Raw genomic sequence first — 72,089 nt, 5'->3', positions numbered from 1 at the left:
AGTACAAATTATAGAAATTCAGTTTACATACAACGAAAGGCAAGGCAAACCCAAGTGAAAAAGCAAGAGAAAGGCAGTTGAACTATGTGTGAAACTATGAAACAACAACACAAAGCTCGTAAAAGATTACCAGTTAGTTATGAAAGATATCGAGATTATGAAAATAAGCGTTATAAAGATTCAGTATTCCGTGGATGATTGAGTGTTGGTCATGACACGAAGGAACATGGAAAATCCGATGTTTCCTGGTGATCTTGCGCAGAATACGAAACTGAGGAGTTCGGAGCAGGTAAGGATACCGTGAAGAAGTTTAATGAGAAAGAGAAGGTCAGCGTGCGACATGAAAAACTCCCGATACAGCTTTCAGTTGCTGAATACGTGCTACATCAAGGTGTTTTTCCAAACGTGAAAAAAGCCCGCAAATACACGCACAATTGCCGCACGACTGGCCGCTTGAGACACTTTGCATGCATTGGCGGGTTTCTTTCACTCTCGGAAAAAACCCTTTTATGTAGCAAGTATTGAGCAACCTAAAGCTGTATCGGAAGTTTTTTATATTGCGCGACAATTTTCCCATCGACACTTTCATGTAAATATAATAATCAAGAAGTTCATTGTTTATTAAGACTAATCACGTAATTAGGCGGAATGCAAAAAATAATCTGAGTATCTTCAAGCGACGACAAACAACATTACCTTGGTAATGTTGTTTGTCTAGTGTGATTTTCAATTTTCTGGTGTAGTCCGCAATTGGCAGCATTGCCAAATCTTTTCCGTGTGCTCCCACATTGAATCGGGCTTTGTGAAGTGTAACTTCGCGAGCAGTGTCGAGTTCATTTTTGGCCTGACTGCGCTAGCTGCAATGTAGGAGAGGAATAGCAGTATTGTTTACAAGCATCTTCTTAATATAAAGGGACTTTTCTCGAAACTTTGCTAGCGACTGTAACCGGTTATTTCACGCCCGCTCAACCCCCCCCCCCCCCCCCGATGACAGTTAATATTAAATAAATAAGAGGATGGCACAAGTTAACCAACCGCAGCAATAAATATCGTTTTCACTGCTTCATTGCATCGCTATTCTGAATCTTGCTTTGTAGTTTTACTCGGTGTCTAATACATGCAGTTCAGTCAATTGTACAAAAGAACAGCAAGAATAAATAAAAAAAAATAAGCGAAGTTCCTCATAGTCTTCGTGGTTTCAAAACAAATATCTCACACCATTTGGAAAGTATTCTTGTTAAATAAGCTCGCTTCGATCACTTTTTAATAGAGATGTGCGAGTATTCGAAATTTCAAGGATGAATTATGACACATTCAGAGACATGGGGTTGAAGCAAAAGGAGGGTACTGCAGTTGACAGTGGTCAGTTGTGTTTTCACTATTCTCTACGGAACGCTTCACGGCACATTCAGTTTTGTCAGCGCATGAATTTTCCACGCAACATATATACCAAGTCATGTGTCAGAAGTGCCGGCGTGGCTGGAAAAGGGAGGGAAGAAGGCTGCGTCTGTTGAGTCTGTCTCCACGTTCATTTCACCTTCGTCATCAGGCCTTAGACATATTCATTCTAAGTTTCACCCTCTACATAGGGCGAAGAAAAATAAAATTGCTCGCCACCTCTGGGTATCGAACTCCTACCTCTCCGTCAACGTGCTGGTGGGAGTCGGACGAGATAAGCACAGAGTTATCGTGCAGTTTTCTTTCCTTTTTGGACTTCATACCTGAAAAACAAAACCGAGAATATACCACAGAAATAACATTGCTACACGCTCAAAACTCGATTAAACACACATATGCGTCCAACAAATGCATCCAGTGTACGACTATCATTGTTTTAGGGGTGGAAACCGGGCAACCCCTCGGGGTCCTTCGATGAGGGACCTGATAGTGATGATAGTGATGTGATAGTGATGGTAGTGACTTCACTTCTGATAGTGATGAGGGTTGGAAATTTTGAGGACCACGTGTAGCTGTTCAAAGACGTGCACTTGAGCTATCATACAGCGTTCTTGCTTCCAGTGCCAACCAGCTCGCAATTTTCCCCTCTTAAGCAAGCACGACGCCTTAAGGAGATAACAGCCTTCATTGTTTTATTCGTTTTCTGAGAACATTACGACAATTATCCATCCCCGGACATCAAGTGAGAATTTTAAACAATCCTGCTTCCTTTCAAGGATGTCCTGCTCGTTTTGAAAGAGGAAAACAAGCTCTCTTTCAATGATGTATCGGCCTTCATGTGGCAGGCATTCTCACTTTAACCCTCATGCGGAGAAGAATACGCGATCTTCGTCTTCATGAAGCGCCTGCGCGGGCACTGCCTGGTGAGCATTTTTACCACGCTGCAGAAAAACTGAAACCGCAAAACTTTAATGCAGATGAAAAAAAGAAAAAGACGGAAATTAACTGCTTGGATCCTCAGAAAAGCGCAGGGATCCTGGTAATGTTGAGAGCAGCCCAACAAGGAATTTCTCGCGTGGGCATGCATAATGATCGCCAGCGAGCGTGTGTGAAGAGTTCATCTTTTGGCGCCCACTTAATAAGGCGCCGCAACGCGCAAGACGTCCAAGGCGCATTCCAAGCCACTGGGGCTTTGAGAGTCTCATGAATTCTACCAAGGAGCCCCTTCGTCGATAAGGAATTGTAGCTGCTGCGAACTACGCAGGGCTCTTGATCTCGGTGATCGATCTGGTTAACTGGTGCATGCGAAAATCTGCATATGTACCGGTAACGAGTGTTTGGCAAGCTGGCAAGTCATAGTATACGCTCGTGTACCCGCTTGGGACAAACAGCAAGTGCGCGATGAAGACATCTAGCGGATTCAAAAGACTCGTCACGCGTACGCCGCGCTGCGTAGGCGCGCGCACATGTTTTTCTTCCTTTGCTGAGAGAGAGAGAGAGAGAACATGTTTAAGTTTGTTGAGGATGCTGAGTTTCCGAGTCTCACTCAGTCCAGGGACTCCGTGGCGGCGTTTTTCAAGTGCTGCACTTATTCATTCCGCCAAGTACCTTTGGTCCCAGTAGGCGGCCGCCTGAACCATTCAGCAGGTGGTTTGGCTGGGGTAAGTGTGCTGGGTTTTGGTAACGGAGGAAGAGTTGGAGGGTAAGATGCCACTAAAGATCTAGAGTTACCGTAGGAAGATCCCCCGCCGTTCCTCCGCTGCCGAGGCTCTCCGCACACACTCTCGTTTTGAAGGAGGGCTGTGATGATCGAGGAATGGATTATTTCCGCGGCAGTATTTAAAAATTTCTCTTCTCCGCTTCTGTTTATTTTTTATCACCCATCTGATCTAGTCGGAAGTCCCCGCGATATCGCGGCTTCGCGTGCGTGAGTAATGAAAAATGGAAAGAATCATTCGAAAATATTAGGTCGTACTTTTTCTTGATTTTATATTATTAGTTCAATTGCAACATAATCATAATTAGAATCGATTCAACATTTAAAAAAAATATTGGCGAGGTTCTAAAGCACGCAGGAAGACTTAACGACGGTCGGCAGCCTCCAACGAAGGTTGTGGTCTCCATATTCGCAGAAGTCTTAACACCGCAATATGGCTGGAACAGTGATTACTAGCCTTAAAACGAAAACAAACGCCGAGAAACAGTATTTATATAATAGAAGTCAGTGATCCACTAATGCAACGTGAGAAGACATACAATTTAACACAAATGGAACATTATGTCTCAGGATTTCTCGACAATAATTTCAGGGTGTCTACCAACCGGGAAAGCCGGGAAAACCGGGAAATCTCAACGATTCTGAGTACTCTGGAAAAACTCAGGGAAAACTCAGGGAATTTGTGCCTCTTTCAGGGAAAATTAGCTGTAATTTTATTGAAAGGGTCGAAAGTCGCAGTAATGCTGGCTCGAGTAACATACAGGAATCATAATGAATGGTCTTTGACGCCCTGTCGTTGGCTGGCGGAGTTGCCAGTGTACAGTCAACGACCGACTTTCCGCACTCCTGATAATTTGGACGGCTTCGCGGCACCACCACGTACCCCATAGAGTCCATGTATCAGAACGTCGGAAATTTCGGACGCAAGAACTCTTCGCCGTCCGACTTTCCGGACGTTTTGCCGTGACCGCAGGTCTGAAACGGCCTTACTCAAAGCCCCCACCACTGCCGTTTTGATTACCTCGCCGCCTCGAACCGGCGCTCTCGCATTCAAATCCGCTGGCAGTCGTAGCCACCACTGCGGCAACGCTAGGCCTAGCTGCTTCGACGTTCGCTATGAAGCTTCTTGCCGTTGGGTGCCGTGTTTTTTATTGAAAGAATTCGCTGCTGTCAGCAATGGCACGGACTCCGCCTTTGTGATCCTCGCGATTGGCATAGAAGCTTGGAAAGCACGGTGCGTTGTACAATGCCGGTTCCTGAAAGTCATCTTCGCCTCTGTACAGAATTGTTACTTGGTTAAGCATGCGCAAAAGTATTGCAGTGAAGCAGAACAAGCGTGGGATTAAGGGGCTATTGCCACGGGACACAGTGTGTATTCTTTAATTATAAACGCGTGCACCCAGTATTTCTTGTCACGGTAAGCGCACCGATATGCCTAATACGTGTACCGACAGGCTTTCAGAGCGTTTTCGAGTGTGCCTGCGGCGGTTTGAGCCTCTAAGGGTTGTAAATGACATACATTTATTTTTTCCAACTGGCCGCTCTTTTGGACGTTTTGGCGGCCCCTAGGGAGTTAGAAAAATCGGACGTGGACTGTGCAACTGACCAAGAAGATGCTTCAAATGGTCCGTGGCGCGAACGGGTGGCGGAAGGAGAACAATAACAGAAAGGGCCTACGCATTGAGGAATGAACGGGAAAGGAAGCGTGCTGCCGCCGTTTTGAAAGAGCTTGAGCTCAAAAAAAAAAAACAACAACAAAGTGTTGGCTGATGCCGAGATGCAGGTGTTCCTCATCCAAACCAAAATAAACTCTTTAAAGCAGTGAAACACAGCACTGAGGCGTGTTGCGCAGGCGGAGAGTATGGCAGGACAGTTGAGGTTGACTTAGGACCTGCTGAGAGAGAATCTCAATTGTGACACATTTCGGGCCTCATACCACTGAGCCTGCTATCAATTGATAGAAATAGCTCATATTCGAAAAAAAATATTTGCTTCTGTATGCATCTCCTTTTTATTCGTATTTCAGAATGTCCGATTCCATTTTCAATTTTTGTCGAAGACATTGCATTTGCTGTCCATTTTACTAACCCCTCCCTTCTATTCTCTTTTTGAATAACATAAACACTACTCCTTAGTATTCCAATTGGGCTAAGTCGTTTTTTTTTAAATTTTTTCATATGCTTACTAGAGAGTGACAGCATCAGGTGATATGGTTTCAGCCCGTCTTGACATAAAACATAGTACTGCATCACTCAGGGAATTTCGCAAAGGAACTGAGGGAATACCTGGAAAACTCAGAGAATTTGGAAATGTCAACTTGGTAGATACCCTGAATTTCTTCATGTTTTCATATTTAACCAAACAACGCTCTCTTCGCACATTGCCCGGAAAATATCACCAGTGTTCTTCTGGTGCTCTCTCAGGGAACAGTCAAAGAAGCGCTGGCCTCGAGGTGCTGACTTGATGTCTAATCGCGAAAAAAAAAAAAAGACGAGGGGAAAAATCACTCCGTGATACACTCTGTAGCTTTTTAGGAGAGCTGCTTCCAGAAGCTCTAGCATTTGGATGCCGAAATTTTCTATCAATTTTGTGTATACAGGGTGTTTCAGTTAACTTTAGCCAGAGTTTAAAAATATGCCGATGCAGTCTAAGACGACGCGACGAAATGCATGTTGCTCACTTCTGTATGTAGTGTGTCACGCTGTTTTTTGTATTTTGTTTAATTACATAATTAGTCAAGATTAATTAACCAACTTCTGAAGCAACAAAGTTAGGCAAAAGATTTCAATTAGAAAGTTGTAGAGCGCTTTGCAAAACGATTTGGCAGTTTCTAACCTTCTATCTATTAAGTATTCGTGTTTTTCAGCTTACTACGGATGCCCGCAAAATAAAAAAAAAATACCCCGTGACATACCCGCTTGCGCGCCGTGATTGTAGCGCTCCCAAACTGTCCGCGTACAAACGAACATAGCACCTAGCAGGGCGTGCTGCTGCTTAAAAGGCAACAGGGCAGTGACGAAGGCGTTGGCTGTGCGATTTATTCTAGCCATGTGGTTCCCTCGCGGCGTTTCATGATAGCGATAAGCAGACGCAGTGACAGCACACATGGATAAATGCGATGTTTGCTAAGTTCGTTTGTGCGCGGAACGCTTGGGAGCAGTGCAATTACGACGCGCAAGTGGGCATGTCGCGTGGTGTTTTCTTTTTTATTTCGCGGACATCCGGAGTTCAGCAGTGTCTCACATGGGCTCCCGCTTCTCGTGCTTCTCAACCCGGAACAAGGCCAGTGACGAACCCAAGTTTTGCACCGGTGCAACCGGCAAGACGAGAGTAACCGGCGGACACTAGCCACTTTCGGGTGAGTGCACGTTATCTCAAGATATAAAGCGTTATTCCCGACGACCGCCCGCCCGCCCGGTTAAGCCTAACGCCAGAACCAGCTCCCGCGATCTCATCGGCAGAAACACCCTCGCGCCGCGCGCCGCGTGAGCACGAGCACACGAGCGCTCGCCCACGCCGCGGCGAAGAGCCCCTACGATGAGCCGAGAAGCAGCTGCTGCAAGCGAAATGTCAAACCAGAAAGAAGATGAAGCAAATGCTATGCAAACAGACCGGACGGAAGAAAACACCGGGGAAGGTACCTGGAACTGTGATGCAGAAAGCGGCCGAACAATCGAAGCGGAAAGCGCCTGGATCACAAGAAGCAAGAAAGCCAAGAAGGACACCTCGAATTTAAAGACGCCGGCAAAAAAAACAACCGATGAGCAAACGCCCAATGCAGCACCTTTACAGCAACAACGCAGACCCAGGATGCCGCCCCTGCCACTTGACGACTTTAAGATCGTCTACCGCCCGCAAGCAGGTCTCGACCTCGCCAAATCGAATACCGTCGCAGTCGTGCACGCCATCGGTAGAGCGAGTGGACTATCACAGCAGGACTTCAATGATAAAGTACGCGTACAAGTACGGAGAATCGAAAATTTAATCATCGCAAGCACGGCCGACAAGGAAGACGCCAAGATGCTGGTCAGCATCAACAGAATACAGCTCGGAGGTACTTACCACAACGTCAAAGGCAACATACGAACCCCTGACGACGTCTCCCGAGGCGTCATCAATGGCCTCATACCAGGAACAAGCACCGCAGAACTTATGGCTTGAATCCGAGCACCGGCACGATACACCGTCCTTCACGCCCGAATGATGGGTCAGTCGACCGCGGCAATCGTATTCTTCGAAGGACCGCACGTTCCCTACTACATTATCTTCCAGAGCGTAGACTTCCGCTGCAGACCATATCGCAAGTCAGGGCAGTACTGCCGCACCTGTGGCAACACGGGACACCGCCAAGACGTCTGTCCGAAACCCATCCCAGATTTTTGCTACAAGTGCGGCAAGACTGGACAACCACAAGACCATGACTACAAACCGACCTGCAAGCTCTGCGGAGAAGCGCACGAAACTGCAAGTACAGAGTGCAAGAAGAGACTGAAGCCAAGCCCTCCGACCTACAATATACGGCAACAGCGCCTTAACAGACTACAAGAAAGAGACAACCGCTGGATATCCAGCAGTGAAGAGTTCCCGGAGCTGGGCACCTCGGCCACCAGTTCGAGCAGTGTCAGTGCCGGCAGCTCGCCCAGGCGCAGCAGCTCTAAGCCAATACTGCGAAGTGCTTCGCGCTTACGTTCCCGCTCTCGCTCACGCTCAGTCAAACGCGCGAGCTACGCCGATGCGGTAAACGGCTCGAGCGACTCGGGTGGTACGGGCAGCTTGGATGCATCGGCCGAAGCGGCAGTCATACGGGTCCTAGAAAACAAGCAGCAGGACCAGCACAGCAAACTGCAGAATCAGCACAGCCAATTACAAAGCCAGCAAGACCTCATAGACAAACTACTCCGCAGTCAACAGAAACAGCAAGAGCTCACCGACAAACTGCTTCAAAAATACAAAGACCAAACAACAAGAATTCACAGACAAGCTGCATCAAAAATGCCAGGAGCTCGAAAACATAAACAGACAGTCGGGAACGACGTTGACCAAGGCCGACATTGAAGCCATAGTAGATGCAAGGTGCCTGATATTTCAAGAAGCCTTCATGAAGAACATTAACGCCACAATGGAAAAAGTTGTCCAATCAGCAGTCGAAAAAACAGCCGCTACCTTCGAAAACAAGATCGCTACGTTAAACGCCAAAATTGATGGGATCGCACCACAGCTCAGCAATTTTATCGCGCATGTAAAGAACAACTACATCACCAAGGCACAGCTCGACAATTCGCGCCCCACGACTCGGAAGAAGGCACGGGCGAACAGCCACAGTGACTCTCACTCGGTCTCGCCCACTCGCGATCGCCGACGCGAATTCGAATCCTACGACGATGGCGACCCCTAACCACAAGGCAAAGAACCAGCATTCAACTATACGCATATGGCAATGGAACTGTCGATCATACCGCCCTCGACACGCCAATCTACAAGAATTCGTCAAGCTGAATCAACCCGACGTCATAGCACTACAGGAAACCAACACGCAGAACGTCCGACTGCAAGGATACGCCACATATGCACAAACCCGACGAACTGCCATACTGGTGAAGAAAACTTTCACAGCCCAAAAACATGACGTAGAGGACACCCAGACCGAACACACCTTAATCGAGGTTTTACCGGAACGAAAGACGCAGAAAAGCCTATTCGTGGCCAGCGTGTACAGCCCGCCTCGCGACCAGCTACCGGACTTCGATCACTTTGTGCGAAAAATTAGGAAATCCACGAATGGACACCAACTCGTCATAGTGGGAGACTTCAACGCCTCGCGCACGGCATGGGGCTATCATACCACCACAAAGAAGGGTGCTAGAGTGCATGATGCTGCCCAGAAACACAGACTCACCCTCTGGAATGATCCTCTCCAGACCACGAGCATTGGAAACAGCGTCTCGAGGGACACAAACCCCGATCTAACCTTTACTGCGGACGTCCCCTGGGCAGAGTGGAGTCGACTCCAGGAAACCTTAGGTAGCGATCACCATATCCTCCAATTAGATGCAGCACACACCCGTAAACAGACCAAGACCGGAACTGCACGGCTAACCGAATGGAAATCCTTTAGGGACAAGCTAGATTCCGGAGCAAGCATCACTGACATTGACGAGTGGCTCAAAAATGTATTAGACACAGCAGAACGTTACACCAAGGTCATACAACTCGATGCCGATAAACCCGCGGTCGACACGCACCTCCTCCATCTCTGGGAGGCAAGACGTGGCCTCCTGAAGAGATGGAAGCGACAAAAGCTTAACAGAAAGCTAAAAACACGTATCGCTCTCCTGACCAAGCAGGCTCGAGACTATGCGGACCACCTCGCCAGGCAGAACTGGCACGCTTTTTGTGACAAGCTACAGGGGACTCTGAGCACGAAGAGGACCTGGCACCTCCTACGCGCACTCCTGGCTACTGAACCCACCAAAACGAAACAGAAGCAACATCTTCACAGTCTTATCCACAACCACGCCGGATCAGAAGAACACCTCCTGCGAGAACTACAAAAGAAACTATGCGGAGACGCACCCTCTACCGCGGCAACTCGCAGCAAAGAATACTCTGGAAAACCGAATCCAGAACTCGACCGACCCTTCACGCAGGCCGAAATCAACGTAGCCCTATCCAAGCTGACTAGAAATACTAGCCCTGGTAAAGACCGGATCATTAACAAACACCTACGCAACCTACCGCCGCAGGCTACCGAGGCTCTCCTCCGTTACTACAATGAGTGCTGGGAGAAAGGAGAACTGCCTGCTGTGTGGAAACACTCGGACATCACCATGATCCCCAAGCCCAACAAACCTCTCAGCTTGGACAATCTACGCCCAATTTCCCTCACCTCGTGCGCGGGAAAGCTTTTCGAACATGTGGTTCACGATCGAATTACCCAGTACCTGGAAGACAACGGCCACCTACCAGACACCATGTTCGGCTTCAGGCAGCACCTCTCAACGCAGGACGTGCTCTTACAACTAAAAGAAGGCCTTCTAGATCACCTAAACAATCGAAGCAAATACTCCATAGTGGCAGTAGACGTCAAGGGAGCCTTTGATAACGTTAGCCACGACGCGATCCTCACCAATCTCGAAGACACCGGCTGCGGTGCTAGGACCTACGCATACGTCAAAAACTTTCTGATGGAAACGCACGGCAACAGTCGGAATCTGCAACATCCGCAGTGAAAGCTTCCTACTTCCAAACAGAGGCACCCCGCAAGGGTCGGTCATTTCACCGCTACTCTTTAACGTAGCTATGATCAAGCTACCCCCACTCCTCGAGACCATACCAGATCTGCGTCACGCGATGTATGCTGATGACGTCACGCTCTGGACCAGAGCTGCGAACGTTGGCAGGCAAGAAAGTAGCTTACAAGAAGCCGTCGACACCATCGAAGGCTATCTCCGAAACTGCGGTCTCCGCTGCGCCCCAGAGAAGTCTGAGCACCTCGTCCTGAAAGCAAGAACGAGAGGCCGACCACCCAACTACGAAGAGCCCGACCCTACCATCACACTCAACGGGACAACAATCCCGAAAGTCGACACCATGCGAATACTTGGACTCCACATCCACACAGACGGATCGGGAGCTGCAAGCCTACCGAGACTAGAACGCACCCTTTCGCAACTCACGCACCTTGTCAAGAGGACCTCAAGCCAAAGAAGCGGGCTCAAGGAGCAAGACACTCTAAGCATAATACAAGCACTGCTCACCAGCCGCATCACATACGGCACGCCGTACCTGGCTTTAAAGAACGGTGAAATAGAAAAGCTCAACATCATGATAAGGAAGGCAATCAAAGTCGCCCTGGGACTCCCCGCCATGGCCTCTACATCACGTCTCCTTAAGATGGGCGTCCACAACACGTGGCAAGAGCTCGCCGAAGCGCACAAGAACAGCCAGCTAGAACGACTCAAGCTCACGCCCACAGGGAGATCAGTACTGCGACACCTGAATTACAGCGAGACGTATGTCGCAGACACGGACAAGAAAGAGCGAATACCACCGGACGTTCGAGAGTGCATTTGCATCGCACGTGTCCCGCGCAACATGCATCCCATATATCACAAGAGTAGAAGACAGGCTAGAGCCAACGCCATCAAACGAAGTTTCAAGCATGACCCGAATGCCCGCTACACCGACGCGGCCAAGTATCCGCATCGAAACGCGTACGCTCTCAGCGTCGTAGACTCCCAAGGCTCCGAGCTAGCATCGGCAACCATCAAGGCACGCAACCCGGAAACGGCTGAAGAAGCGGCAATCGCTCTCGCCACCACTACATGCACAGACTCAGCGGTTATATTCACCGACTCTCAGGCCGCCTGCAGAAACTTCTTGAGGGGCCGCATCTCGGCCGATGCACTCAAGATACTGCAAAGACGAAGCACTCCGCTCCCGTACACCTCCGTAACGTGGGTACCCGGACACGAGGGACTAGAGGAGAACGAAGCGGCGCACGCCGCTGCCCGCGAGTACGTCAGCCGGGCTCCCCTCTCCCCACGCGCTCTCGGACCCGCGACAGAAGAGACGGAGGCCGTACCCACCAACTATTCGGCCATATTGCAACATTACAGGCTCGAGCGTCGAGTGTACCCTCCACCGCACCCTAAACTCGACAGAGAAGAAAGCCTGATCCTCAGACGCCTGCAAAGTAATACGTACACGCACGGAATGATAATGCATCGCCTCTACCCGACGCTCTACGGATACCTCTGCCCGCTCTGCAACGTACCCGACACTCTGGCACACTTGCTCCTGGAATGCCCGTGGCAGGAAGGCAGCGAAATGCAACCAGAGACGCACGCAAAACGAGCAATAGAAGCAAACAACCTATTCCTAACGTGGGAGGCCAAGCTAACCCTCGGGGACCTGGAAGACCAACGACAACTCGTCGCCAGGGCCAAGAGGGCAGTCGAAGCCAGAGGGTTCCTGGACTAAGGAGCCTTCCCACCTTAGGGTGATACCCGTCCTCGCTCGGGACACTGTTTCGTACAATAAACGTTTCTTTCTCTCTCTCTTCTCGCGGACATCCGTAGTAGGCTGAAAAACACTGATACTTAATGGATAGAAAGACAGAAACTGTTTATTCGGACGTTTTGCAAACCGCTCTGCAACTGTCTAATTGAAATTTTTTTCCTAGCTTCGTTGCTTCAGAAGTTGGTTAATTAATCTTGACTATATATGCAATTAAGCAAAATACAAAATATAGCGTGACACACTACATGCAAAAGTGAGCAACATGCATTTGGTCGCGTCGTCTTAGAGTGCATCGGCATGTTTTTAAACTCTGGCTAAAGTTAGCTGAAACACCCTGCATAGTGACGCTCGACTCCTCTTTCGATATACTAACAGCCGCTGTGTCCAAGTGCGGCTTCGCATGAATGAAAAAAAAATACATTCCTTTAAGTAACGTTATTGGAATGCAGCTCACTGGTTTTAAGACATAGCTCAATATACCAGAAGGCGTAAACTATGCATTGCTGGACCCGAATTTAAAAAAACCGGTCTTTCGTATGGAAGCATTTTCCTATTGATTAACACTTCGTTTCCTGCTACTCATGATAGCGATCGGCGTGATAAAAAGATTATTGCGGTGACGACATCCAAACGAAAGCACCTGTAAGAACACAGGCCACGTTTATCCTATTCAGTGCACCATGAAGCTGTCTACACTGCTTTTTGTGCAGCTGTATCTCTGGTTACTTCGTGCTCCGTTGAGCTAAATGCTCTTTCTCTATTTTTGTCCTTTCGCCAACGCATGAATTTCGGTGTTGCTTTAACGATCGATACAGTCATTCAGCGCCAGAAAGTTGAAATGTAGACTGCAGAACCTTGCTGTAACAATTCAACAAAATGACCTCCGTGTGTCTATCTATTAGGGGCTTCTGATTGCGAATCAAGCTCTGAATGTCGCAAAAATCAGAGGTAATTTTTGGTAACGCATCCAGTTCCCATTGATGTACATTGGAGAGAGTGTTCGAACATTTAAAAAGAAAGGTCGATAGAAACGCAATATTTTGAATTAGTCGGTAACATGATAGCTAATACAGTAGCTAACAGGTAGCCCTAAGATGGTCTGTGCTTGAAAAGTGCTCTCCAGTCATATCAAGCCGAAAAACATTTAAGAAACATGAAACCGAGCAAAGAATAAGAGACATACATTCCCAGCAGCTACAAGAATCATATGGTGATATCTATTAAATTGATTGCCGGAATACTCAGTCATGAAGTCTTGTAGCAGCCACCTCAGCCACCTGTTGGCTTAGCAAAGACAAGCAGTGCGTAGCTAAGATTTCGAAATCAGATCACAAATTTATCAAAGAACAAAAGGAGCACCTTACATCCGCAAAAGAAAACGCCTTGACACCGTAATGCTGTATTAGGATTGAAATGTGAGTGTTCAAAAATAAAATATAAAAAATATTGAAACAAATTTTGCTGCTCTCCTTGGAAACAAAAGCATCGGGAGTATAGCCGAAAGAAGAGTCCATTCGCCTCGCGAAGCCATTCGGAAGCCAAAAATACATAAAGGCAGCCTACCGCGTGCGGTAGGATCAAGAGATACGGCGTTCTTCAGATTCAGGTTTCAGATTTAGTGGTTCCAAAAAAAGAAGTATTTGCAACATGAGAAATATACAGACGAGGGCCCCAAGGTGAAAGAACTGTAGTGGGACACTCGGTTAATAATAACAACATTGATGGTGATATCAATAGTCAGCAAATTAGCGTTATTATAAACAACATCTACAGATCAAATACATCATTAGACATCTCATTTACAATCAAACACGAAAAAGCACGTTATAAAACAAAGTCGGAAAAAAACATGGATGAAATACAAGAAATGACATGTGAGAGAAAAGTCAAAGGTACACCGCCAGATCGTAGTTAAGTTATCGCAGGAAATAATGCTTAATGTGATTTGTAAAGATTTAAAAGGAAGTGCAGGATTTTACAGTTGATGGTAATTGATCCTGAAGAGAAATTGCAGCGAAGGAAGATGTTTTTTTGCCGTAATTGGTATGAACCATGGGTAACAATAAATTGTTGTTAGCCGCAAATCTGGTTATATTTTCATTCTGCAAAAGGTCAACTGCAATGAACGGAAACGTAAGGTTATTATGAAGCAACTTGTGGAGTAAGACGAGTATGTTAAACTGGAACGAATTATTAACAGGCAAGATATTATACGCGCGAGGTAACAAAGAGACATTGGATTGCATGGAGCTAGTAGTGATAATGCGTATTGACTGATTTTGGATATGTTGAATTGATAAGTGACAAGCGTACGTGTTGCCCCATGAAACAATGCCGTAATTAATGTGACTATGAATGAACGCATAATACAACGCTAGCAGAGCCTCACGAGAAAGAAAAGGGCGAGCTTTGATTAATGCACGTATACCAAACGCAGTCTTGTGCTTGAGATGTTGGAAGTGAGAGCGAAAGGTAAGGTTAGGGTCAGGATGTCTGCCAAGAAAAGTGACATCGGTGCTAACGGGAATTCAATGAATTCCAAGCTTTACTTCAGGAATAAAAGTTAAGGCCCTTTGAGCATTTTTGAATAACATAAATTTAGTTTTTAGAGGATTAAGAACTAAGTAATTGTTGCTACATCATTTCATAATGTTACTTAATGCAATATTTAACTTAGAAGTATGAGTAGCAACAGATTTGTCAGATGAAAATATGGTTGTATCATCTGTGTATAAAATGCAGTGAACGTAGATGGTGGAGTTAAGAAAATCCGGACGATCATTAATATATAGAAGGAAAAGCAAAGGGCCCAGAACTGATCTCTGTGGTACACCTTGGTTAATACATCTTGTTACTGAGATAGTATTTGCTGCATGTACTGTGTATGGCCGGTCAAGTATATACATTTTTAAGAATGTTAGCGCAGGACCGGTTATACCATAAGAGTCAAGTTTATCAAACAGGACTTGATGGTTATCCGTGTCACAAGCTCTACTGAAGTCTAAAAAAACAGATCCGACTAAGTTTCCTGAATCAATACATTTTTTTATGTAGTCAGACATAGAACAGCTAGATTCGTGGAAATACCAGGGCGGAAACCACATTGATTGTTCTTTAGCAATTTAAACTTTGTTAAGTAGTTATTAAGACGTTCAACAAATAATTTCTCAATGAGTTTACTAAGGCAGGAAAGAATTGCAATTGGTCGGTAATTATTAACTGTGTGTTTGTCGCCTTTTTTAAGAACAGGAATAATCTTGGCATTTTTAAAAAAATGAAAGGAATGCACCTTCTTTAAACATAAGGTTGATAATATTACAGAGCGTGTCGCAAACGAAATGCACAACCAGTTTTAAATGCCTGACACAAATATTGTCTAAGCCAGTCCCTGTATTCTTAAGGTTAGCAATCGTGGAGCATACTTCATTTGGTGTAGCTGGTAACAAGAAGAATGATTGTGTCGTACGGCTCAAAGTATTATGCAACTGCGCATGTAGGTTGTTATTAGTGTAAACGGAAGAAATGTAGTCCGATAAAGCATTAGCAATTTCGTTGAGCTCAGAAAGAGTGAGACCATTGTAATTTATTTTGGTTATAAAGGCATCAACAGATGACTTGTTAAGAAAAGAGTTCAATAACTGCCATTGCTTTTTGGGGTTATTTTATATTGATCAAATTTATTTTCGTAGTACCTTTATTTCGCCTGTTTAAGTAAAACGTTCAGTAATTTACAGTACCTACTATAGCGTCTAGCTAGTCCAGTATTAAAGGGCTGACGTTTAGTTTTCTTGTACATGTTTTCCTTCTTTCTTAAACTGTGAGCGTATATTCGAGGATTTCCTGTAGGTCCCACTAATCCTTAAACTAACATTAGTTTACTGCGCATTGGAGCGCAGAAAACATAAATAAACAGAAACGATACCGCAATTTCACCTGAAAGGCTACAATTTTCTATCGATAACGATAGCAAATGAGTAGACAGCTATGCGAAGTAAGGACGGCAGCTTCATCGGCTGCATAGGCTTGTAAACATCCGCTTACAAACTAATTTAGCAAGCATGGTGTCACGCGCGCGCAGGCAAATACGGACACATGCCACTCGATTACCGCGGACAATCGCTGCCAGAACGCTGGTGTGGAGAAGAGTGGCAGCAGCAGCCAGCAAATTGCCCTTCATGCTGTCTCTCGCGTCATTGCTAAGCGGCGAGAACACAAAGCGCACGAAGCCATCAGCCATCGGCGCGCCTAGACTCTGTACCCAACTTCGATTGCTTTCAAGACAGGGCTCAGCCGCACCATACGCAGCTAAAGTCAAAGTAGAACCCTCCCTTCCTCGCCGCTTTGCGCGCTGTGGAAGATGGCGTGCTTCCTCGCCGCCTTCCTTCCTTGCGCGTGCGAGATCAACTACCATCTTTGGCTTACCCTCGCACCCTTTCACTCGCACCTACAGCATACGGCGCGCGGCCACGATCATATCGCACTTGGAGTTTACATGGAAGATCACCGTGACGGCGACAACGGAAATTCGCCTAGAGTGTCCGTATAATTGCTATCGCAATAAAAAAGTAACGTGAAAGAAGGAAGGAAAGAAGGGTTGGGGGGGGGGATGAAAGGTTATGAGTTCGATGGGTGGGGCCCCAAGTCCGGAGGTCAACTGGCAGCTGCCGCCTGCCTGACGTGACCCAAAAGCGCAAGCTGCACCTCCGGGTCAGAGCTGGCGAGTTGTGCCTCCCATTGCTCCAAAGTGTTCGACAATTGAAATTTAGCGAAAAAAAGGTATTTAAATTTGATGGTCTTTTTTGGCAGCCCCACGAAATGTTATACAGCGATGGCGAGCCGCCGCACCACGGACAGGTGTGCCCATACAGCGTTGGAAAAATTTTGTTTAATCTTTGTAGCTTTGGAAAGACCGCCGTTTGAATACTGCAGACGTCTATGGCGTCCTCCCCTTCTAATGATTTGTGGAGGGTGCTGTATTTTTGTCGCGTGCCGTGCTCACCAGCGCGGCACGCGACAGGAATAGAGTAGCGTGAAGGGTTCTCACACTTACTCTGGTCGAGTCTACACGAAGGATATATACGTCGATGTGCCCGTACCAAAGCCGGCTTCCCACTTTATTATTTATCTCACTTAAGCGATGTAACGCTCTACAAAGCCAGCTTTGGCCATATGCGGCATGTCGCTCCATCCACTGGCGAATAATATGCGGGCGTGAAAGACAGATTATCAAAGCGAACTGAAACTAACGCGATAATTAAGGAGTTTCGCACCAAACTAAACCTAACTCAAAGTCGTCGATCGAATTCGTCTCCCAGGATGGTGCATAAAGAAATGCGGAGGGCATTTTGCAGGAAGAAATAGCAGTTGAACGGCCCTTGATTATTTGAGAGTTCGTTTTTCTCATATTCACTGTCATTATATTATCCCACGCACATGGCTCATCCGCAAGAGATCAGGAGAGTTAGATTAAGCCGTGGATGCTAAAAGGCGTAGAAGTGAAGTAATGGCACTGGCTAATCTCACAATTCACTTCTTTTTTTTTTCACCGGTGAAAACAATCCTGAAGGCCAGAGTAAATACACGTAGAAATATTTTCGAAGTGGAGCGGATGTCAAGTTTACGTGCAGTTACTTGCCGCGTGATAGCAGCTATTTCTTTTACGCAAGCTTTAGCATTGAAAAACCTCCATTTGTTTTTGTCTGGTGGGCATGTGGAAGCGGTTTTGCAGCACAGATTGCGATGCTCTAGTGTTTCAGACAAGGTAATGAGTATTAGCTTGGAAAATGAATAACTAGAGTATAAAATGTCAATGCTAAACTTGGTATTGTACCTGAGTACAGTATTCAACATTCACGAATGTACACAACCTCTTTTTTCTACTTCAGAACATCCAGTTATCAAATTCACCTAAAAAATGTTGAGAAAGAAAAAAATAATTATTTCACGAGCAAGCAAGTGGCAACGTTAAAACTAACCACGTGGAACTTCAGTTTCGCAATACGTAGCCATAAACAGTAAATTTACGTACATTCGCACTATCCTCGCTCAAGAAAGTATTCAACGACAATCTTAGTTTCAACTGATTTGACTGCTTGATAACAATATACTTATAGTTATTGAATTGCGAACACAAGTTACTGCTTATGCACTTTGAATACGGGAAAGCGGGAGCCGAGGTGTAAGGTATTTAGTACGTCATTTGCTATATAAAAAAAAGAAGATAAAAAAAAAGATCAAGTGTCTCCCCTTTCGACGACGACGACGAAAGGCGAAAGCTTCAGACGTTCGATTCTGTTTTTGAGATCTCTGCGGCCAGGGGCGTAGCCAGGGGGGGGGGCTTATGAGGCTTCAGCCCTGCCCCCTCCCACCGAAATTTTTTCGTGCTGTCTTGCACCGCCGATTAAAACAACCCCCAGCGCCGGAAATCATTCTGATTTTGTCTAGAATGTACTTCTCACGCTCGAAAAGACATTTCAGCGCGAACATTGCGAAATAAGGCTGGACTTAGTGGCAAAGCCCATGCGCCGGGAGTCACATAACGCTACGAGCCCCATCCGCGCACAAAGTTTCAAGGGCGTTTTGATGGCGAGCGGGCTCATCGCGGCATCTCGCGGAGGCCACGGAATCTACGGAGCGCATGGATTTCAATTCTGAAACATTATGGGCATAAATTTCTCACAAACTTTTGATGTGAAAGGTGCATTGACATTTCCAAAGTCGTGCTTTAGATGTTCAATTCCGCAACTTTGTGGGTTTAATGTTGTTATAAACATTTGACGCCAAAGGTGCATTGACTTTTCTAAACTCGTACATCGAACCATACAACGAGACAACCCAAATTAACAGACTATCAGACAAGTTGAGAAAGCACGCAGCGAGGTCCGATGAGTTGAAGCGTTGTGGTGGTTCATTTTCGCTGTCATGTCACAGAAAATAATATAAACATTTTTTTTTCACCTGCGCCAAAGCAACCATGTCAAGACACTCAAGCCAGCAAAGGTAACTACGTTCTGATTTATTTTTCTACTTCGACTTCTATGCCCGAGGACACATTGAGCCTCTTCAATTTTTTTGTTGTCGTTGTTCTCGCTACCCGCGAGCTGCCGGAGCCAGCCAGAGCGCATGCGTTTTTATGGTGTTGTCGCGACCACCGCGAGGTGCACTTCGATGCGCATTTGTTTTTCTCTGGCCGAGTGGATTTTCGCCTGGCACAGTTTTGGACGCTTTCTGGGTGGCAGACTAGAAAAAAAAAACAATGGTCGCTCGCCGCCATCACTGCGGGGACTCGACGTATTGCAACGCGTTCGCTTGAGCGCAGCCTCTCCCGAAAGTCTTGTCTCGCCGGTGTAGGATACTGAGCAGTATGCGTATGGTTCTCTGTGTACCAAGCGTCTCTCGTTTTCTTCGATATTCCAACGGTAGGTGCCCAAAGTAGGCATTCGATTGTGGCCAACATGCTTTCCTTTGCGTTTTTTCATTTCCGTGCCCTCGCCCCACCATAGAAAAGAAGGACATTGTTGCGGCGCAGCAAAGTGTCGCACGGTGAAAGTTGGATTTTGTTACTTCTTCTTTTGCGGAATGTAATGGGCCGCGGGACGCTTCATTTGCCGGATACTCTTATTATATTATTGTAATAGCAATTATGTGGACAGTCCAGGCGCATTCCTGCCGCCGCCGTCGCTTTCATGTTCCGTATAAAGTCAAAGGGTGAGAGCATCGTGACCGCGCGCTGCATGCTGTATGTGCGAGTAAAAGCGTAGGAGGGTGGTGGTGGCATGGGTGAGCCGACGATGGTGGCTCAATCTTGTGTGCGCGAGGGAGAAAAGCGGGGAGGAAGCGCGCCGCCCCCTGTCACGTGCGACACATCAGCGGGAATGGAGGGAGGGGGTGGGCTGTGATCTGTGAATCTATGGTTGCAGAACACGCTTATTTTCCTTGTGTGACACATTATATACAGTGACTTTTTCTTAGATACATAGATTTATTGGACACTTATACATATGTTTAAATATATTGTTGCGACGTATTGTGTATACGTGTAGTGAACTTTGTTTCCAGTTATACTTTTCTGTCCTTTATCAAGCTGTATCTTCCCATTTGTATATTGCATTGTATCTTCGCATTTCTAATGTATGAGGGCGAGTCAAATGAAAGTGAGCCAATCCACCCCGCGCAATAATAGTTCGGTTCATTATGTGCGAGGCATGCCCGTAACACACAGGCGTCTCTCATTTACAAAAGTGACACGCAGGTGTGACGACAAAGGTTCTTTAATGCCCTTATACACTGGGTTAAACATGGTTGCGTGACCTGATGGAGGCTCCAAAAGTTTAACAGGGTGATGTCGTGAGGTTTTCGTCAGCTGAAGGTGCTTCGCAAAAAGAAATTAGTCGCCGTATGGCTGCCGTGTTTGCGTTTCATTGGTCACTGTGAAGAGTTGGAGCAAACGGTTCAAAGAAGGACGTGAAAGTTGCAAAGACGATCCAAGATCGGGCCAGAGCAACTGTGCAATCACCCCCAACACAAGTGCAAAGGCTGATGAGCTGATTACACAAGAACGGAGGATAAGCATCGATGAATTGGCAGGGCGTGTGAACGTCAGTCACGGTTCGGGTCACACCATAATTCATGAACATTTCGGTTATCGGCTCTTTTTTGCGCAATAAATGCCCAATATTTTGAACCACCGCCAGAAGACGGAGAGGTTCAGTGCTGCCTTGACTCATTTAATCCGGTATCACAATGAGGGTGACGACTTTTTGCCTGCAATTGTGACCGGGGACGAATCATGGTGTCCCTACTACGAGCTTGAAACACGACGGCAAAGCGTGCAGTGGAAACATTTGAGTTCACCACACCCAAAGAAAGTAAATGCCGTCATTTCTGCCGGAGAAGTGTTGTTGACTTTCTTTTTTCGATCGTCAGGGGGCATTATTGATCGAATTTGCTAAACCTGGAGAGACTATCAGTCGTTTCCGATATTGTGAAACAGCGGATCAGCTACGTGTCGCAATCAAGAATAATCGACGTGGAAAATTAGGGAATGCGGTCATCTCGGTCCACGACAATGCCCATCCCCACGTCGCACATGTCCCCTTGAGACTTCCACATTTTGGGGCAATTGCAAAAAAAAAAAAGAAAAAAAACGGCTCAAGGGAACCAGATTCGCGTCGACGATGACGTGAAATAGTCAGTTAGACTTTTTGAAGCAGCAACTTAAGGAGTTTTATGAGACGGGAATCATGCGACTCGTTAGTCAGTGGGACAAATGTCTAAAGGCGCATGGAGACTATTTTTAAATAAAGCACCCTGTTTGTCGTATATTGGCATTGATTCACTTTCATTTGACTCGCCCTCGTATATGCAGAACTCCTGCTTGTTATATGTGCTCTCTGTTGCGACTACAATTTAGGTGCAATTACAATACACGACCGATGACAGCTGTACCTGCGCAATACATTCTAACAAAGGACAGCGTCAATCAGATTTCTCCCTGGCTGTTGCATATGTACAAAAATGTAAACAAGCTTCTTGAAGGACAAAGTTTCATTTGAATATTTGTGCTCAACTTGATTTCATGGCTTTTACATTTTTCATGTCAGAGCCATGCACTACTTTTCTGGTTTAAAACTGATATAGTTCTAAAGTTCGTGTGATATTTCCTTTACTTATAAAATAGACAGAAAAGATGGAAGCATTGACATCAGTTATTTCGGGCACAATTCTTTCGACATATGAGTATATTCTTTTATGAAGAAATACAATTTTACTTGTCCTGACAGTGCGTAGCGTTCAAGAATTGGTATGCAGCATCCTTGGCAATAGCAATGCGGTTATTATTCGTGTGTTTGATTTCTCGACAAATTCGATAAGGAGGAGGCTGAGCTGCAACGTGAGCGCCCCCCCCCCCCGCCCCCTCCCCGCTGACCCCCCCCCCCCGTACAACCTTTCTGGCTACGCCACTGTCTGTGGATGACGTTGTGTTTGAGTACTGCCTTCAAGCGACTGCATGGCGAATGGTGAAAGCCCCCTTTACCTCTTGCATCATGATGTGCGCAGGACAATGGTATCACGCGAAAAGGAGCGCGTCTGGATATTATGTTGCTGCTGCAATGCAAGCAGCTGCTTTGCTTCGCGTTCGCTTACGACTACACGCTTCCTCGTCGAATTCACGCTTGGGTCATTAAAACCGTAAACACGGCAAAAGGCGTGTAGCAAAGAGAGCACTGAATTCTGAAAGTTTACCAAGGGACAATCAAACCTTAAGCTTCAGCCGTAATAAGGTCAAAGCACCAAAACTAAAAGCATGCTTTACATTCGTTTCACTTAGTATGTTTAAATTCTTTGCAGAGCCTCTCCCTCTTTCGGCACAGCCTGCGCAAGTCGGGCAATGCAATGCCGCAGCTATATATGGAAGCTGCAGCTCACTGCGCATCCTTGTCTGTAGGCGAGTCACGAATCCAAGCCGGGTCAAAGTGCACACCACTGTCACTGCTTCATTACGACGACACTGGAGCTTTGCTATTTCCAAATCGCATCCCGCGACCGCGAATACGGCTCAAACGCTGCTTCGCGCCTCGTTTCCGGTGTCGATTACAGAGTGCCGGAGCCACTCGTTCCCTCTTGTATAGGCTCGTTGCAACCGCCGGCCAGGGCGAATGAGATTGCCAGGTCGAACTTACGCCATTTCTCACCTGAATTTTTTTTTCGTTTGTCTTTCGCTTGACTGGGGCGCAATCTCGTCGCAACTGTCTAGCTTTACCTATATTCGCGTAGTTAAAGGTGCAGGAAGGAGCGAAAGATAAAGTGGGAGCGGGTAATAGGCGTAAGAGGGGAGGCATCGCGTGGCGCTCACAGAGCAGGTCCGACTTCCGTCCTATAAGCCGAGGGCGCACTGTGCAGGCAGGGCCGCGATCGTGCCGTCCGCCCAATGCACTGGCGGTCGTGCAGTGGCCGCAGGCGAAGTTCCCAGGACCTTTGACGCCTGCGCTCGCGCTCCTTCGCGCCACCACGCAGGGCGGGTTTCTCTGCGAGGGCGAAGGAAGGAAGCGGAGGCGATAGCCCGCCGCTTGTTCTCCTAGCAGACCGTCATTAAGGCGAGGTCCGACTCGCCGAAGTGCATTCACAAACCTGCCTCGCCTTTTCTCTCTCTTCCATAGTGAGGAATGACCGACTCTCGCCGGGCAAACGCGCCCACGTCATCGCGGCTTTGGTTGTACGAAGCGCGCATAGTATACGGCGCCCGCTTTTATCTTGCGCGTGGCCGGATGACGCGCGCAATAAGATCGGCGCGTAGGAGCAGGCGTTCTCTGAATGGACGGCTCGTATCGGCTCGGCAGCAGGTGGAATCTGACGCGCCGGGAGCCCAGAGTAAAGGCAGGGTTTGCGTCTCCGTCATTGCCGAATCAGTGGATTTCCGGTGAAGCCCTTTGTTTCGTCTCAACTCCGATTTCCGATAACATCTTTGAATATAAGAAAGAGAGAAGAAACTACCCTCATGGCGGGGCCGCTGTAATGGTGTCACGATTTTGCCGTTCGCAGAAAGAAGACAGTAAACGCAATCAGGTGCAAGACGCGATTAACTAATGTGGGCAGAAGCTTAGACCTACAATACATAGCGCATTTCCAACGTACATGTTTAAAGAACAAATGATGTTCGTATAGATATGTATAAATTAATTTCCCCTCGGCTGTCTCATGGATTTATTGTTTGTTCGTATGGTGGTTGTAACTATGTAACTAACAAAACAGCGAGCCTCTTGGGTCCCCTTATTCTTTCCTATAGCCTGTCTCTTGCATATATATATATATATATATATATATATATATATATATATATATATATATATATATATATATATATATATATATATATATATATATATATAATATTACGATATGATTCCGCGAGAGACGAGCAGCCGCGAGAACGACGAAGAAGTTGGTCGGTGCCCTCGGCACGAGCGAGTGTCAGCCTGGCTGCCTGGCTCCAGTGTAAATAGCGTGTAAATAGCATCTCTCGTCTGTGTCTTTCCACACAATATATATATATATATATATATATATATATATATATATACATATACATTCTTGAAAGATGCCTCCCTATTGAAGATAGCACATTTCACTATTTAAAAATTGAAATCCTTGATCGACTAATTATCAAAAATTCACTAATTACGTTTCTAATACGTTACCTTATGGGCGGCCAGTATTGAAATTTAAGAATTCTAGCCGGGGAGTTCGCTTGGAACGAATTCTCTGGATGACACCAGTTTCGAGATATTAATTCCCGCACTTTGCTGAGAGATGCATTGGCGTTCCAGTTACTTTCTTAAACGTCGTTTTATGCATTGAAGCAGAAAAGTAAATATACGCCAATGCATTTTCCCGTAAAGTTCGGGCATTAATATCTCGAAACTGGTGTCATCCTGAGAATTCGTTCCAAGTGGATCCGCCTTGTGAACTCCCTGGCTAGAATTCTTCAATTGCATTATGGACTATAAGTAATCAATTAAAACTAAATTATTACATTACTGTTCATTAGTCGATTATGCATTTCAATTTTTTTGCAAGTATGAGTAGAACATCTCATTATGACATGATATTATGAGATATGATATGATATGATATTATGAGAATTATGATATCTGCCACAGGCAACTTCTAAAAATTTTGAAAGTGTTTGCTTTTCACGTAACTTGAACCAAGGATTTGAGAAAAGTGGTTAGCCGCAACTGAATGAAACTAACAGCGCATGGCTTGCCATCATGCGGCGCTCCTTAGAGTGTTCTTTTTTATATTCTGCTTAATTAGTTAATTGTCTAGGATGAATTATGAACATTTCTTTATATTCACTTTAGGGCCAAGTGCGTCTCGTGGCGTTGTAGAGGGGATTCAGAAACGGCCGATCCGATTTTTTACGCCGACGTACATGCTTCGTGGCGCTTTCTTTCCTGCGTTTAAAGAAAGCCCGCGAAATATGAAATAAAACAGCGTGACCGCTTTCATGCGCTATCGTATTGCAGAGCTCTCAATCGCTCTTCGTGCGAAAGGACCATGCGCGCGGACCGTGGCGAAGTGAGCGGCCGCGACTTTAGGCATCGTCTTCACAGTAGGTCAGCATCATTGGCGGTGGCCCGCGGAAAGGAAGCACCGTCGTCCCTGGTAAGCGACAGGCTCGACGCACGGTATGGAGCGCTGCAATAGTATAGCGTACGAAAGCAGCCACGTGGCTTTATGTCATATTTCGCGGGCTCTATTTAAACGCTGAAAGAAAATCGCCGCCACGCAGCATGTACGTTGCTACAAAAAATTGCATCAGTCGTTTCTGAACCCCACTCTACAACCCAACGAAACGCACTTGGCCCTAAAGTGAATATCAAAATTTTGCATAATTATTCTTAGTTAATTACCTAATAAAGAGGAATATAAGAAAATACCCTAAGGAGCCCCACACGACGACAAACCATATGCCCTTTTTTTTTTCATTCAGCAGCAGCTAACGACTTTTTCAATATGCTTGGTTCAAGTTACGTGAGACAGCCGGTATATATATATCAGGCTAGAATGGCTTGCGTCAATAGTACGCCTTATTTGGGTGTTCGAAACCTTTACTATTGCAGCCACCTGGGCCACGTACTGAAATATTGTTGGTATTTAGCGCACATGGAACGGCCTGTATCAGCCACTTTCCGCGACTAAGCTGGCTCAGATGAAGCTTAGCGTATAGGGAAAGAGAAATTCCACTTGCTAACCCTTCCTTCGCTTATGCCTTCGCTTTCGCTGTTGCATTCCGCGCACACCTGCGCACAGCTCTGCTGCTTGGCATAACTTTTGCCACCATAATTTTTTTTTTCCTGGATGCAGTTGTTATCGCATTTTCTGCGGTGTGCAGCTGAGAAGTGTTGAACTCTTTGTCTTCTGTTTCCGTTCGACTACAGAGTCGTGTCTGCTCAGTTGTGAACTTCCAAAGAAAGATGCGTGGTTTCGTGGCGTTGGTCCGGAATCGTGGGGAGCGGGCGTCGTCTCTACCGCCCTCAATTAGAGTCTCTGTCAGTCATGGACTGACCTTAAGAAGTCTGTTAAAACTCCTGGAGCAAGGAATAGAAGCAGTATACACTTAACCTGCGGCACAGGCAACGTTGTCAGCAGGGGCGTAGCCAGGGGGTGGGGGGGCTTATGGGGCTTCAGCCCCCCCCCCCGTGCTGTCGTGCTGTCGTGCGTCGTGCGCCGCCAACTAAAATAACCCCCGGCGCCGGAAATCATGCTGAATTTAGTCTAGAAAGACTTTGTCATGCTCGAAAAGACATTTCAGCGCGAACATTGCGAAATCGGACTGGATTTAGTGGCAACGCAGGGAGTCACATATCGTAACGCAAGGAGCTCCTCTCGAGCACAAAGTTTCAAGGGCGTTTTGATGGCAAGCGGGCTCGTCGTGGCATCTCGCGGAGGCCGCGCCATCGACGGAGCGCATGATTTCAATTCTGAAACTTTATGGGTATGAAGTTCTCATAAACTGTTGATGGGAAAGATTCATTGACATTTCCAAAGTCGTGCTTTAGATTTTCAATTCCGTAACATTGTGGGCTTAATGTTGTTATAAACATTTGAAGCCAAAGGTGCGTTGACTTTTCTAAAGTCCTACATCTGACCATACAACGAGACAAGCCAAATCAACACACTATCAGACAAGTTTACAAAGCACGCAGCGAGGTCCGATGAGACGAAGCGTTGTGGTGGTTCATTTGTGGCAGTATGTCACAGAAAAGAATATCAACATTTTTCTTTCACTTGCGTCAAAGCATCCATGTCAAGGTACTAAAGCCAGCAAAGGTAACTACGTTCTTATTTATTTTTCTACTTTGACTTTCATTCCTGAGAACACATTGAGCCTCTTCATATACTTTTTTTTTTTGTTCTCGCTACCCGCGGGCTGCCGGAACCAGCCAGAGCGCATGCGTTTTTCTCGTGTTGCCCCGATCCCCGCGCAGCGCACTTCGATGCGCGCTCGTTTTTCTCTGACCGAGTGGATTATCGTCTGGCATAGTTTTGGACGCTTTCTGGCTAGCAGACGAAAAAATTGGCTGAAGGCTTAGCTTGGTTAAGCCTGGAAGATTGCGAAAGCAATACCCTTGGCTGCGCCTTGGTTCGGCTGATGGTGTGGACATGGTTGCCCTTTGTTAAACTTATGGCTATACATCATCCGACATAGCGCAAGGCAGCGCGCCGACCACTGCGAGGAGCCGAGCTGTAGCCCCATTTATCCTCCTAGCGTGACGTCACACCAGCGAGCGCCCTCTCTCGGTAGCGCCGCAGCAGCGGCGCGCAAGGCTTCGCCTCCACCAACGATGCCGCGAGCTGGGGCCCCGTCTCTCGGTCTGGCGTGACGTCACACGGTCACGTGACGCGCAGCTGTGTAAGGAGGCGCCACGACCACCGATGGGCCGAAAGTGCGAGCAGTATTGCTTTCGCAATAAAAAAGAAACAAATGCATGGCCACTCGCCGCCATCAATGCGGGGACTCGACGGATTGCAACGCATTTGCTTCAGCGGAATTTCTCCTGAAAATTAGGATACGATACCGCGCAACATCCCTATGGTTATCTGTGGACCAATCGTCTCAGGTTTTCTTCGATATTCCTTCGGTAGCCGCATTAGGCGCCCAAAGTAGGCATTTAGTTATAGTCAACATGCCTTCCTTGCGTTTTTTCATTTCCATGCCCCCGCCCTACAAAAGAAAAAAATACATTGTTGCGGCTCAGCAAATTGTCGCATGGTAAAAGTTTGATTTTGTTACTTGTTTTGTGGAAAGTAATGGGCCAAGGCACGCTTCAGTTGGCGGATACTCATTATATTATTGCGGTAGCAATTATGTGGACCCTCCAGGCGCATTCCTGCCGTCGCCGTCGCCCTAATGTTCTGTATAAAGTCCATGGGCGAAAACATCGTGACCGCGTGTCGCATGCTGCATGTGCGAGTGAAAGCGTAAAGGGGAGGGTGGTTTGGCATGGGTTTGCCGATGATGGGGTGGCTCAATCTTGTGTGCGCAAGGGAGAAAAACAGGGAGGAAGCTCGCCGCCTCCTGTCGCGCACGATACATCAGAGGGAGTCGCGGGAGGGGGGGGGGGGGAGGGCTGTGATCTGTGGATCTGTGGTTGCGCAACATGTTTATTTGCCTTGTTTGACGCATTTTATATAGTCACTTTTTCATAGATACGTAGATTTATTGGAGACCTATAGCTATATTGAAATATCTTGTTGCGAGGTTTTGTGTATACGTGCAGTGAACTTTGTTTCCAGTGACACTTTTTTGCCTTCTATCAAGCTGTATCTTCGCATTTGCATATTCCATTTTATCTTCGCATTTCTAATGCACGAGGGCGAGTGAAATGAAAGTGAGCCAACCCCCCCCCCCCTCCCTAATAATTGTTCGGTTCATTACCTGCGAGGCATGCACCTAGCACAGAGGCATCTCTCGCTTACGAAAGTGACACAGGTGTGAGGATAAAAGTTCTTTAATGCTCGTGTACATTGGGTGTAACTTGGTTTCGTGGCATAATGGACACTCCGAAACTGTCACAGCATGTTGTTGTGAGGTTTTTGACAGCTGAAGATGTTTCGGAAAAACAAATTAGTCGCCGTGTGGCTGCCGTGTACGTTGAACATTGCATTTCATTGGCCACTGTGAAGCGTTGTAGCAAACGGTTTCAAGAAGGACGTGAAAGTTGCGAAGACGATCCAAAACCGTGCCAAAGCCACTGTGCAATCAACCCAACACAATTGCAAAGGCTAATTAGACAAGAACGGATGATAAGCATCGGTGAATTGGCAGGGCGTGTGAACATCCGTCATGGTTCGGGTCACACCATAATTCATGAACATCTCGGTTATCGGCTCTTGTGTGCGCAATGGGTGCCCAAGATTTTGAACCACGGCCAGGCGACGGAGAGGTTCGGCACTGCCTTGACTCATCTAATCCTGTATCACAATGCGGGTGACGACTTTTGTCTGCAATTGTGACCGGGAACGAATCATAGTGCCACTACTACGAGCCTGAAAGACGAAGGCAAAGCTTACAGAGGAAACATTTCAATTCAGAACCCCAAAGAAAAGCAAAGGCCGTCATTTCTGCCGAAAAGGTGTTGACTTTTTTCGGTCGTCAGCATTGAATTTGCTAAACCTATAGAGAGACTCAATCGTTTCGGATATTGTAAAACGTCGGATCGGCTGCGTGTCGCAATCAAAAACAAATGACGTGGAAATTGAGGAATGGGGTCATCTTGCTCCACAATGTCCGTCCCCACGCCGCTGATGTCGTTAACATAAAACTGGCAAAGTTCAAGTGGGAAACGCTGCAACATTCGCCATACAGCCTAGACCTGTCGCCTTGTGACTTACACATTTTGGAGCATTTGACAAAAAAAAAAAAAAAAAAACAGCTAGAAGGAACCAGAATTGTCTCGGACGATGACGTGAAAGAGTCAGTTACAGACTTTTTGAAGCAGCAACCTAAGGAATCTTATGAGACGGGAATCACGCGGCTCGTTAGTCAGTAGGTCAAATGTCTAAATGCTTATGAAGACTACTTTTAAACAAAGTACGCCGTTAGTCATATATTCGCATGGGCTGACTTTCATTTGACTCGCCCTCGTACATTTCGCAGAACTCCTTGTTTCTATATTTATTTCATTTATTCCGTACTGATAGCCTGGGTGCCAGGCCTTAAGCAGGAGTGAGCATACATAATTGTTTTCGCAAAATAGTTGCACCATATAACATCACAAAGACATGGTGAAAAAAATATAAAAGTAACTGAACAAAGAAAAAATTACCGACGATTACGTTACTTCCTAATGCGAAATTTGAGCGCAGCAAATAAGCTGTTTCACCCTGACTGTTTGCGAGCCTTTGTTTGCGTTTGGCCTCGGCCTCGGCCGCGCGAACGGTAGAGTCTTCTCTGCGACGGCGATGAGCTTCTGCTTCAGCCTCGCTTACTGCTGGTTGCTCTCGACGGCGGCGATGAGCCTCCGCTTCGGCGGTGCGAACGGCAGGGTCTTCTCGGCGGCGGCGATGAGCTTCTGCTTCAGCCTCGCTTACTGCTGGTTGCTCTCGACGGCGGCGATGAGCCTCCGCTTCGGCGGCGCGAACTGCAGGGTCTTCTCGGCGGCGGCGATGAGCTTCTGCTTCAGCCTCGCTTACTGCTGGTTGCTCTCGACGGCGGCGATGAGCCTCCGCTTCGGCGGCGCGAACGGCAGGGTCTTCTCGGCGGCGGCGCTTAGCCTCTGCTTCGGCGACGCGTACTCCTGGATCATCTCGACGGCGGCGACGGTAAGCTTCTGCTTCGGCGGCACGCACCTCTGGATTCTGACGGCGACGGCGCTGGGCCTCTGCTCTGGCAGCTCGTTTAGCAGCAGCAGCAGCAGCAGCAGCAGACGGAGGACTTCCATCGGTCGTCTCGCTCATGGCTCAGAAAGAACTGGCAGATAATTTCGCAGTGGCGAACGGCAGCGGCAATTTCGGCTCGGGTGGTGCACATATACAGATCCGCCGCCACCGATCTGGCTCTCTGACTGCCACCGCACAGGGGTTGCATTGGAGGAGGAGCGAAGAAAGGAATTAAGTTCGAGCCGGCGCTTTGACAACCGGAGACTCGCAGGAAGAGGGGGGAGGGGGGCGGCGTGTACACCCAGCGGCAAACGATGGGGGCAGAAGCGCGCGCAGCAAGCGGACAACACGATAAAGGGAGGAGGGAAGAGATAGCAGCGACTGACTGATGCCGCTGACGCCGATAGTGAGTCAACCCCAGCTGCGGAGTTGGTTTCAGGGACAACGCCGCCGATGCCGACACAAACAATATGATACCCTCGCTTCCGCAGCGCTAAGAACCAGGTCTAGCCGTGGGAAGGTGGTCACGTATTCGTCGACGTGCCGGGGCCTACGTGAAATAACCGGCGCGTCGGCAACTGAAGAGCACCCTATCCGCCACACAAGAACAGGGGGGGGGGACCCTTTCCTCCTCTTTCTGCATGGCGGCGACGGTGTTCTATGCAGTCACGTTATCTGGACTCTCTAGCGGCGTCAGCGGCATCCAGCGGTATCAGTCGCTCGCTGCTAGCGCTGGGGGGATGAAAGGGGGGCGGAGCTGGTTACGAGGCCGACGACAACGCCGACGACGACGCGAAACCCAGGAACGGACGCCAAAGAGCTGCGCTCTAAAAAAGCAGAAATAAACATGGCATTATCTATAATGAAGTGCATCATTATACAACCAACACAATAAGAAAAGAATCAGGTTTGGTGCCTGAGCACATTTAAAAATAGTTCGACTGTTTCACATTTTACAACATCAGCTGGTAGACAATTCCATTCACTGGTTGTTCTCGGAAAAATAAATTTTTGAACGTATCAGTGGAATGTATAAAATCTGCAACTTTCTTAGAGTGACAAAAGCGCATTGTACATTCTGACGATGGTTTTATATACGATGCCTTATCAATTCCAATTTTGTCATGAAAAACTAAACAAAAGAATTTCAGCCTTTCCGCACTTCTTCTTCGTAGCCCTTGAAGTTCCGCTTTTTGTAAGACATGTGCTCTCTGTTGCGACTATAATTTCGGTGAAGTTACTCACAATACACGACCGATGACAGCTGCTCCTGCGCAATGCATTCTAACAAAGGACAGTGTCATTGAGATTTTTCCCTGGTCTTTGCATATGTACAAAAATGTAAACAAATTTCTTGAACGACAGAGATAGAGATGGAAATGAGAGAAAAGCATGGAGGTTAAAAAAGTTTCATTAAAATATTCGTCCTCAACTTGTTCATTTCATGGCTTTTACATGTTTCATATCAGCGGCATGCACTGCTTTGCTGGTTTCAAACTGATATAGTTCTAAAGTTCGTCTGATATTTTCTTTACGTATTAACTAGACAGAAAGCATGGAAGCATTGATATCAGTTATTTCGGGAACAATTTTTGAGACATATGAGTATACTATTTTATGAAAAAATACATATTTTTCTCCTCTAGTTGGACAGTACGTAGCGTTCAACTATCCGTTTGCCGCATCTTTCGCAATGGCAATGCAGTTATTATTAATGTATTTGATCCCTCGACAAATTCTATGAGGTGGAGGCGGAGCCGCAACATGAGCCCCCCCCCCCCGAACGAAATTTCTGGCTACGCCACTGGTTGTCAGCATGCATGCGCTGTTGTCGCTGTGTATGTTCTGGTAATTCCGATACGTTAAAAAGCGTATTTGGTGAACAAAAGGTTAAGGTACAACCACAGTTTGCAGCTTCCAATTTTTGTGACACGAATTCACCACAGCCACTTTAATTATAGTTAACACACCGGTGACAAGTGTAATAACATTTCAAAGTGCAGCCGCCACGAGAAAACCCAGAAATGCTGGAAATCAATCATGTTCCTTACTAATCAGCTTTGAGTTGCTGTCATTTGCAAGCGACATTTTGCACTCACACTCCTTGGTGTGCTCTAATTTCTACTCAACATCGTCTTCAGTCCTTCCAGTATAGCAGCAGCTTTCAGAAGAGTTGTATCGTCCTTGAATATATGAAAGAAATCAGAGAGAAAATTGATTCAGGCACGCACTACGCACATATACATGGTTTTTGCGAAAATGCATCAGACGGGCATGAGGACAGGGTCCTTACCACGCCACGATCTAACTTGCTTCGTACTCACTCAATGGTGAGGCGTGGACAGACATGCCATTTGAGGGTGTCTACTAAAGGCGTGACAGCTAGTCTTGTTAGCAGTTAATGAAATTCAATGAAATTTATTACGCCGCAGAAATTAGCAGCATCAGCCTTTTTCATGCCTGGAAGTTTGTATGATGATCGAGGATGACGTGTTCAAGTCCTGCATTTGAATCAACCAGCAGACTTTTTTTATTAAATAGTTAGTGTGATTTTCATAACCACTTGTTTAATCACAACCTCAAGCCATTCAAAAATATGTCGCGTTATGGTAGAAGATGTTCCTAGATATCGCTTAGTTAAACCATTTTCCGTATTTTTGAGTCATTTGAACGATATTTTTGCAGCACCATGCATATTAGCCCCATAAAGCAATATAAAAAAAGTCACATAATGCCGCAATAATAAATTCTTCAATTTTGCCACTCCTGTCGCAACTGTTGCAAATCTAACATAAATATTGTAAAAACTTTTCGTTGGTGCTCACCTTCGCATAACAAATTCGTATGAAATCCTTAGCAAGGAGTTTGGCATCCTCACTATAGAACGCACTACCAGGAGTGGCCATCAGCTTCTGAAATGTGTTTAGTTTTCTCACGGTCATCAACTTTTATTTGCCGCGCACATCCGCTAAGTGCGGGAACATGATCGAGATAAAAGGCATAAACACCTATCAAATGCCTGTTTCCCATCTGTTTCTAAAACTTTAATGAGAATTTTCAGGAGCTTTAATAGTGCGATTAAAAAACAGGTGCAGGCCCTCTTTTCATGACACTCTGGAGAAGTGGCATGTATAACTGATTCCTGAGAGCTGTGCCCTTTCTCGACATATTATGAGCTGACATCTTGTACTCATGTTGGGCGTAGATAAGAATCCATCGATCGCGCTTGTTTTTCTTCCTGAAAATTAAACCTTGCATAAGTCTCTTCCCAACGTACTGAGCATTTAGTTTGCCTGCTTTTTTATTACACAGGTTATCTAAAACATAATCATTACATTTTTGTTAATAAGTCGAGTACGCATTTCAATTTTTCGTGAAAAGTAATGCTCGCCTCTTCGAGTAGACAAGCTCATGGACTAGAATTGTGCTATTTGCCACAGGCAACCTTAAAAAAATTTTTGAAAGTGTGCACTGAAATTCCCGATATATGGGCGCTCGGCCTGGCTCGCGTCACAACAGGCCTAGAGCCATCTCGTGCGTCTCACTTATTTTTGAGAGCCCCGTGTTTGTGTACTGGAGCACCTGAACGGAGCTTTATAAACGCGTTATAGCGGCTTCTGAAATTATTACCAGCCGCGAGATATTCGTTCTTCAAATGAGCTACGTTCAACGTGTCTTGCAATAGACCAGGGAAGCGTTTTGATAAATATTTCCCTGCTACAATTCCGAAGTTGCAATATGTGCCCTGGTGCATATAAATAAAAATAGTTACTGGAAATTTCATAAATCGTGAATTGCATGCCTGACTTGTCCAAGTAATGCCTGCGTCTTGAAATAATCTGCCACAAGAGGCACAACATGTCACTCTGGCACACACGACTTCGAAGAAAGCTGTTACAGGTCTAACGAAATACGTCGTATGCACTGGATATTCACATCAAGATCTACCGCTGTTTTGAGCAAGCTGTGTGCAGGAGTGGCGCTTCTTGGCAAACTAACCGGTGCAGGCCCATACAAAACGCGTTACCGAAGCCTTCTTGTGTAACAGATGCAATATGATTTCTGTGAAGTATAAGTGCCGCAAAAAGCTTTAAAATCTTTTCGCACAGCAACGCCACTGCGAACTGAAACAATGATTCACGCTTCACGCTATAGGGTCAAGCTTATTGCTGTGTTGCAGAAAACGTGCCCTGCAAAGCAACTTTTACAATAACACAACGGTTATCTCGTTCAAACAAACATAACAGGAACGTCAAGGACAGCGCAAGGAAGGTACGAAGTAAGCACTTCGTCCTTTCTATTTTTTCTCCCCGTCTCTGCGTCATGCCTCACGTTCGGGTACGTACCAAACAACCCAGATAATTTTATTAGAGTAAACTTAACAGGATGTTGGGGCTCGCGATAACTAATCCCACAACATTACCTACGTACCTTTTTTCTGCACAACCATTGTGTGAGGAGGTGATCTTCGTCTTCATTGCCTTGTACCTCCAGTTTTGATGCTTAAACGAGAAAAGGGTATATCATCAAGACACTTGAGAGTTTGAATTGAAAAGGAAAATAATAATTTAAGAAATCAAATATATCCGGCATTTTATATGTGATTAATATACTAGCGAGAAGTCCTACATGATGTTTGAGCCAAGTATTCTTGTCGCAGCAGCAAACACATACATAGATATTAGTTTTCCCCTATTGTCTTCGATGATCTGAACCTCCTGTTGAATCCGGAATAGACATTTCAATACAGTGCTCAGGCATCCTTTTCTTTTTGTTCTCAAAGTAATAAAGACACATTACGTTAGTAATTTAACTTAGATGATAATGTTCTTATATATTATTGGTTTGGTTCACTGTCGGGGTTAAACATTAAAAAGGAACGCAGGGACTACAGAGATGCCGAATGTACACGACGTTCTACTGGGCCTAGTAGAAAGAATGCTCCTGACATCCGCACATTTTCTCACTGGGCGTCTTCCGATTCGGAAGGCGAACCGCGCTGCATGCTATGACAGCCTGAAGAACAGTTGGCAGAGAGCTGACGATAACAATTAGCGCACCTTAATAGATGCAGCCGCGCGAGTTCCTTGGGGTCTTGGGCGTCGTAGGAAACTCCGCATTCAGCATGCTTTTACAGTGAGAAGCGTGAGGAGCTGACATGTTTTTGTTGAACAATTAGACATGACATAATATCCGGCTTTTTTTATGCCCGAGCGTCCTGTTCCGATTTAGGAGCTCAGAGCCGGTATGTCGCGAAATCGCAACAACCGGTTGGAAAAGAATAATTGTTCAAGCGAATGTGTTAAGTTGCAGAATCGACGGCCGTTATCAATCAAGATAGATATCCAACTAATACCCGCATCCCGAGACTATAGCACCAGCTTCGAGATATCCGACCGCAAACCTGCAGCAAAATGCACTGGCAATCCACTGATTGTTTTCGCAGGAAGCCTTCCATATACGCATTGCGGGACAAAACTATGAGAAACAGCAATGTGCACTGTTGCAGGTCCTGCCATTGAATAAAGTTAGGTTTTGAAGGTGGCGTTCTTTCTATTGCAGAGATCCCTCAACCGACCAAGTTTTTGCACAAGTGCACGATTGTGTGTTCAAAGAGCGATGTGCTTAATGGTCTTGTTGGTTAAAAATCAGAAGTGTTTTTGTGGTGGTCAAACAGTAACAAGCACTGCGAATTCTGCATGGAGAAACTAAAGTTGGCGCATTGTATTGAACGTACGAGAGAGAGAGAGGTTCGCCACTGTAGGCCGGCTGACTACTCTGTGCTGGACTAAAGGGGTGAAGGGAATGAATGATAGAAAGAGGTGACAACTTAGTGATGGCTGCCAGACATGTCGAGTAACTGTAATAAATTTTTTAAATATAGATTTGAGACGGAATTCTAGTGAGTTGATGAGAGGCCTTATTGATTTGAACAAGGAACAACTACAAAAATGTGGGAAACATGTCGCAACGTACTGCTTCGCTCGACAATACAGATAAAGTACTTATGGCGCAGAAGTACCAGAATTGCTCGCTGTACCTCTGGATCCAGTTGCTTTTGTGCTAGCGCTGAGTAATGTATAGGCCGTCGATACTCATGCTTCTCACTATGCAGCGAAGAATGCTGCAGTGATATATAGTGGGCGATAGGCTTATCGAGCAAACCAGTTTGAGCAGTGCAAACCAGTTTGAGCAGTGCAAACCAACTACACAGCGAGAAACGCGAGTTGCGGTCAACCTGGCGGCGCATTACAGACGGCGCAAACGCATGCCTATGAGAACATAGCTACTTTGCTCTATGCAAGTGTACTGGGTGCTGTACGTATACAAATTTTGATTCAGTGGATGCCGTGGTCAAATATACACGGGTTTTATCTTCTATTCGTAGCACATGCGGTGTTTCAATGTTTACATATACAGGCCACAATGTCCCGGAGTATCCAGGGATGACATTCACACAGCTTTTAGCCCTTCCGTATCAGTTTGTCATTGTCCGGAAGCCTTCACAAATATTTTGGACTACTACTATTAGCCTGATAATTGTGGTTGAATACGTGAGTACGTATTCAAGCACAACAATTTTTCGGCCGTGAATACGGCCGAGATTCCAACCCCTGTTAAGCAGTGGATTTACGCATTGCTCCTGTTCCAACACAAACACAGGCTCTTAGCAGTAACCCTCACCTAGATTTGATAAGTCGCAGAAAATGTAGTAAGCTCCTTGGGGAACGGTGACAGTCACACCGAGCGATCCGAGCAAGCGGGAGATGAAGTCGCGCTTCTTCTGGAGTGAATAGGACTGGCGGTTCCAATATCCTGTGGGATCTGCCGTCCGGTTCATTTGTTTCTCAAGACCTACGGCCACTGCTTCCTTCCTCATTGGCAACGTAAAAAAATGAGGGGATGAAAGAAATGAGACCTGCATCAGGCCCATTTACATGACCCAGCAACGACGTGTAATGACAAATCCAAACAAGACATTTATTCACAGGTCATTCACAAGAAAACCGACACTTGAAAGCATAAACAATGGTCCAACAAAAGATGCCTCCTGGGCCGACGTTTGGTGAGGGAACCTGTCCTCCTTCGTTGATTTTACAGACATCCCCTGACGAATACGTCGAAAGCAACACAAAAGTTGACAAACCTAGCCGTAATGAGAGCTACAAGACTTGCCGAGTAACTATAATAAGAATAGAAAGGTTAGCTTTAAGACTGAATTCCGCATAGAGGATGGCAGCTTTCTTATTTTCATCGTTGAACAGCCCCAAAATGTGGGAAACCTGTCATAAGGTATTGCGTCGCTCGACAATACAGATAACGCATTCGTAGAGTAGAAAACTTAGCATATCCTTCTTAGCGTTAACATTACTCTATATTAAACATCGAAAATGTCAACCTTGGATCATTTTGTAACCTATACGTGACCGCTCCGTAAGTTCACAGCTTGGCTAGTGGGGGTAGGAACATGTAAATGGGACACTGCAATGTTCCCCACCTTGGCGCTATGTCCTTCCAGGCATGTTGCTCTAGACCTGCATGTCGAACTACACGGCGCATTTATGTGCCATAAAGCCTTATTGCGAATGCGTTGGTATTTGTCGGCGCCAGAACATAAGGTACGTTGTACTTCTACTTCTGTTTCAAACACTTCTTTCTTCACCTTTTTGGCGGTGTGCCTGGCAGATTATCCATGTTATAGTCGCTTTGTCTGCTGCAGCGTCCATAGGCATTCGCCTCATTTCTATAGAGGTACTGCAAGAGCGATCGTCAACTGAGCAGCATTTTTGCTTGCTTTCCCTATCAGTGCTTGAAAATTTCTAATTATTCACTTAGAAGCACATGTACAAATTGCGCAAACTAACCCAAGCAGAAAACAGAGCCACCCAGTGTGTGCAAAGAAATCTTCGCATTAAATATCAAGAAAGCGCGTCGCCCGCTAAACCCATTCAAATGTGCCGGCTCCAGATTGTCTTGCGGTGTGCCGTCATGTCTCGTAATTCCAAGCCTGTCTAGGAGCCGTTGACTGGCCGCGGCGACGCTTCTTAGGCACAAATGGAGTAGTCTATATCCTGGTCAGCCCAACTACCGACGCAACTGGCGTCACTCAAAATGCACCAGCGTCGGCGCTCAATCCAAAACTTTGGCATGTATCACAGGAAAACCTATGAGAACATGTCAGGGGCATAAAAGTCTGCAGACAGGGGCTTGCCAGTACCGTTTTGAACATATTATGCCACGCGGGAGGCTTCGGGAAGCTTTCAATATTTTTTTTCTGCGAGCTGTACCACTTCAATGTTCTTGCTTTAATGAAAGGACTATGCAATTTCTACGAACCTTGCTTATTTCCTCCCACTTCTTGAGTTCTGGCAATAACTATAGCAGCAGAGCACTGTATCTAGATATTTCAGACATACTATGATCAGTTGTCGCACGATCTCGCTGTGAAATGTATTTCCGCTATAAGGACGGTTGAGGTATATTAAATATAAGGGGGAAAAGCAATATCAGCTCACCTGCATTAGAGTGCTGACTGTGCAGATGCAGTTCTCGTGTATCCTTCGTAGTCCTTTAAGCAGGTGCTCAGGGCCATAAGCCCAGCCTACCTGTGCAAACGTAAAAAATTACTGGTTGCCAGTTGTGAGGAACCCATTTTCACGCAGAACTTTGAAGGATGCGGAGCAGACTTCACAGTCGAGCATGATATGCCAAATTTGCGAACTTGCGCTTCCGTTCTCGTTTAGACAAAGCTGGTCTATAATTTACCGCCAGTTGAACAGCACAGTGCTGAGACCCATTCGATACTTTGTGCATATCGAGGATATAATAAACTTTAGCTCTCGAACGACCGTCACAAGACGATGCCATTTTGTTCATTTATAGTTATAAACAAGGCCATCAGCGAAACAGCGCATATTGTCAGGGAAACGTTGATCACTGCTTTCTCTTATCTTGAAGCGCCCTGCTGGTAAGCATCACTTCAACATAATCTCAGTCCGTAATTCAGCATTAACATTGTCAATACCTTCATGGTATATTTAAATTTGTAAAAGCCTCGTTGATGACTTCTACTTTGCATAAATGGCTACTTGAGGAAAAATGAGCAGACATGAGACGTTGGCGGCTTATGAAATGCGAAGGTTGTGGGATCGTTCCCCACCTGCGGCAAGTTGTTTTTTTGAGCCACTTTCATTTCCATTAATTTATCGTTCCTTTATTTAATTTATTAAGCACAAGTAATTTCCCCTATGTTGCCCTTGGTGTCAGTGTTGGCTTCTTATGATATGACTAATAAAAATTCGGGCCCCTCGGTTAACCCCCTTTCTTCTCGTTCAAGCTTCGATCCATGTGTGAGAGGTTTCCATTTGTTATGGCCGTGCCACACGTTTTACAGTAGACTATCGTACGTTGAAGACAGGCGATATGCATTTATCGTCAAACAGAAAAGTGGTTTTTCTTCGCAAAAAAAAAACAAGAACAGAAAGGAGTTGTTTCGTGCGACGAATGTTCGATGCATTAGGCTTTATAAAAGAGTCGTGCCATATTTTATATAATAAATTGCGCACCGGCAAATTGCATTCAAGGTAGCTAGCATTCCTGTATTTGAAACTTCCCTTTCCATTTCTACTGTTCATCATTCGTTCGTAAATTTGTCCGAGAAAATCTTTAGCTTTCCTTTCTGTTAAAATTATTCAACAGTTTTGGGGACAACTAAGTGCAGATGCAAAAGAAAACTACTTTTCCACGGAATCGGCTGCACTTGTAAGAAGATTCTAATGAAAATTATCCAATATTTAAGGCTTTCTGTGCACCATGGGCACAGCAACTCTCCAGGGGCTACGAAACGCACGCCGAAATGAGCAGTACATACAATTACCTCCGCAAGCCTGCAGGTCTGCTGATTGTCTAATTGTTTCATTAGTAGCTTTTAACGGCACAACAGCATAACAACAGCACTCCTTTCATCTTACATAAAACATAGGCAAAAAACGCAAGTATTGAAAGTACTAAGAATAAGATAGGCAAACTAAAAAAAAAAAAATTGCAAAGAATTGCGTTTTGAGAAAAAGGCATTTTACAGTTGAAAACCCGAACGCAGCGCTCGGCAAACGCAGCAAATACATGCTTTTTTATTATTATTTCCTGCTCCGCAGCAGCTTGTGCAAACGTGGTCATTCCGAGAATGCAGCTCGGCTGAACTCCTCACGAGATCCGCAATGGCCAGCGGCTGCGCTGTGCCGGCCGTGGGACGCTAGTGCCATTTCCTGCTTTTAAGAGGCACCTTGCGCTCTTTAAGCGTGATTTTAATCGATTTCAAAATAAAATTCACCTGTAATCTTTAATGTCATAAATGTAGAGACACTGAACTTGACAAAAGAAGTGAGAAAATAAAATCCATAATTTTCAAAAGAAAAAGAAATAAAATATATAAAAAAAGAAAAGCCTTTTTCTTCTATAGCATCTCCCCCTAAATAGACGTAAGTAGACGACGCGTGCACATGGTGGTGCGCGAATACGGCGTAAGTCCTAGCATGCCGCCTCGAAGACTTTCCAGCACGGAAGCCGCGTGCGGCGCCAAATGTCGGAGTTCTTGCCGAGTAACCGCCGCGTTCCGGGTCATGCGTCGCTGCCGTTGCATGGAAACATCGGAGTTTTACATATTAGTTTAGGTACCGAAAACGTCTACTTTATGGCGCATTCACTAGCATCTTTACAGTAACATTTTGCATGGAAGCTGCTCTTATCTAGACCATATGAAACTAGCCTGCTTACGAGCTGCAAAATTTCGTTCGCTAGCCTTTATGAGCACTTTTGCCGTTTTCTCTGTACTGAAATCTCAGTAGGTATGTGTACATTTATGTGTGTATTAGGAGTAACCGTTTAAGAGCTCAACGCCTGGGTGTGAATATTTTGTCATGCGGGCTTTTCGGAATGGCCTCGAGCATCGGGCTCGTCTACTCCATGAAGCTTCTTGCGAGCATTGCTGAAAATATCTCGCGTCTTGCGTGCCGGAAACCCGATCTCATTACGCCGTAGTAGGGGACTCAGAATTAACTTTGAGCAGCTGGGGCTCTTTAACGTGCACTCGACACTAAGTAAACGGGAGGTTTTGCATTTCGTGGCCGCCGCAGCAAGGATCGAACTCGGGACCTCGAGAGCTGAGCAGCGCAACGCAATAACCCCTAATCTACCGCGGCAGGTACGTAGGGTTGTGAAATGGTAGAGTAGCTAAAAAAAAGTCAAAACATCGTTAATTCACGAAAGATGTAGTCATGTTTATTTCACCTAAAGAAAGAAAAATAAATTGCATTCTCCCGTAGTCAGTGGTAATAACATGAGGCAACCTGTTATTACCCCACTGTGCTCTGCCTCGCAGCTTAATTAATGCATTTTAGGCTTATATGGGGCAATGCATATTTTTCAACGACTGAAAGCGACCAGTACCCACAAGTGTTTGGTCTTATTGCTCGTGGTTTTCTTTGTGTTAAGCTATGGGGCAGGTAAGGCTACAGGAGCAACCAATTGAAGTTGTCCAGTCAATATTATAGCGCACGTGGAGCTGAAAAGGAATTTAGGAGCTCACCCTCCAGCCAGTAGCGCCGCATGCTTTCCCGGCACTTCCTAAAGTTATAGTCCTTTCCCACATACCAGGAAGCGTGTCTGTAAAAAAAGGGCAAAAACTCTTCAATTGCTACCAAACAATGATGATTGCTATCAACTAGGGACAAGCGTAAGTGTAATGAAGTGTAAGGTTTAGTACAAATGCTATATCAGGGAAGGAATCCATGACGTCTCCAGAATTTTAAACGTTCCTCAGTGTCATCGAATAAACAGTAATAACAGCTAATAAACGGCTAATAAAGAGCCCCCGAATGCGTGGGACATGTTGCTCCTATAAGTAAATGCTTCGTGGAAGCTAAATTGTTTCAAGGACTATGTAACCAGTTGGTCCTGACACAGTCACATTCGTGTGTGGTCGTTTGCCTGAGCGCGCGTAATATTCCCAACGTGCTTCTGTTAGCATATAAAACAACTGTCTAGGAATTTTGTCTCACACATTTATGTTTAAATGTGGTCGGACAGAATAAAATCCCCTGTAGCCACGGTGTCTAACGGAAGCCGAACTTCCACCGAAAACCATACCAGTACCGGAGTTTTGGCCGGAACTGAACACTGTGTGATTACATTCCTTCTATTACTCTATCCTCTTTGTTATCCACCATTTTTGTAATTTTACTCCCGCACAAATACTTCAATTGATAACTGAAAAAATGGCTTTAAAACAAGGTTAGATAAAGGGATAAAATTCCTTGTCTCATGTGACAATATATAGTCACCGATGAGTGTTGCCCTTACGTGTCGCCCGTTTATATACACAGGCTGTCCCTCGTAACTTGAGCCAAGATTCTGAAAATAAAACGCGTGTCGCAAGCGAATTGAACCGAACGCGTACTATTCACACTGGACTATAGTAACTCAAGCAATTGTTTATCTTCCCCATGACTCACTCATTAATTAAGTTTAATTACCCAACTTTTTAATTATTGGCTGAGAACACCAAGTATGATAACCAGATTTGTAGAGCACCTTCAGAAACCGCCGATCGGGTTCTTTCCTGTACGATACGTCTCACGTAGTCCTTTTTCCCGGGTTGCAATGAAAGCCCGCGAAATATGAAAAAAAGCCACGTGACGGAGCGCTTGCGCAGTAGTATCCTGCTGCTCTCAAACGTGCGTTCGGTGAACAAGGTCTACTGCATCGCGACTGGCGACTGGGAGGCGGCAGGGCGTTCTTTAGCTCCGCGGCAGCTCTCGGCCAGCAGCATGCACTTGCGCCGTCATCCGACCGAAGCCGACCTTGTTCACCGAACACACGCTTAAGAGCAGCACGATACCACTGCGCAAGCGCACCATCACGTGGATTGTTTCAGATATCGCGGGCTTTCTTTGCAACCCGGAAAAAAAAAAGAACTACGTGAGACGTATCGTACAGGAAACTCGATCGGTGGTTTCTGAAGGTGCTCTTCAAATCTGCTTATATATACGTGGGGTCCTCAGCAAATAATTAAAAAGTTAGGTAATTAGGCTTAATTAATTAGTGAGTTATGGGGAAAACAAAATATTGCCTGAGTTACTATATTCGAATATTATGCGTTCCGTTCAATTCGCTTCCGACCCGCCTTTCATTTTTAAATTTTTGGCTCAATTACGTGGGACTACCCTGCATAATAGGGCTGCAACAGCTTCTAGCGGCGGTGTATTACGAAATTGTCAATGCCAATAAATCAGCCTATTTAAGTTCACATTCCCGCCAATTTTACTTGCTCTAATTCTAGTATTGCACGTTGCAGTGATTCTTCTAGGTTCAAGGCTAGCGGTGTGTACATGAGTTGCCACCTTTTCCTTCGTAGTACATTGCTGAAATATTTGGCAGATGTTGTACGGCCGTTGATATCACACTGTGTATCATGCCGCTTTGCTAATGCTGCCAAGTCCAGGCTGCTGCATGACCATTGTTCGCGACTGCACCGTCTGTCGTCCAACAACTTCACCCACTCTCTGGCTACGTGGAATCGAATCCTGGCCCTAACATCTGCTCCAGTTCTACGCGGGCATCTTGTGACATAATTGCAGCATTGGAGGAAATAAGCTCAGGTCAGGTGTCTCTTCTAAGGGAAAGCAAATCAATCAGAATCAAACTATCGCAGAACGAGAACATTTTTACGACATTAAGACGCGATCGACCGACAAAAAACTGAAGACGATGTTTCCTCCACAACTGCACTGAGACCGAAGCATCAGGACAGTTGTCGATAAAAATACAAAAGCCATTTCCGACATATCATCACGACTAAATGACTCAGAAGATAGGGCTCGCCGTTCTAACCTTGTGTTTTTGGCATAGCTGAAAGCGGGAAACGTGGCAGGAATTGGAGAACAAGATTGTGGAACATTGAACTTCTAAGCTTGACATCAAGTTAGACCCCTTTGATATCGAGCGGACTCATAGAACTGGCAAATACAGCAGTAATAGAAACAGACGTATAATTGTCAAATTAGCGCATTTCACAGAAAAACAACGTGTTCTTTCAAATGCTACTCAAATAAGAGGGTCCAACCACAGCATATCAGAAGACTACTCATCTAGCACTCGCCATGCACGTAAACAGCTAATCGAGTTCGGCAAGTCCCAACAGAAACCTTTTAAACTTCGGTACGATAAACTAATCATGGAGAACAGAACTTACAAGCACGATAACGCTACAAATAGAGTTATATCAACTTCATAGCTACCATCGCACACTCCCGCAAAACCAGATAGTATCCCTCTATCATTTGTTTACACTGACATAAGAATCTTGCAGTGCAAACGCGAAGCACTCGTTAGCCTCATTGATTCTTCTGATTGTCAGCTTCTCGTACTAATAGAAACGTGGCTGAATTCAACCATCGATCACACAGAGCTTTACTCATTCCTCCCTGATTTTGACATATTTTGGCGGGATCGTGTAGGTAAAACGCGGAGATGTCCTGATAGCTGCCCATCGTAGCCTTTGTTGCTCTATTGTCGATATCACTTCACCTCTAGAAATTTTATTCGTTTTGTGCAGTTCTTCAAACCTACAAATTATTATCGGTACATGCTATCGACCTCGACGCAGATGCTATGCTTCTTTCACTACTTCCACGACGCACGGCAATTTCTTACGACGTCATTCAGTCATGCGCAACTACTGCTCTTAGGTGACTAACATTCCTGGTATAACATGATACGAACCAGTCACACCGCTGTCTAAGAATAACATCGAAAGTAATTTTCTTAACACATGTCTCACCTTTGGTTTGACGCAGCTGGTATCTACCCCAACACGAAAAAATGAACAGTGCTCTAACATACTCGACCTTTTCTTAACATCCCATCCCGACAGTGTTTCTTCTTTAACACATGTACCAGAACTAAGTGATCACTATGTACTATATGCAGAATTATCCTGGCAACAACCTCAGAGCAAAAAAACTAAAAGAAAATAACACTTTACGATAAAGGTGATGACATCAGTATTAACAATGTATTAACCGAGTTTTACAACTAGTATATCATAGATTTCCCGAAGCGCACAGTAGGCACCAACTGGGTGCTTTTTAAAAATAAAATGATCGAAGTCGCTGAGATTTACATACCAACGATCACTTTAACTGAGCGACCTTCGTCCCCATGGTTCAACAACACATTAAAACGACTAAACGGTAAAGAGAAAAGATTATTTCGCAAAGCCAAACATTCCAATATTCGTCCCCTCTGGGAAAAATATCACGTCAGTGAAAATGCGTTTGATTTTTTTGGCCGCAACAGATAAACGAACATTTTACTCAAGAACACTGCCATAGCATGCTGCAAAACGATCCCAAGCAATTGTGGAAATACATTAATCCAAATAACCATAAACCATTATTATTATATGATGAAGACAATAACCGTGTTTCTGACCATAAAGCACCTGAAGTACTAAACACTGTATTCTCTTCCGTGGTCACTTCTGAACCTAACACTGACCTCCCAGACTGTCCTTACCTCAACCACCTAACCATGCCAGACATAACAATTGAGGCATACGGTATCACCAAACTAATAAAACCCCTCAAATTAACATTATCGGCTGGCATCGATAGAATCAATTCCAAAATGCTTAAAAACACTGCGTACATCTCTAGCGTATTTTCGTGCCATATCTTTCAGCAATAATTATCATCTGGAGTGGAGGCGCAAGTCTGAAAAACAGGTAAGATAATTCCGGTTCCAAAAAAGGATAATCGTCATCGTGCCGCAATGACCGTCCAATTTCCCTCACACGTGTTTGTTCCAAACTAATGGAGCATATTCTCATATTGTATTATTCACATATTGTAAAGTATCTAACCCCTGCTAATTTTTTCAATCCTCATCAGTATGGTTTTCAGAAAGGCATGTCCTGCGAGACTCAACTAGCTCTCTTCGTTAATGACACCAGCTCACATCTTGATCAAAACGTACCGCACCTATAGAAGCCCTCTTCTTGATTTCCAAAAGGCTTCCGACAAGGTTCCTCATGAACGGCTCTTCCTAAAACTATGGCGTCTTAATCTTAACTTTTGTGTTCTCCAATGGATACGCAACTTTCTGACTAACTGTCAACAGTTCGTTTACGCTAACCAATGCTCGTCTAATTCATAAAACGTTATATCCGGCGTGCCACAAGGCACTGTTCTGGGACCACTTCTCTTCTTAATAGGCATTAACGACTTACCGAGAGGTTGTTCTTCGAAAATGCGTTTATTTGCTGATTATTGCGTAATCTATCGTCCTATTGCTAACGACGCTGGTCCTCGTGTTCTCCAGTCAGACCTTAATTAACGTCATTGAAACATGGTGTAATAATTGGCTAATGTCTCTCACAGACAGACAGACAGACAGACAGACAGACAGACAGACAGACAGACAGACAGACAGACAGACAGACAGACAGACAGACAGACAGACAGACAGACAGACAGACAGACAGACAGACAGACAGACAGACAGACAGACAGACAGACAGACAGACAGACAGCTTTATTTTAATGTCTCTCAAAATAAATAAAACTTCCCTACTTTCCACCGTCGCCAATCATTCATTTCAGCGAATTACGTTAATGCTGGTTCAGAAGTATGTGCTGTGACTTCTTATAAGCACTTAGGTATTAATTTGTCCTGTAACGTCGGTTGGTCCTCACACATTTGCAGCATTAGCAAAGATTCCAATCGTGTTCTATGCTAGCTACGTCGTAATCTGCGTCTTGTTCCTCCTTCAGTAAAACTACTAGAATATTTAACACTTGTTCGACCCAAACTGCAATAGACATGCTCAATGTGGGACCCATACCAATCAAACCTGGCAACAGTACTGGAATCCATACAGCATCGCGCAGCAAGATTCATTCACTCCGACTACACTTACTTCACTAGTGTCACTAAACTCAAGTCATCTCTTGACCTTCCAACCCTCAGCACCGCCGCAAAACAGCCAGACTGTGTCTTTTTTACAAGTTCTATCACTCCCTGCTTCACCAGACCAACATTAAGCCTGCGCATCACACTTCATCCCGTTATAACCATTCAAAGGCTGTTTATCCCCTCCCAGCTCGCATCTCAGCTCGCGTCCCCGCTCATCTTCACTCTTTCTTCGTTCAAACAGCGAAAGACTGGAATCATCTACCTGCTTAAGCAGTGCACCACTCCAGTCATTCATCGTTCAAGGCATTCATTGAAAATATGACCTATATATTCCCACCCCTCATGTAAAACCACAGATGGGGTATTTGAGGTATAAATAAATAAATAAATAAATAAATAAATAAATAAATAAATAAATAAATAAACCACGACCATGTTGAACAGAGGATGTATTTTTTTCTCCCCTTTACCTGTTTCACTCGACAGCAACAACTCCAGTGGAAAAGCTCACAGTTAACTCACACTCTAGTAAAAATATCCGCGCAGCTGATATCTTCATAATAACCAATAATTGTAAGATGCTTGGTTTAGGCTCAAGCGATAAAAGGTTGGGCAGGGATGGGTCGGTTACGGGCCAGGTGTGAAAACACTGGGCCCTGCTCGGGCCCGGGCCAGAAACAACGGTCCGTACAGTGTTCTATTTCCTCTACGGCGTCACTGTGCAAATTCGTTTGTTTTGTTCAATGGTATTTCTTTTTCTTGACATCCTGCTTGTTAGTGTACCTCACCAGTGTGGTATGCATTAACGTTGTACTTACTCATTCTAATATGCTCGATTCCATCGTAAAGTATCCATTCGTAAACTTCATCCATTACACAGATAACATTGTGCGTCCTGCAGAGGTCCGCAATCATTTCTAGCTCTTCCTGGGAGAAAACCTGTGCAATCGAAAATGCGAAAATTACATCAACAGCTGTCATGAAGTCGCAAGAAATCACTAGCTTCGGAGAAGAACGATAACAAGCACTGAGTACCGTGGCTTACTGCTCAAAAGTAGCTGTATAGCAGGTAAAAGATGCTAGTAAGGAAGGTACAAGTACAACGCACTTATATCAATGTCATTAGTTCTCGTGAAACTAGAAATATGACGAAAAAGCCGCAGATGTCCTTTTTTTATGAAGACAGGAGATAGCTGAGACATGCAAAGCTTTCAATAACATTGAGTTGTGATGATAGGGACATCGTAGCGACATACTATGAGCTAAATGCAGGCTAGAGTGTGTTAGTCATACTTTCCTTGTCATCTTACTTGAGAGAGGGAGAGAGAGAGAACCGAGGGAAGTAAGGAGATTAAGCAGGTGGACGTGACTGCTACGAGTACGTCGTTACCACATGTATGCACGAAAGTTATGAATCACCTTATTCTTGGCAGCCCTTTTACTGTGTATATGTGTCATGTTTGAGGCTAATTATCATAATTATCCCTTATGTCTCTTTGTGCCGTCGACGTTATTTCCACACGCATGAAGACGAAGAGTTGCTCATCGACATACCGTTATTTTATCCAGTAGAACTTATATGCAGTGCACATAAAGTCATTCTCGTCCACAAAAGTACTGCTTATGACCTCCGATATACATACATGCAATGACACCACCGCTCTTAGAGTGTCTGTGGAGCTCAACATACACTGCTATAATTGCCGAGCTTTTTGTTGAGCGATAGCGCAGTGGTAAGGGCGCGCACGGCCTTCCTAGTACACATCGTTGTTGTTACAAGAGTTCGAATAGCAGTGGTGGTGGTAGTGGACTTTTGTTATTTTGCCTATGGTGATAGTGCAGCTGAGGATGAGGAGGCGGTTTGTCGACGGCAAAATAATGTCGATTACCACAACAGTCGTCATTAGAGTAATAGATTGGACGGGCGGCTGGACGGACGGACTAGGCAAACCTAGTTTGTCGCAGTAGAATTTCGATACTCTACAGTTATGTTGTGTGGTATAAAATTTTAGCGTCAACATTTTCTCGGAGTTTTCTTATGCTTTAGCGCGCTGTGTATGTCAGCGACGCACGCAATTTTTGCTGTTAAGCAGCAGAGAGAGAAAGAGAGGCCGGTTGGCTACCCCACCCTGGGGGAAAGAAGAAGCATCAGAGTGCTCACGCTTGCCTTTGTCGATTTCTACACCTGTATTGAAGCGTTGCGAATGCACGATCACTGCGCTTTTCATATCTAGAGAGAGCCTTCTATTAGGTCTATTACATGTTGGCGGCCGTGAGTGCGAATGCGAGATGCTCAGAGCGCAGCGTTGCCCATTCTCAGTGAGAGATTTAGAGTAATTGGCGCTTTCGCGATGCGCAGTGTTAGAGGAAAGTAGAAGCGAAAGCGCTTCTGAGGAGTATTGCCAAGTAAACGCTCAATAAATAAGTTCTGCGCATATTAAGAAAAAAATGAGCAGTGTTTGATATGTACGCCTTTGAAAGCTTTTTCGGTTAGAGGATTTCAGGCGCTGTTGACCCGAAGCGGCCACTGCGTTGGCCATGCGGCCAGACATTGTGGGTCCATTAGCAGTAAGGCTTCCGATTCACGCTTCTTTCGGTTCCATTCAGTCTCAGCACTTCCTTCGTTCGCTGCCTATTCGGGCACTTTCGAACATGAGCCGCGGACAAATATTTCTTAATCTCATTATCACTGTAAACATTCGCAGTAAAGCCTGTGATGTTTGTACTATCCGAAGCTGTTCGCACTTGTTGTAATCCTTTAGAGCGAAGCTGTTAGGCTCTAGCTGGTCGGGATTTTTGGTGGGCTGTTTCTGTGCTCACTTCAGAAACGGTGCTGCCACCTTGCGGCCGCGGTCACTCAGACACACCTCAAACGGTCGCTGGAAAAGGGCTTTGTCTCTCACTTTTCGCGTAAAAGGAAAATGTTTTTTTTTTCTCGTATATTCGAATTACAATCCGAAGCTATCATGTGTGCAGCTTCTATGCAAGTCGTACTTTACGAATTTTTGACGCAATTTACTTTCGAAAATTCAATTAGTTCAATAAGGCAACTGCGCTTGGCGGAGGGCCCAGAAGAATGAGGATGTATGCTGCATCGCCGCACACGCGCGTGCATGCGTGACGTAAGTCGCTTGTGGTGGTGGTGCTTGTCTAACGTCTTCTAACGTCAGTTTGGGTGGTGGTACAGTCGCAAGAAAAAATACGCGGCCCACGGCTCCGGGCGCAGGAGCGGCTGCGGGGCCACACCGCGGCGCTGCTATCTCCATCGGGCGCCTGCTTTGATGGTGCACCGAGTGACGCCAATCTTCGCCCTCACTCTCGTCCGGCCAAGTCACGCGCTTGATAAAATTCAAGTGCAGCGTTCTGCTATTTCGCAGCTGACGGTCAGTTGAAAAGAAGGCTGGTCAGTGCGCGCTTGCCTTCTTCCTCGCGGCAGCTCGCGTTCGGCCGTTTGGCTAAGCGCACGGAACGTATACGCCTGGCAGTGTCCGATTTGGTTTCACGCTTCATGTTTACGTGCGCCTCGGGCCCATGTGGGCCGCACTTCCCTGTCTGGCGTTTGAACGGACGGCGCACGTGCATGCAGGCTCTCTACGGAAGACGCCGCGGTAAGGCATCGGTGCATTGGAGTAGCAAGCAAAGAGCCACTACTTTTTTTTGGTGTCAACGCGTGTCCTGACTAATGCTGCACTCTCGTTCAAGGTGAAAACTTTACTAGGCTCACATTGCAGAAATCGCCCGAAACTGGCAGCCGTGCCCGGAAGCCTTCTGCCGCCGGCATGCCAAGAACTACGGCAGCACGGCAAACGAAGCAAAATGGAAACGCTCGCCACTGCACTGACCGTCAGCTGTGAAACAGTCGAACGCCGCACGTGAAATTTATCAAGCGCGTGACTTGGCCGCACAAGAGCTAGGGCGAAGTTTGGAGTCACTCGGTGCACCCTCAAGGCAGGCGCCCGATGTGCCCGATGGAGATAGCAGCGCCGCGATGTGGCCCCGCAGCCGCTCCTGCGCTCGGAGCCGTGGGCCGCGTGTTTTTGATTGCGACTGTACTTGTCTAACGTCGGTTGTGCTTGTCTAACGTCGGCAACAGTTTCGCTATATATCCACTTTCACAGGGTGGACTGGAGGAGGATTTTTTTTTCATCACTCCACAATGAACATCACCATTCTATCTCGCTTTCACCAAATATCTATTCTCGACCCATTTCTATGTTTTTATGAACCTCGCCATCTGACCCTCACCCTTGCTTAGGCCACTGTGATCACTGTGACTAAAATTCATTATCTCGCTTTTTCCACGCTTCACAAGAACGAGAAGAAGAGCAACCGAGTGGCTCGTTTTTTGTTCGTCAGAACCGCATCATGCTAACAGACAATGAATTCAAGGAAAGCATATGGGAAATTAACTGCCGTGGTAATTTAATTCAATAAATTATAAGAAAATGTAAAATGAAAGTGTACGAACAAAGAACGGACGGAAAGGCAAGTGGACCGGAGGAGAGAACCCGCAATAGCTCTATTGGGAGAACATTGCATGCGTAATGCAGAAGATGTGTGTTCGATTCGCGGCGACAAGGCATGTTTTCATGTATTTTCATTTCCCTTTATCTTATTAATGCGTTAGCATTCCTAGGGTACTTGACGCACTTTCCGGGGCCTATGTTTGTATGACTGTATTTATGTAAGTTGGCATCTAACCATTCTCCCGTCTACTTGAGTCTCTACTTAGTGCCTGGTCAAATGGGTGCATCGGGCTGCTGTGTTGAGGAAACCGCGTATGAAACCAACCATCGGACCAACATGGGCCACTGAGTATGTGTCAGCGTGTACATACATGCGACTCTTCAACAAACCTCTTTCACGCTCACATGGGCCACTCAGATGCGGGACTGGGTAGGTACCGCTGTTCGAGGTAACTCTTTGACACGGGCTGGGAGCACTGCGTACGTGCCACTCGGTCCGGGCTGGTCTTCAATGAAGCTCTTTCATGTCAACTTGGTTAATTAGGTATATGCCACTGCGGATGTGCCGGTGTACAGTGTCGAAAAAGATCCCTTAAATTTAACCGACGTGGAGCGCAATCGAACCCACGTCACAAGGGTTCCTCAAGCAGAGCCCCCCGACGCATTGGCAGGCTGCGCCACAAACGCACTGCGTATATGCCACTTATCGTCTTTCATCCCAACGCTTTAGCTAGCTCCGCTATGAACACGATGGGCATGTGCCGCTCTTCAATGAGCGTCTCGCCAACTTGGGTTACTGAGTATGTGCCACTGAGTGCGTGGCAAGCGAGGAAACGATTCTCAACATTCGCAGGCACCAGCGTACTGCGCTTCTCGTCTCGGAGGCAATGCGCGGACATCTCGGCAGTGCCACTAGATGGCGCAGCGTGCCCAGAAAGGAGGCCCAGAGGGAAGCCCGGTTCGATCATGACGCGCTTCTCAGCTTTCGGACGCTTTGGCGCACCATGCATTTCGGAGGCCACGTGAAGGCTTCGCAGCGGCGGCGCTAGATGACGTCGAGTGTTCTTAGGGAAGCGCGAAAGAGAAATCCTGCGGCAGTACACGCCTCACACATAGCTCGTTTCGACGGTGGTATTCGTTGTGTCAATATACTGATTTAATGCTAAACTAATTATCGTCGACAGACATTGTGAGATGGGTTCTGGCACAATTTTTTATTCCCACACTTTAATTAAAGCCACAGTTGGTATTGTCCATTGGTATCATACGTTCCACTAGGACTTTATATGGTACCATTAGCAGTTTACGTGGACATGATATCTTTACTATTTCTTCGTACTGTTGAGAATAAATATATTGAGCTGGCCATAAAAAAACGCGAATCGAAACAGTTTCATCAAAATTTCGAAGCAAAATCTTTGTCAGCGAAGCTTTGCAGGCACCCTGCATCAGTCTAAGACATATTTCGAAGATTGAGACATCAAAGCATCAACAAATGCCTGTTAGTTATGAGTAATGGCTCAAAATTTCCCGGGTCACCAATTTTGCGCCACACCTATAAGGAGAAATGACAGACCTTCCCGATTGGATTGTGTGGATTGTTGATGACAATCATCTTGGTCTTAAAATTGAACTTGGAAGCGAGCTCCCTCGGATCCAGAACCCAGTCGGCACTTGAAATTAGGCCTTCCTTACGCTGAAAAAAAAGGAAAAGAAAAGAAAAAAAAGAAATGCTAAACGAGGTCAACATAATGAATTGCTTCAAGTTGTACTTGAGCGTATTTTATATCACAAATTTTAGAAATCTTCAATTGAGAATTTGTTGAATCTTTGATTTCGTATAACAGTGACAGGCCAGTTTTGCATCGTTGGCGATCTGTTAAGAAACCGCTCAGACTGCAACGTCATGCCTCAGTACGCATTCACAGTGCTAAGCGCAGGGATTTCGAACTGGAACTGAACCTAAAACCGAAAAAAAAAAACGTTATTTTCGAGCAAACCGGAACGGACGCTGAATAGGAGCCAAATGGGATGCTGAATGGGAAGTTCTGATTTTTTTCACTTCGGAACGAAATCAAAAATAAAAGATACCCATATTTTGGTACGTCACCTTATCTGGAGTCTTTCATGCACGCATTGCCTGCACTAGTCGCTAATTCCGTGCTACGTCTTTTGGAAACATACACGAGCTTGCTGTAATTACAAAAGTCGCAGCATCATTAGGACAGTTTTCAGCATTTCTCATTTGGCTGCACGTAAGTTATTTTTAAATTCCAGAGCATTGAAACTTAGTGGCTGTCAAATGGTCATTAGAATGTGGAAGACTTAAATAGTAGAATAGTTGAAATCAAGACCCGATGCGAGCAGCAGTCGCTTTTGATTGCACTGGTATGTATACTGAAGTATGACCCACAGAAATAACCCATTTGCTGCTGAGGTGTGCTTCCACAGTGTGATACATTTTTTAACTTCTTGCGGAGCGAATAACACCACATGCACTTTTGTTTAAGTCTTTCTGTGCAGCTCATGAGCACCGTCAATTTGTTGTAGAAAACAAGTTTAAGCTGCTTTCCTGTGAGTAATCTTAGGTTATGAAACTCGAACAAAACCAGCCTAAACCAGTTTCAAACTTTCTTCTTTCGCTTCGCAGTTAAAGTGAAACTAGACCGTTTTCGCTGAACTGAAACAGAAACCAGAACAAGAAAATTGCAGTTCGGTGCTCCGGACAAGCGCTGGGGGACAGGCTCGGGCTTCGGGCGTTTTGATAAGAAACCCCTGCAGTTTTCTCTGAGTCTAGGGTTTCAGCACTCCTTCAATAATCATTGCGCGTGGAATTAAATGCTAAAACGCGGTAAAACGTGACCAAGTCGATTTCGTGAGTCACCACTAGAGTTTAGAACTGCGAAAGAAGACGCTCTCTTCTCTAAAGCAGGCCACTGCGCTTGTTTACAAAGTATGATGGCCCGACAGGCTAATCCTCTGTAGAGAGTGTGGGGTCTTAGGGTCTCACAGGAGTACCGACCACCGCGGGTTCGAGCTTAGCGAGCCACAGGGCCGCGTCAGCCTCTAGCGCCGCTGCGCGCGAGCTCAGGCCACGAGGGGCTACCGAGCGACGCACGCAAGAACACAGTATTGCCCTAAATTGACGGAAACCGTTTATTGTCTCCAACGGCACCCAACACTGCAGGAACGCCCAGTCCCGGGGTGGCGGGGAACCAAAGGGGTCCCGCACCAAGGGCGAAAATACAGTTAGGGGCGCCTGTAGCACGTCGCTGCGAGAGCACAGGCTCAAGCTGGGACGCGCCGCTAGGAAAAGTCCCGGCGGCTATGCTACTTGCTCTCGCGATAACCGATGGGCCAACTCGCGAGAGCTCGGGCAATCTCCTTCGGCTTGGGCCTCCGATGAGTGCGGCTCGGCGTGGTACGACCTCGCGCGAGCACTAGGCACCCGTTCTTCAGCTTAGCGTCGGGATAGGAACAACACGAGGTACGCGCTCCCCGCACGGGCAAAGGCACCGTGCGTGAGCTCAGTCCTAGTCACAAAGGTGTCGGCGGACGAGAGGAAGCATGTACGTACCGGGCGCTGTCCCAAGGAGCAAGAGAGTCCCTACCGTCACGGCAGTAGCCACCAGGGGCCGCTCCGTGACGTCACTAGCTCCGCCCTCACCGCGAACCACCGCAAGTGGAGCGCCACCGCCAAAACTGGTTCGGAGCAAGGACGACGTGGCAAAAAGGATTGCAGACATGGGTGAAATGCGCCCGCGCAATGGCGCGTCGAATTCCCCAAATCCCCACATCCTCCTCTCCTTAATTGCCCCCCTACCAGTCTGGCGAAGAAGCTGGTAGGGGCTAATGCACCAAAGACAACTGAGCCTTTCATGTACTAGCTAATTGCTACCTCAGCCCAGCAAGCACTATGCGTACAAAAAAAACACACAATGATAATGAAAATATAATAAATAAAAGATCATACACTCTAAAATACAAGAAAATGACGCTGCGAAGGGGGGGAACAAATATTAACAAAAGAGTCTGCTGCTAGCGCGGGGCAATGTCCAGGGGTGCAAAGAGAACGCGGCTCTGTGGCTAGGGCGGTGGCCGAAGTCGCGGGAGCTGCGAGCGTAGGCTTGATTGCAGGCCACGTTAACGCAGGAACGGGCTCACCGTTGTTCCGTCGAAGTTGCCGGCGAGCCCGATGAGTGCCGCTTTCGTGGTGGTGGTGGTCCCGAACTCCAGGTGGACGGGGCAGGACACTGCCAGGTCATCTGGCCACGCCGCCGTATGCAGGATGGATGAGCAGCCACAGCGGCGGTTGCAGGGCGTTCGCACGGCGTCGGCGACTGCAGAGAGCCGAGTTCCTGGCATGATGTCATAGGATCCCGTCCACCATCGGTATCCGTGGCGATCCGATGGAGTTGGTGCGGCAACGAGCAACGGCCTCCACGCACGCACGCACGCACGCACGCACGCACACACACACGCACGCGCACACTCTCCTCGTGGTACCGCGCATCACTCCTCAACATCCGCCATGCCGCCCGTTGTTCACAACGCGCCGCGCCGATCCAGGGTCGAAGCTTCCCTCTCCCCCGCACCAACGAGGCAACGTGACCATTGTCACCCCCGCGCTGCACGACACGCCAATTACACACGACACGACATGACCCCCTTCTTGGCAAAAGAAAAAGGAAAAAAAACGAAAACGAGAAGAGAGAAAAAAAAACACAGAAGAAAACAAGAATGGTCAAAGTCTATGTACAAATAACAAAAAAAACTATACCACTGTACATTTACAACATTAACACAATAATTACACTCAGCATGCTCACCAAATAAAAATAAAAAGAAAAATGCACACTGCTACAACACACTGCTAACAACATTAGCAGAAAGCTGGGCTGGGGACAGCTTCTTTTCGTGCACTGGCCGCAAAGAAGCTAACCCACTGAGGCTAAGCAATATTACTGAGGGCCTTCGGTGGCGGAAAGAGTCCGCCGTGAGGCGCGATATCACACAGGTGACCGTCTCCTCAGGTTGTACCGGTGCGTGGTCCGAATGCGGCCCTTCGCGCCGGGTGTGTCCTGTTGCTTGCGCGTGGTGCCACTGGGCACCGGCGCGAGCTCGTCGGACCGCGACGCAAAGGCTTTCAGGTCGGCGATATGGACACGGCTGAGTTTTCCCGAAGGGGAATCCTTCAGCAAGTACGCGAGCGGGGACCAAACTTTCTCTACTCGGTACGGACCAAGCCACTTAGGAGCGAGCGAGGCTGACAACCCCTTGCTCGCGTCGCTAAGAGCGTGGTTGCGCTTCAGGACTAAATCACCTACCTTAAATGAAAGATGGCGATGCTTCCGGTCGTACTGAGCCTTCTGCTGGGCCCTGGCCGAAGTCAAACTCTGCCTTGCTCTACAGAGAGCCCGACAAAGCCTGTCCCGAAGTGCTGAAGCGTACGCAGAACAGTCTGCCGGCGCCTCCTCATCCCCGAGCTGACATTGAATGACACTGGTCACCGGATTTGCCAGCTCCCTTCCAAAATTGAGGAAAGCGGGAGAGAAACCAGTCGAGCGATTCTCGGCGGTTCGGATTGCGAACGCGAGCTCACTCAAGTGGTCTGCCCAATCCTTTTGACTCGCGGCAAAGGCCGCCAACATTGGTTTGAGGGTTCTATTGACCCTCTCCGTCAAATTGGACTGGGGATGGTAGGGCGACGTGGTGCAGTGATTAATTCCCAGGGAACGGCACTTAGCACCAAACACCCGAGCAGTGAAATGGGACGCGTTGTCCGTAATTAGTCTTTTCGGAAAGCCGAACCGACAAAAAACTTCCTGTAGCCTCTCCAGCACCGCTCGCGCGGTCACTTTTCGAAGCGGAAACAACTCCACCCACTTCGAAAAATGATCGACGACTACCATCAGGTGTGTGAACCCCTGCTTACTCCTGGGGAAAGGCCCCATAAGATCGCAGGTGGCCACTTGCCACGGACGCTCACTGTCAATTGGTTTCATCAACCCGGGCGGCTTGCCACCCCTTGATTTCACCGTTTGACAGACATGGCAGGAACGGCAATAGCGAAAAATGTCACGCTTGATGCCAGGCCAGGTCACAGTTTGGCTTAGTTTCGCAAAAACTTTGGAGCCACTCAAATGACCGGCCAAGGGTTCGTCATGAGATGATCGCAACAGTGCGCTTCTCAGACTCTTGGGGATAACCACCTTAAACGGGTCCACAGCCTCGTCATCGGTGGCTATGTATTTCAGCAGGAGCCCATCGTGATCCAGCAAATATGAATCCGCAGGGGACCCAGCGACACACGCTGGTTCCGGTCCCCCTGCGCCCGCCGCACTACCAGCAGCGTCTCGGCGCTCCGTCTCCCTGAGACCGTCGCTCACTCCGCGACAAAACGGATCAATTTGCTGGGCCTTCAGTAGCTCTTGCCTGCTGAATGCGATTCCAATTCTGCCAAAGGGGAGTCTGGTCTCGTCCCCACTCAGGACTGCAGCCAACGGCGTTGTAGGTTCGCTTTCGAGAAGCTCCCCCGCTCGCTCGTTTTGCGGCGCGCTGCTTGCCTGGAGAGCGGAATGAGTGGTTTGCCCGCTGGCGGACTCACCTCCCTTTGCGCTCGTTGCGCCCCCGACGCTTGCTGGCGCAAAGGCACCGGCAGTGGCTGTAACACCTGGAGGAATGCTCTTGGTGGACAATGGGGCACGGGATAGCGCGTCAGCTACCACGTTCGTGCTCCCCTTTCGATACTGCACTGAAAAGTCATAATGCTGTATCAGGAGAGCCCAGCGCGCCAGCCGGCCCGCAGGCTCACGGAGCCGCATCAGCCAACTGAGCGCACTGTGATCCGTCTGCACTACGAATTTCGTCCCATCAAGGTAAACATCGAACTTACGTAGTGCAAACACGATAGCGAGGCACTCCTTCTCGGTCACGGAATAGTTCCTCTCTGCCGGAATCAAGGAGCGGCTGGCAAAGGCCAACGGCTGCAACACACCATCGTATTCCTGTAGGAGGACTGCTCCTAACCCCAGATCGCTCGCGTCGGTCTGGACAACGAACGGTCTGGTCAGGTCGGGGAGTCTGAGCTGCGCTGTCTCCGCAATGGCGCTAGACAGTTGGCGAAAGGCCTGCTGCTGCTCAGGTCCCCACTGCCACGCGGCCGACTTACCCAAGAGCTTGCTCAAGGGTGCCTGCACTCGGGCACAGGACGGAATGAATGACCGGTAAAAGTTGGCCATTCCCAAAAAGCGGCGAAGGCCACGTACGTCCTTGGGCGCGGGGAAATCGAGGATTGCCCGAAGTTTCTCCCGGTCCGGCTCAATGGAGCCTCCGCCCAGCGTAAACCCCAGTAACTGAACTCGGGTTTGCGCTAGTTGGGCTTTCGCAGGATTCAAAGTCATCCCGGCGGCCCTCACCCTCTCGAGCACATCGGCAACATGGGCCAAGTGTTCTTCGAAGGTTCGTGAATAAATCACGATGTCGTCGAGGTAGCACATGCAGTATGACCACTTTGCTTCCCCGAGGACGCGGTCCATGAGTCTCTGAAAGGTCGCAGGACCGTTGCATAGACCAAAGGGCATACGAGTAAACTCAAATAACCCTCTGTGGGACGTGAACGCGGTCTTGCACCGGTCACGCTGATCCATCCGGACCTGTAGGTAACCTTTGGAGGCATCCAGCGTAGTAAAGTACCTCGCACTGCCCAAGGTTCCTATGATGGAGTTAATCGTGGGGAGCGGATAGGCATCCTTACGAGTCACTCCGTTCAGACGGCGGTAGTCTACGCACAGGCGATGACTGCCATCTTTCTTAGGCACCAACACAATTGGAGACGCCCAGGCGCTGTACGAGCGGCGGATAATGTTGGCCGATAGCATCTCGTCCAGCAAACCATCGATCACCTGCCTCTTGGCCAGGCTGACGGGCCGGGGGTTACACTTCAAAGGAAGCGCGTCTCCAGTTTCGATCGCGTGGCTCGCCAAATCGGTACAGCCAGGTTGATCGGTGAAGAGCTCTTCGTGCTGGCATAACAGTGCCGACAAGCGAGCCTTCTGTGTATCATCCAAATGAACCGCACAGGCGGCCAGAGGATGTGGTGCCTCTTAGTGCCGTGTCGCTCGATCCCAATGGGGACTTTGAGTCGACAAGCGCAGAGCGCAGGGGCCTGCCCCCGAATTCTGCGCGCGACGCGGTTCGTGCCGTGCCTCTCCTTCCCAAAGGGGAGTCTTAGCAGGCGAGCGCACAGCTCGAGGGCTTGCCCCCGAACTCGGCGCGCGGCACGTTTCCGACGCCCCATCTGCACAGGCAAGATCGGACGCCGGCGGGCTGATGAACGGCTTTAGCAACGTGAACGGTCCGTCGCGATAGCCGCCATTCGCAATGTCCACAACGATTCCTGTTTTAAGGAGAAAGTCCCTTCCGAGGATCATAGGAACACTGAGCCCGGGGAGATGAACGAAACGCGTGCGTCTCATTCGCTCTCCCCACCTGACAGTCAGCCTTGCGGCGCCCGCCGAATGGGCCACGCCTTTCGCAAGATTGAATGTCGTTCGGCAGTCCCGCAAGCGCACTGAGTGCTTCTGCAAGTGGGATAACACCTGTTCGCCGAACAACGAAGCGCTTGCGCCCGTGTCCAGCAGCGCAGGAAATTCGCGGCCGACAATGGTCACCGGAATAAAGGGCGCGTGCGCCCCAGCAACACAACCTGCTCGGTACGCCGAGGGAACAAGCAAGGTTTCGGTCACTCGTGCCTTCACGAGCGACCCGCGCTCCCGTTTCCCGACCTCGCAGGAGGCCTGGGCGCGGTGCAGTCCCTTGCTATATGCCCTCGTTGTTGGCAGCGAAAACAGCGCACTCCGCCGCGGTACCTTTCCCGAGGCGGAGCGGCCTCAGCTCCCTGCCGGGGTCGACTCGCTGCATGACCAAAGGGCCTGTTGTCACGAGCGTCCGCATCTGCGATGCGTTGGGTCGAAGTGCGTCCCTGCGCATGCATTTCGGGCGGTGGTGCAGCACAGGCTGCCCGCCTCCCATACGTGTAGGGATCTAGAGCGCGCGCGCTCAGCTCCCATGCACACCCGCTTGTAGCCGCAAAGGCAGCTTGGCCGGGTTGTTGCCGTTGGGGGAGGGGCACAGGCCCTCCCCACGCGCAGCGTGGCTCAAGGGCCTCGCTGGCGGGCGGCGGTGGGCGATAGGCTCGCGCGGCGAGAATGTCGCCGTGAATGCGCTTTGCCTCGGCGGCCAATTCTTCTAAATCTCGGAAGCGGCCGCCGCGCAGGTACGCCGAAAAGGTCGGATGTGCCTGCCTGATCACCCGTTCGACGCATTCCTCGTTCGAAGCTTTGGGCTCAGCGACTAAGAACAGGTCTTGCATCGCGCGTACGTACTCCTGAAGCGACTCGTCAGGGGCTTGTGTACGTAGCTCAAGCTCTCGCCGCATCCTACTCTGGTAGTCAGCGGGTAGGAATTCGCGCAGGAATGCCACGCGGAACTCCTCGAGGGTTGTTGCACGGTATCCGGAAAGCCGATACCACCTAGCCGCCGTGTCAGTAAGTGCTACGGGAACGACGCGTTCCAGCACCTCCTGATCCTCCAAACGATTTGCCATCTGGTAGCGTACCAGGGAGTCACAATAATCCCTGGCACTGAGCAGGTCACCGTATCCGCTGTAAGTCGGGACTGCCAACCGTACAGCGGGGTGCGCGCATTTCGGTACAGCCGAAAGCGCCTTAACTGCCCCCGAGAGTGACTGAATCATTTCGGCGGCGTTTTGCAACAGCGTCTGTGCGCCTGCTCCAAAGGGAACCGTTGGCGCGTTAGCGGCGTGGCCGAGCAAGGGTGAACAGTCGTCCAGCTCGATTAGCGGCGCGGTTTCCACAGGGATACCGGCCGCGGCGCCACCAGCCCCAGAGCAAAACGGGCTCCTAGCGGGGTGCGCCTGCTGTCGTTCACAGCCGCCACTTGAGGCAGCTATACGTGAATTGCTTAAGCCGCTTGCAGCCAGCGTCGACAAAACAGGTGCGCGCTCGAAGGTTGCGCCACTGGGCACAACCGAATGCACTCCAAAGGGAGACGAGTGAGCGAAATTCGTGGCTGCAGCATTGTAATCCCCACAGGGGGCCGTGGCAGACCACTGGTTTTGGCTGCTCATTTGAGGAGCAGCCAGCGGGCAAACGTCGGAGAGGGCTAAGGCCCCGTTTCCGTGCTGCGCTCCGTAAACTCCACAGGGAGCCGATCGAGAGCGCTGCGACATCGCACTGCCTTGCATTCCGAAGGGAATCGTGGCAGACGAATATGCTGGTGTGCACTGTTCGGGGAGGGCTCTGGCCCCGTTCCCAAACAACGCTACTGCTCCAATGGGAGCTGGTACGTAGCGCCTCGTGTTGTCGTCCCCACAGGGGGCTGCGACAGGTGAGGGTGCATAAGTTCGCTGCTCAAGGGGAGCACTGGCCCCGTTATCGAGCAACGCGGCGTCTGCTCGCGGTAACAAAGGGCAAAAGTCACCTAACAAATGACAAAGGTCACTAGGCCTAGCAGACATAACGCGGCGAGTACAATATGCAAAGGCGTACTGACTCGGCTAAGCACAGACAAAAGCTTAATGAGCCTTTGAATCCGCGTTGGGTGCCAGTGTGGGGTCTTAAGGTCTCTCAGGAGTACCGACCACCGCGGGTTCGAGCTTAGCGAGCCACAGGGCCGCGTCAGCCGTCAGCCTCTAGCGCCGCTGCGCGCGAGCTCAGGCCACGAGGGGCTACCGAGCGACGCACGCAAGAACACAGTATTGCCCTAAATCGACGGAAACCGTTTATTGTCTCCAACGGCACCCAACGCTGCACGAGCGCCCAGTCCCGGGACGGCGGGGAACCAAAGGGGTCCCGCACCAAGGGCGAAAAATACAGTTAGGGGCGCCTGTAGCACGTCGCTGCGAGAGCACAGGCTCAAGCTGGGACGCGCCGCTAGGAAAAAGTCCCGGCGGCTATGCTACTCGCTCTCGCGATAACCGATGGGCCAACTCGCGAGAGCTCGGGCAATCTCCTTCGGCTTGGGCCTCCGATGAGTGCGGCTCGGCGTGGTATGACCTCGCGCGAGCACTAGGACCCGTTCTTCGGCTTAGCGTCGGGATAGGAACAACACGAGGTACGCGCTCCCCGCACGGGCAAAGGCACCGTGCGTGAGCTCAGTCCTAGTCACAAAGGTGTCGGTGGACGAGAGAGAGCATGTACGTACCGGGCGCTGTCCCAAGGAGCAAGAGAGTCCCTACCGTCACGGCAGTAGCCACCAGGGGCCGCTCCGTGACGTCCCTAGCTCCGCCCTCACCGCGAACCAGCGCAAGTGGAGCGCCACCGCCAAAACTGGTTCGGAGCAAGGACGACGTGGCAAAAAGGATTGCAGACATGGGTGAAATGCGCCCGCGCAATGGCGCGTCGAATTCCCCAAATCCCCACAAGAGGCACCGCATCAAACGTCCTGCTGGTACCAATATTTATGCATTGAAATTGCCACATTCCCGCTGAGAATGTACGTCTAACTTTAAATATATGTTTCGAGCACATGCGAAACACGAAAAGTCGGATGTAACGTTAATACGGAGGATGTGGCTAAAGCGGACATTTTCCAGTCCGATGAAGGTGTCTTACAGGGCGGAGGGAGACGAACACTGGCACTCCTCCTGCCGACAATGTCTGCGGCTCATATAAGGGGAAGAAGGGCTCGATGATGATCACCTGCATAAAGATCAGAATGTTCAGTGAAGTTACTTGAATGCAAAGGACGCTGTTGGCTAGGCTGCCTGATTTTTGCGAATTCAGAAATGTGTACTGTTTATATATTTATAATCCAAAGGTGTGCAAATTATGAAATTTGGCAATCAAATGAACTGTTCAGGAAATGTGCCTTAGAGCATCGAACTGAATGAGCATGTTATCGCTACTTCTGAGACGTTAGGAAAAGAGGTGGAGGTGAATGGGTAAAAAAAATGTTTTACGGGCTGCCCAAGCTAGTAGCTTTAAAAATCGAAGCCTTCGATGCGAATGAGGCCAGTTAAGTATATAAAAAATACTTAACTGACCTAATCTAACTGGCCTAATCAGTTGAAGAAGCCTCCACTATATCTATATTATCCATGATTTTCTATTACTGCTAACCAGCAAATTATATTTGACGTCACTGTTCCTGTCAATCCTAGGTGCATTCGAAAACGCCACTTGCACTTGCTTGCGGCGAACGGCCTATTACGTAGCACTTTCCGTATGTAAAATGGTGGCCGCGCCATTAAAAAAAAAAGAAAGCTCACGTGTACAGGCACGTGTGTGTCCAAGTACTGTTGCCTTCCACGCGGCGGAGTGTTTAGGCACATCACGAACAGATAACTATGTTTAACGATGACAGACAAAAATCGCGTCGAGACTGCAGCATCACAAAACGATGGCTAACTTTTAATTTCACCTTGAACAATTGCAGCGAGGCGTAATAGTGCTGATAAACGTTTTCGTGCATTGAGCTTGTGCTAAGTGCGAGGTCGTTGGATCGAATCCCGGCCACGGTGGCCGCATTTCGATGGGGGCGAAATGTGAGGACACCCGTGCACTTAGATTTAGGCGCACGTTAAAGAACCCCAGGAGGTCAAAATTTCTGGTGTCCCCTACGACGGCGTGCCTCATAATCAGATCGTGGTTCTGGCACGTAAAACCCATTACTCTTTTTTTTTTTTGCGTTGAGCTTGTAAATATGAGATCAAGTTTAAAGGCAAACGCATTTTCAGATGTGGAAACAGCAACCTTGGAGAAATAATTTACAATTACATTTTGAGATTTGATGTGCGAGAACCACTGTCTTATTATGAGGCACACTGTAGTCGGGAGCTCGAGATTAATTTTGACCACCTGTGGTGAAAACAAAAGCCAAGCTAAACGAAAAACAAAAGCCAACTTGAACGACAACAGCCCCGTGCCATAAGCCATTTCACACTAACCTCTTCCCCAGGGTTGACTAGACCGAGGAACACTGCGTAAAGTGCTTCCATGGCACCGACTGTCACCAGCACCTCATTTTCTGGGTCAATCTTTCGACCGATTAAGCGAGAGTACATCTGGGACAAGGCATTGACTAACCGCGGATGACCCTGCAAGCAGCGAAATAAGGAAAATAAAATCAAGGTGAGTGAGGACGCACTTAAATAAGAAAGTGCAGAGAGGGGCTAATGGCATTAACTTTGAACTGCTTCTTGCATAAAAACACGTCACAGCTACCCTTGGCCATCTTATATCAAATTCCTGAAATTGCACCCATAGATCTTGAATGCTGTGCTGTTATTAGTGATGAGAAAGAGAGAGAGAGAGAGAGAGAGAGGATTTATTGGGAAAAAGGCACAGAAACTGGCCAAAGCTTGCGTGCTCTAACCTACTACTCTGTAGTATAAAAGGGGAACGGAAGAGGGATGGAGAATGATTATGACAGCAACAGTGAAACAACTATGCTGGCGGTCCCAAGATAGACACATTCTGAAAGCTTATCTCGTGTAAATATCATATTCTTAAAGTACTAACTCATGTAAAAAAAACACAGCATGATCTGCATTGTTGCTGCTGACATCTTAGTTTTATCCAAGCACCCTAAATGAACTCTTTCGAGAATGGACTGATATTGAGGTTTCCAAGAGACGGTCGCTTCTGCAGGAATACTGGGCAGACCCAGTGTACCATATTTTTTTTTTTTTGCGATAGACAGTTTTTATAAAATGTTGTGAGCGTAGCGAACTGGCGTTCTTGCAGATTCCACAGACGAGGCGGACATACAATTACCGTTAATAGGTGGAGTTTCAAAGGAAAAATGAAGATAAATTTGTTAAATAGCTGTAGTTGTTGCCTTGGGGGGGGGGGGGCACGTTTAATTAAATTGCAAATGTGTAGGCAGCCACATTTTATTGCACCGCCATTTTCTTTCTCCAGAAAATTGCACCTCATTTACTATATTCATAAACAAATTGCAATGCCAAATCCTGGCAATGCTGAAACACAGTGCGTCGCGAGCTCAGAAAAGGCGGCCCCACTATCATAAACGGCCCGCGACGAAACCCGCAACGAAGTTTGAAACTGAATGTCGCTGCCAGTCGCGGCAGATGCGGATACGGCACGTTCTGCCTGGCAAGCATCTACTGCGACTCGTGCCGTGTCAGTATTTGCCGCGACAAGCCATCGTGCAGACTTCGTCACACACATCGTTACAGAGCGTTTCCACTTCACGTAGCAGCGGGGCTTGCTCGGCTTCGATATTGCTTGGAATGAGCGCCGAAATTTGATGATGAATATTGCTATTTAAGCGCGATTTTTTAGAGTTAAAAAAATATGGGGGTGCATTATAATGGGACTGCCTCCAAATATGCCATATGTACATGCCCCCAAGGCACTATAATAGATATTTAATAAACTTATGTTAATTATAGTCTTCCAAAACTAACATTATTATCTGCAAAGTATGTCCGCCTGATCTAGAAACTGCTCTGCAATAACGCCACATCTCATAGCTTTTTTTTTAATTAAAGACATGTATAATCTAAAAAATTAGGTGGACGCTTAAGCTTCGCCTTTAAGACTGCAACGCAATAGCATTCTAGGACCTCTGACTACTTTTCATGCTTCCCGGTAATTGCATCTTATGTAACCGTAACGTCTACCGGGACACGCTGGCGGCGTACGCTATGCACGAAAACAAGCTTTCTGGTAGAAACGTGGCCTCTTGCGCGGGTCGATCTCCTGTTATTATTTCGCACTTTTAATATTGCAATCTGAGAAAAGGGAAGACAGGGGGTTAACCGAGGTGCCCGATTTTCATTAGTCTATCATAAGAAGCCAACAAATACTGACACCAAGGACAACAAAGGGGAAATTACTTGTGCTTAATAAAATGAAACAAACAAACGATAAATTTATGGAAATGAAAGTGGATGAAAAAATAACTTGCGGCAGGTGGGGAACGATCCCACAACGTTCGCATGCAAAGGTTGTGAGATCGTTCCCCACCTGCGGTAAGTTGTTTTTTCATCCACTTTCATTTCCATTAATTTATCGTTTGTTTGTTTCATTTTATTAAGCACAAGTAATTTCCCCTATGTTGTCCTTGGTGTCAGTGTTTGTTGGCTTCTTATGATAAGTCTGAGAAGAGCTAACACAAGACGTGCGCTGTCGGTGTTTTTCTTTTTTTTTTTCTCATTACATTTGTTTGTGGGCTGCCGTTCTCAAAATTCTGAAGAATAACTTTATAAAGAATGAAAGAGAAAGTATGAGCAACTCTGGTGGTAGAAGAGTGGTTGAGTATGCGTGGTACGGAATTTGGTTCGAGAGAGAGAGAGCAAATGATAAATGTAAGGTAGGGAGGTTAACCAGGACTGAGCCCGGTTGGCTACCCTACACTGGGGAAAGGGAAAAGGCGAGATTAAAAGAAGAAGAGAAAGTAATTCCTTTTGCCGAGGCGACTTCCGACGCCGTCACCTACGCCGGATATGAAGGCTTTTTTAACGCTATCCCCTTAAAAAAAGCCTTTATATGCGCTAGCGCCTCTGCTACGTTGCAGCGATCGCAGTCTGGGCTTCTCTCACGGGCGATGAGGCACGCATACCGCCGAATTGATGGTATACCAAGTCGTGTCCTGTGCAGGAAACCTGTGTCATCAAACTTTAGCGCGGAAACTTGGGCGAGTATTTATCGTGCCTTTCTTCACTTGTATCTAGGTTTTTTTCGCGCTTGTGTCGCAGCGTTTGTATTTCGGTGGCATACGAATGATCATTTCGGTGTCAAAGTTATGGGGCGTTCTTGGTGACGTTCTGGCAGAGTCCCGTGAAGAGATGTGAAGCTACAGTACACGTAGCGGATAACCAAGAAGGGGGTTTGTATCATCCGGTCTAGGGAAAGCAACGCGCACTATACCGCTACCATGCAAGGAAGCTCTTATCTCGGCATTTGCAAGCTCATTGCCTTCCCGACCGCAGTGCTCACGTAGCCACTGACATATTGTCCCGTGATTCGAAGCTTACAATTTCGTAGCGCATCACTGAAGGCAGTCCCTTCACATTATTTGTCGTTTTTACTGTGCTCTTTATATTCACGAAAAAGTTTGACCACTGTGCACTAGTTTCCCATTTATTCTTCCTCAAGAACAATGTAAGTGACGTTGCGCTGTGCCATCTACCTTGCCGGAATAGCCACAAGTTATCACTGAATTCCACGAACATAAATTATTACTCGAGGCATTCTTTTACGCTACTATCAGTCACATCCCAAGTCTCCCCCCCCTTCATCCCCCCTAACCTTGTAGTTATAAAGCTTGCGCTGTAGAAAAGAAATGATAAACTTTTTGATAACTATGTGAAGAAGAGTTGTCGTAACTACCCATCCTATTCCTGACCAAACCTTACGCTTGAAAGCGGATATCCTGTTTGAAACCGGGCCTTTGTAAAGTCAACAGAATAGTTACTCACGGATCCGCGAGTGTACTGATGGAAGCTATTGCAGGCGATGGCATCCTGGAGTGCGTTGAGAAGGAACACCGGTGGTGGGTAGTCAGGAAATCCGGCACTCAAGTTCACAATATCGCTTTCCTCACCAAGAGATGAAGACTGCATCCTGGCGAGCGTGATTATATAGGAAAACGTGGTTTTAGACGGCGTCTCCCACATTTACTTAAGAATGGAATTTCGTTTGCCGTTCATCGAAGAGAAAAAAAAGGGTTCATACTGCGCACATGCTACGCCGCACAAACTACACCATACTACAGTGCACAAACGAAAACGGGGCAGTTAACACATATCAAAATAATTTATATAGGAAACGAAGCACTTTGCCTTTTCAGGGTCGTTGAAGCAGAAGAAAATTAAGAAACAGACATACCGTACCCTATGCTAATCATTCCAATTATCAACAGCTTTTTTGTGCCTGGGATAGACTGCTGCAGATCTTGTAGAAATATTTACGAAGTTACGTTGTCATATACTGGCACAATTTTCCCCCTTACAGGGCTGCTGTAGCGCCTTCTCACTTTCAAGCCTAAGCTCTCTCAGATGATGCCAAAGCGTTAGATAGTTTGCCTATATCCTGTCGCAACTTCTCTTCTTTAAGAAAATTATTTTGTAGACACCATATTCTTGACGCTGATTTGTCCATTCCTATATTTGTTTTTCTTCTGGAGCCTAAGGTGACGGTGGTGGTGCCTCTGCTGTTGCTGCAGGCGGTGTTACGCAATTACTGCCGGCAATGCTCCACCTGGGCGCTGCTGTCCAGAACAGAACGCGAGTATCCAATCGTCCATTAGTTGTCACTCGCGTAAAAAGGCAGGCTCACGCGACATCTCCTTTTGCGCTCTGCCTGATACTTTCGGCAAGACATGACCTTGCACACACGCACGAGGAAATGCTCTTCTCTACATTTGGTTAATTAGTATCTTCCCCTTGCATTAAAAACCGTTAGCACCGGTAAAAAACACCGTTAGCATCACATTAATTGCTTCAGATGGCTGACTGTACCCTTGGGCACAATATGAGAGTACTCGCACTGCTATTGTTTAATTTTCTTCTTGATTGAAGGCGGTTATCTTGCTCAAAAAGTAATTAATTTCGCTTCACCCGATCCCTCATGTTATTGTTTTCCTAATTTCTCCATTTATCCAAAGAAAGTTACATCAGGAAGTTGTCTTGCGCGACATGACAGAAGGCATACAGTGCCTGACAAAGCCCTCCAACCCATGCAGGAGCATCACAGTGAAGCAGACTTAAGCAAAACGTCATGTACGTCAAAAAATCTACGTAAGAAAACACTGTTATAAGCGGGTGATACTGAGTTTTCGAGAACAAAATTTATACTGTTTCTGTTCTCGCCTTTCCTTTTGCACTAGCTTACATTTACACCGCCTTACACCACTACGCCACAGTGAGTGCATGATCCATTTCCCACTAGGACAACAACAACAACAACAACAACAACAACAAGCTGCAGTAGCTTACCTCATCGGCTGTTGCATCGCTTGTACTCGTTTCGCCACTTGCTTGTTGAGCCTTTTCTCGTATAAAAGAAAGCAAAAGAGAATGGCGAAAAATATTAGACAGCTTTAGCAGAGCACTTGCTTACGGTCCGCTCCTCACACATTTCACGCGCACCGGTGCCTGCATAGAATGCACTGATTTCGCTTATCTAAAAAGTGCGTCTTCCAGAGTTGACGTGCTCTTAGCTTGGTTGTAAAACGATAAAGAAAGCAATTTGACGCACCCTGACGCTCCGCTGAATTGGGTTCCTAGCGAAACGTGGGCAGCGTTCTACGTTCAGCTGCCGCTATGAGCGTTGTGCGCACGCGCATAAGTGTTCTCGATAGCGTTCTGCTGAGCAGCTGTGTGCAAATTGTTATGATACGCCGGTCTGAGCGAAGTGGACCGGAAACGCTCTGTTAAAGCTGTCCATTGAAACCATGTGCGTGTGCCATAGCATGCCGCTTCAGTAGAACGAGCATGTAAAAAGAGTAAATACGAGTTGCTGTATTCAAACCGCCGCATGCGAGCGTGATAAGGTCCTTCATAATGACGTTCGCGTCATGCTCGGCCGAAGGTGAGGCGTAAAGAGTCAGGTCACTCATCGGCGTCAGCTAGGGCGCGACACTTGCGCTCCTCTGCAGTTCAGTTTAAGTTTATGGGTGAAATTGACCGGAATTCATTGCGCTATGGAAATTAGCAACGTCAACTTCGTGTACGTTCGGGAACTGGTTACGAACACCTCGAATGGCGGGCTTCAATTAAACCTCCTATATACTCGTATACGACGAATCGTCTGACTTTTTCGGTTAATGTACGTTTTGATATAATTAACATAATATTACTTCTCTACATACTACCTCGTGTCAGTTTCGAATGCATGTGGTAAAAGGATTCTCAAGAAAATAGGTCCATTATTACCCCTTCCCTAGCTTTAGGGAATTTCTATTGCATTTTAAGAAACACCCAGTTCTAAATCTGGCGTGGTCGGCTCTCACATGCGAAGAGATGCCAAGAATACATAATTACATAGTATCTTAGTAGGACGGTTTAAGTTGAAAACAAAGCTTGTGTAATTGTAAACGGCTAACTTGCAGCCAAAAGTTATCAGACATTAACTGACTACATAATTCCAAAGATGATCTGGCGAATCACATACATGCAAACCATCGTTTTAATTTCTTATAATGAGTGAGCTTGAAGGCAAAAGGGGTTTTTCTAACGCGTGTTTTCTTCATGCGCGATGCGACATACGAGTATGCCTGAGGTTGTCCTGCTGTTTCCCCTCGGAGTAGCTTTTGCGTTTTGGCCATAGAGTTGATCTAGGTGCCCAACTAAATAAATTTATTTCAACTCGCACAGTTAACCATCTCTCTTTTTTTTTTTGCGTGGAACAAATGCACTACACTAAATATAGCTATATATAAGGCCTGTTCGAAAAAGGTTTGTAGTTGCACTCACGGAAGAACGCTATATGCTATGCTGCGGTGTTCAGTACAGCAATGATGTCGGTGCCACAAGGACCAGGAAGTCTCAGCTGCTGAAGCACCGCACAAACATATCCGGCTGTCTACCACAAGTACGGCAGTTGGTTTTAGCAACGGAGGTGAGCTGTGTCGGCGATAACGTCGAGTTATCAGTAAGTGAGGGCAATGGCAGCCCATGGAGATAGGCGCACTGATTAGCCACTCAGCAGAGAAGTGTTCATTCCTCTTTCTTTCTGTCTTTGTTTCTTATTATTTTTGTCCTTTGATGTTGATGTCGGCATCGTTATTTCCTTGTCCTTGTTCGCGTCGTTTTTTTTTTTCGAGAGGACGACAACAAGCACAGTCTATTGCCTATCAGTTGTCTATCTCATATAGGCATAAAAACAAACTGGAGTAAGAAATGCAAGACAAATAACCATGCAGATTCCACGCACTGTGGAATCCACGTAAGTGAGGATTTCTGTGCTGCTTGCGTTGATTGACAATAATTGTTTGTGATGTTGACGGCAAACGACTGTCGGGAGGTGGTGTAAATGTTACTTTGCGTGCACCACTTGTGTTTGTCACCGCATTACACAGAACACACAGCGAGGCGGGAATGCTCGAGTTGTTGATGGGCGCCATTGCTCGTAGCC

General features: G+C 47.1%; 2 protein-coding genes across 8 annotated transcripts; both read right to left on the bottom strand.

The window, feature by feature from the left end:
- Positions 1-28,637: 28,637 nt before the first annotated feature.
- Positions 28,638-71,786, bottom strand: LOC126548537 (kynurenine aminotransferase-like). 7 transcript variants are annotated; one of them, XM_050196758.3, is made up of 13 exons: positions 71,429-71,782; positions 69,950-70,000; positions 68,432-68,576; positions 64,931-65,080; positions 63,597-63,683; positions 53,537-53,656; positions 48,313-48,433; positions 42,108-42,184; positions 39,040-39,129; positions 37,208-37,394; positions 34,955-35,025; positions 33,349-33,435; positions 28,638-32,706 (listed from the first exon to the last, which is right to left on the bottom strand). In XM_050196758.3, the coding sequence occupies exons 1-13, from the start codon at positions 71,629-71,631 to the stop codon at positions 32,638-32,640; spliced, it is 1,458 nt and encodes a 485-aa protein (XP_050052715.2). In that variant the 5' UTR covers positions 71,632-71,782; the 3' UTR covers positions 28,638-32,637. The 7 variants fall into 7 exon arrangements, with proteins under 7 accessions (XP_050052715.2, XP_050052716.2, XP_072145344.1 ...); XM_050196759.3 differs by lacking the exon at positions 33,349-33,435 and having other exon boundaries at positions 71,429-71,785; XM_072289243.1 differs by lacking the exon at positions 64,931-65,080 and having other exon boundaries at positions 71,429-71,781.
- Positions 60,575-62,268, bottom strand: LOC126543293 (uncharacterized). Its single transcript, XM_055061835.2, has one exon. The coding sequence runs from the start codon at positions 62,225-62,227 to the stop codon at positions 60,716-60,718; it is 1,512 nt and encodes a 503-aa protein (XP_054917810.2). The 5' UTR covers positions 62,228-62,268; the 3' UTR covers positions 60,575-60,715.
- Positions 71,787-72,089: the final 303 nt, after the last annotated feature.

This window comes from Dermacentor andersoni, chromosome 1 (assembly GCF_023375885.2).
Source record: "Dermacentor andersoni chromosome 1, qqDerAnde1_hic_scaffold, whole genome shotgun sequence".
In the NCBI taxonomy this organism is placed as follows: domain Eukaryota; kingdom Metazoa; phylum Arthropoda; class Arachnida; order Ixodida; family Ixodidae; genus Dermacentor; species Dermacentor andersoni.
The sequence above is the reverse complement of the archived record's forward strand: the minus strand, read 5'-3'. Positions and strand labels throughout refer to the sequence as shown.

Excerpts from the sequence above, each read along its gene's own strand:
- LOC126548537 (XM_050196758.3), bottom strand. The coding sequence starts at position 71,631 with ATGGGCTGCCATTGCCCTCACTTACTGATAACTCGACGTTATCGCCGA. Across the intron at positions 63,684-64,930 it reads TAGTCAACCCTGGGGAAGAG|GTGATCATCATCGAGCCCTT; the intron begins GTTAGTGTGAAA and ends ATCTTTATGCAG. Across the intron at positions 39,130-42,107 it reads GCGGCGCTACTGGCTGGAGG|GTAGGCTGGGCTTATGGCCC; the intron begins GTGAGCTCCTAA and ends ACGTTTGCACAG.
- LOC126543293 (XM_055061835.2), bottom strand. The coding sequence starts at position 62,227 with ATGCAAGGCAGTGCGATGTCGCAGCGCTCTCGATCGGCTCCCTGTGGA.